The sequence below is a fragment of the Miscanthus floridulus genome, chromosome 12 (genome assembly GCF_019320115.1).
Source record: "Miscanthus floridulus cultivar M001 chromosome 12, ASM1932011v1, whole genome shotgun sequence".
NCBI classification, from domain to species: Eukaryota; Viridiplantae; Streptophyta; class Magnoliopsida; order Poales; family Poaceae; genus Miscanthus; species Miscanthus floridulus.
The window spans coordinates 12,554,390-12,626,478 of NC_089591.1; the positions used below are offsets into that span (position 1 = coordinate 12,554,390).

The 72,089-nt window shown below is 43.6% G+C and overlaps 1 protein-coding gene, 1 non-coding gene and 1 pseudogene across 3 annotated transcripts; all 3 read left to right on the forward strand.

Moving 5' to 3' along the window:
* The first annotated feature begins 15,395 nt into the window (after positions 1-15,395).
* Positions 15,396-32,338, forward strand: LOC136498387 (amino acid transporter AVT1B-like; annotated as a pseudogene).
* A 23,473-nt stretch (positions 32,339-55,811) lies between these two features.
* On the forward strand, positions 55,812-55,918 carry LOC136498786 (small nucleolar RNA R71). Its single transcript, XR_010769785.1, has one exon. It is a non-coding gene; the product is annotated as a small nucleolar RNA R71 (small nucleolar RNA).
* A 1,724-nt stretch (positions 55,919-57,642) lies between these two features.
* LOC136497349 (pumilio homolog 3-like) lies at positions 57,643-67,119 on the forward strand. 2 transcript variants are annotated; one of them, XM_066493147.1, is made up of 9 exons: positions 57,643-58,588; positions 61,744-62,807; positions 62,896-63,037; positions 63,112-63,219; positions 64,968-65,180; positions 65,251-65,361; positions 65,582-65,767; positions 66,265-66,439; positions 66,536-67,119. In XM_066493147.1, the coding sequence occupies exons 1-9, from the start codon at positions 58,454-58,456 to the stop codon at positions 66,610-66,612; spliced, it is 2,211 nt and encodes a 736-aa protein (XP_066349244.1). In that variant the 5' UTR covers positions 57,643-58,453; the 3' UTR covers positions 66,613-67,119. The 2 variants fall into 2 exon arrangements, with proteins under 2 accessions (XP_066349244.1, XP_066349243.1); XM_066493146.1 differs by lacking the exon at positions 57,643-58,588 and adding an exon at positions 60,020-60,454.
* Positions 67,120-72,089: the final 4,970 nt, after the last annotated feature.

Genomic DNA, 72,089 nt, shown 5'->3' on the forward strand with positions numbered 1-72,089 from the left:
AGAAGGTCGTTCGCAACAAGGGTCACCTGATCGAGGCACTCAAGCAGAATGAGTACCTACAGGACAAGTGTGAGAGGACATGGTAGGCTTGGTAGAAGTTTGACAAGAAGCGCCTCAGGGAGATGAAGGGTATGTGGGATCAGCTACCCAAGGAGATTCGCAGCAAGACGAAGCCTAGGATAGAGGAGTTTGAGTTAGCCCTAACTTGCCTCAACCTAGACGCCTACCCTACCCTACTAGGAGCCAAGCCTACTAAGGAGCTTGCCGAGGCCTTGAAGTACGTGTCCCGACTTCACAAGTCTAACGAGGAGATCGAGATCGAGAACAGTCGTATCCTACCTATGGTGTACGTGTTAGAGTAGATGACCCTGCATGGTCATGAGTCATGTCAGTGGCTTCCATAAGTTGAACCCCATGATGTACCCCTTATGAGATGTAATATGAGACACTATGCATAGTACGATTCTCGCGAGTCTCCAAGTGTAGCTACTAGAGATGATGCCATGTAATAAAACCCATGTAATGAATGTTTTGGATCTTATTGCATCTTATGGATCTTAATGCTTCTTTGTAATGAATGTTGGATAGTATAAATGTTTTTCTTTAAATCGTCAAAAATCATGTAATCATACTAAATTATAAGCACTTATGGCACAAACACTAAAATTCCTATGAATCATGTTGCAGATGTCGAACCGCCGATCTAATCGCCTAATGAACCGTGGACGTGCACCCACCCCTGAACCAGTCGAACCAAATGGGGGGCGTGGTGGCAACAACCGTGGCCATGGCCGTGGCCGTGGCCATGGACATGGAGGGATACCCTTCAACCTAGAGAATACCCCGCCGCCTGAGGAGAACATTCCACCACCACCACCATCGAACCTGGCAGAGGTGATGGCGCAACAGACTCAGCTTCTTACAGCTCTTGTAGACGGAGCAAACTGTCGCTAGGGAGGTCAGCAGAATGACTTCCAAAGGAAGCTAGAAGGATTTCTAAAGCTAAGGCCACCTACCTATGATGCCACCGACCCTGACCCACTTGTAGCCGATGACTGGCTCAAGGAGATGGAGAAGAAGCTTGACCTCACTACTTTCACCGACGATGAGTGTGTTGGAGCTACCACACACCAGCTCACAGGTGCAACACACGCCGAGTGGGACAGTTTCAGTGACTCCCATGAGGACCCTGCCAACATCTCATGGGACAAGTTCGCTGAAGCATTCACTGAGTATCACATTCCCAAGGGTATCATGGAGGCCAAAGCCGAGGAGTTTTGCAACATCAAAATGGGAAAGGATAGGGTGACTGAGTACACTACTTGTTTCACCAACCTTCTATGCTATGCACCTTCCTATGTTGTGAACTCAGAGAAGGAGAAGCTGTACTATTACCGCAAGGGACTTAACCCGCACATCAAGCTGAAGTTTGGTAGTATTGAGAGTAGCACGCTGCGTGTGCTGGTGGATCGCTGCATTCAGATTGAGAAGGACCGTACTAAAGCTAGAGAGGAGTACAGGGAGAGGAAGCGTAAGCCTAAGAAGTCCTTCCATGGACATGATCGCAAGAGGTTCCGTAGAGATGCACCACCCAAGGAATGCTCTCGCCACAATAGGGATGACAACCCTGGATCGAGTAGGGGTAGTGGAGGCTACACCACCAAATACTCCTGCCCTGCTTAGGATTGTTACACTCGGGACCGTTATGCTCAGGACCACAACACTCAGGACCATTTCAACTATTCCTGCTCTGTAAATGAACGCCCATCACAGAACCGCTCCGCACTAAGCACTAGAAACTAGAAGGCACCCGCGCCAACCCCTATAGGCAGTACGCCTTTCACCTGCTTCGCTTGTGGCCAACTGGGTCACAAAGCTACTGAGTGCCCTCAGAACTCAGCTGCTCAGAAGTCTTAGTTCAAGGGATCTGCTACCCGTGGACATCTCAACCATCTGGACGCCAAGGAAGCATAGGCTGCCCCTGACGTGGTGTATGGTATGTTTTTAGTTAACGGCAATACTGCATCAGTTCTATTTGACTCTGGAGCAACTTGTTCTTACATATCATCCAAGTTTGCACGAGAGCATGACCTGCCTGTAACCCCATGTGAAAAGCCTATCATCACCAGTTCACCTTTAGGAGACCTAAAGTGCACCCACATCTGTAAGGGAGTGAGTCTTACCATTGAGGGTCTTATCTTTAAAGCCAGCCTAACCCTGTTACCTTCCACAAACCTAGATGTCATCTTAGGCATGGATTGGCTAACCATTCACCGAGGCATCATATCATGTTCACCTAGATACGTCCAAGTGACCCACCCATTAGGCCAAGTCATTAGATGTGACCCCCAGTCTAAAAAGTCCACCTCTATCCTATGTGCCCTTAAAGCTAGTTCAGAATCACAAAAAGAGGAGAAGACAGTTCATGATGTGCCTGTGGTTAGAGACTCTTAATGTATTCCCTGAAGAATTACTGGGTATGCCACCAGACCATGATGTAGTATTTGTCATTGATCTTTTGTCGGGAACAAGACCCATTGCCAAGAGACCCTTTCGCATGTCAGTTGATGAACTGGCCGAGCTCAAGAAACAGCTTGATGAGCTCATCTCGAAGGGGTATGTCAGACCCAGTGCTTCACTCTGGGGATCCCTTGTTCTATTTGTTAAGAAGAAGGATGGCTCAATGAGAATGTGCATTGATTACCGGAACTTGAACACAGTCACCATCAAGAACAAGTACCCTCTACCAAGAATCGATGACCTGCTTGACCAGCTCAGAGGTGCCAAGTATTTCTCCAAGATTGATCTCAGATCTGGCTATCATCAGATGAAGATTCAAGAGAGTGACATCCCAAAGACATCTTTTATGACTAGGTATGGGCAGTTTGAGTTCACTGTGGTGTCCTTTAGACTCATGAATGCTCCCACATACTTCATGAACATGATGAATAAGGTTTTCATTAATGAACTGGATAAGTTTGTGGTAGTATTCATTGATGACATCCTTGTCTATTCACCCACCGCTGAAGAACATGAACATCATCTGAGAACTATACTTGAGAAACTAGCCCAACATCAGCTCTACGCAAAGTTCAGCAAATGTGAATTTTGGCTATAGGAAGTTGCCTTCTTAGGCCATGTACTATCAGGTGAAGGTGTTGCAGTTGACCTAACCAAGATTGAAGTTGTGAAAGAGTGGGATCAACCCCGTAATGTGACAGAAGTCAGAAGTTTCTTGGGATTGGCTGGATATTATCGCCGATTCATTGAGAACTCCAAGATAGCCCGTCCAATGACCAACCTTCTAAAGAAGACTAAGGAGTTTGAATGGACGCTCGAGTGCAAGGAAAGCTTCTAGGAATTGAAACAGAAGCTTACCACAACTCCCATGCTAGCATTGCCTGATATCAGCAAAGATTTCATGGTCTATTGTGACGCATCCCATCAAGGACTTGGTTGTGTACTGATGCAAGATGGAAGAGTGATAGCATATGCATCTCAATAGTTGAAAGAACACAATAACCATTACCCTACTCATGATCTTTAGTTAGCAGCAGTTGTGCATGCCTTAAAGATCTGGAGACACTACTTGATAGGCAACAGGTGTGATATCTACACCGATCACAAGAGCTTGAAGTACTTTTTCACTCAAGAAGATTTGAATATGAGGCAACACCGATGGCTAGAGTTGATCAAGGACTATGACCTAGAAATTCACTATCATCCGGAAAAATCTAATGTAGTCATAGATGCTCTTAACCGCAAGAGTTACTGTCACACTTTGATCACTAAATTCGTACCACCTGAGCTCAAGGAAGAGATTGATGATTTCCAACTTGAGATACTACCGCATGACTTGTTGAATGAGCTCCACATACAGTATGATCTCACAGATCGCATCCGTCAAGCTCAGAAAAGTTGTGAAGAGATCGAATATCTCCATGGTCTGATGAAACTAGGCTACAAGACCAACCACTAGGAAGATGAACAAGGAACCATCTGGTTCAAGAACAAAATCTGTGTTCCATCTGACCCAGTACTACGAGAGGAAATTATGTCAGAAGCTCATGATTCCAAGTACTGTATTCACCCTGGAGGTTCAAAGATGTATCAAGACTTGAAGAAACACTTTTGGTGGAAGGGCATGAAGACAGACATTGCAGGACATGTGACATGGTGTGACACCTATAATAGAGTCAAGGCTAAACATCAAAGGCCTACAGGTTTGCTAAAGCCTCTTGACATTCCTGAGTGGAAATGGGAGAGCATATCCATGGATTTCATAGTTGGATTGCCTCGATCATAGAAAGGCAATGATTCCATCTAGGTGATTGTTGATCATTTGACCAAGATTGCTCACTTTGTACCAGTTAAGACCAAGACCAATGCCGAAAAATTAGCAAATCTATATGTTGAGCATATTCTCAGACTGCATGGAGCTCCCTCTAGTATTATATCTGATCGTGGTCCTCAGTTTGTGTCCCAATTCTGGGAAGCCCTGCACAAGTCCATTGGAACCAAGCTTGATTTCAGTACCGCTTACCACCCACAGACAGATGGACAGACACAACGAGTAAATCAGATCTTAGAAGACATGCTTCGCGCTAGTGTGCTGAATTATGGCTCTAATTGGGAGAAATGCCTACCCTATGCAGAGTTCTCTTACAACAACAGCTACCAAGCTAGTATCAAGATGTCGCCATTTGAAGCTCTATATGGTAGACCTTATAAGACACCTTTGATGTGGTCCCAACCGGGAGAAAGATCGTTCTTTGACTCCGCTAAGATTCAAGATGCCAAAGAAGGAGTTGCTCAAGTGAAGGAGAATTTGAGAATTGCCCAAAGTCGATACAAGGGCTATGCTGACAAAAGAAGAAGAGAACTTGAGTTCAATGTGGGAGACTTTGTCTATCTCAAGGTATCCCCGCTACGTGGAACTATCAGATTCCATGTGAAAGGAAAGCTAGCCCCTAGATTTGTTGGGCCATACAAGATCCGCAAAAGGATTGGAAAGCTCACTTACAAACTTGAGCTACCTGAGGAATTGGCGGGTGTACATCCCGTATTCCATGTCTCATAGCTACACAAGTGTTTGAGAGTGTCCGATCAAGTAGTTCCAACTGATACACTTGACATTCAAGATACTCTTGAGTATAAAGAACATCCTATCAGAATTCTAGGTAGAGATACCAAAGAGACCCGAAGCAAACTATTCCTATGTGCAAGATCCAATGGAGCAATCACACTGAGAGAGAAGCAACATGGGAAAAAGAGTCTGACCTCCGGCTATGATACCCTTACCTCTTCGAAGAGTATGTTACACTTTAATCTCGGGGATGAGATTTTGTTAAGGGGGTAGGACTGTAACAAACCAAAAATCCACACACCAAAAATCACAACTACAAAATTTTTGTTGTTACCCCATGCAATGTTGAGTGACATCTGTAGGAGCCAACCCTAGGTGTTGCATTAGTTGTAACCCAACTAGACAACTTCATGAGCATGGCATGTCATTTGTTAATTATGTTTATTTAAAATCCTAACAAGTAAAATGTAGCATACATTATTGATTCAAATGGTGATTTGGATTTCCATTTGCTTTATGTAATGCTTAACAACTTCTTTAAAGTAATAAACCATAAAGTAATTATTAATCAAACCAAAGAATAAATGCATAAAGAGAAAACCATTTCTATCTTTGTATAACAAAACTACACCTATTTTGTTATACAAAATAGCTAAATAAAGTTCCTAAAACTCCAATAAATAAGGTACACCAATTTTGAATTCAAATTCCAAACCAAATTTGAATTCAAACAAAGGAGAAGAAAAGAAAAATAGAAAAGGAGAAAAGGGAGGAGCTAGCCTCGCAGCCCAAGCAACCAAACGGCCCAGCCTACCTTTTTCCACCAACCGGCCTAGCTCGCCCTCCTGGCTTCGCTGGCCCACGTGCAGCCACAAGCAGGCCTAGCCTGACCGCGCACGACCCACGTAGCCAGCCCACACACCACCATGCCATCATTTTCCCCTGTTTCACTGATGGATGGACCATCGATGTCATCCCCCTCCTTGGTCCCCTCCTCTGCAATCAGAAAACAGAGTGTAGATGCCGTGGGGGGGAAATCCGATGCCGCCTTGGCCCCTCTCCGTTGTCTGTGCCTCACAACCGATTGCAAAGCCCATTGGATGGGTGCCACGCAGGCACCGGCTGCCCGACAGGGTCACGCATGGTGCATGACCGCTACCACGTGCGCCTGCCATGGCCATGGCTGAGCCATGACCTTGTCGCCTCCCTGTCCCCCGCCTGGCTGACCAAGGAACACAAAAACGGTTTTGCCATCACACCCGTGGCCACGTCGTGACCCCGTAGCCCTAGCCTCGACGCGATCATAGACCTCCGCGTGCCCCTTGGCCATCCCTAGTCGCTCGCTCCATGCCATGGCCAAGCTTTGGCTATAAAAGCCCCAGCCTCGGTTGCCCAGCCACGTTCTCGTGCCCTGCTGCCACCTTGTGGCCATCCACCGCACACCCGAGCCAAGAGAGAGAGGGGATAGAGGAAGAAGGAGCACCGAAGCCGCCCGACGTCGACGCTGCTCAGCACTGCATAGCTTCGTCTCGACATGGCCATGACCCGCCACTGCACCGCCATCCTTTCGTCTTCGACACCAAAGGTGAGCCCATGCACCGCCCTCTGCTCACCATCACCACTGGACCACCGCTGTGACCAAAACAAGCCATCACCGTGGCCAAAGCCACTGGGGGCTCTGGAAGTCCCTTTGACCTGCTCGACGAGCCCGCTGGAGCACCATGATGCTCACGCGCACCACATGTTTGGCCTTTGCCGCTACAACCGCGCCATCCTCGTAGCGCTCCAGCATGCCCCACCGTCGTCACCGTGCCGCCGCGGATGCCGTAGTGCCCCTACCGGCCACATGGAGACCCGAAGCCCCGCTTGAGCCCCTAGATGCCCTCGCCGTGCCCCCATGGATCCGTAGAGGCCTTTATTCGCCCAGCCGAGCCACCAGGGAGCCCCCACGCATGGCCTCGCCGCTAGTGAGAACTTTGCTCCGGTAGAACACCAGTGGAGAAATGGGGGGCAGAGCCTCTCGTCACCACGTGCACCGGGTGCACGATGTGCCGCACAGCCTGTGCCTGCATGGACGCGGTCCACCATAGACCTACCTGTGGTCCATGGACCAGTGCTCCTGAGTCCACCGTGGACCGTGAGCCGTGGACTCGAGCCTGACCCGAAACCCGGAAGGCGACGTGGCACTCTGTGATGAGGCCACGTGGCGGGCTGAGCCTGGCCCAAATCTAGCCCTGTTCAGGCCCAACCGACCCAGTTTAGACCCGATCCATGTTGACCATAGACCGGTCAATGTTGACCGATTGACCAGACCCACATGTTAGCGACACAGGGACTCTGGACCCACTTGTTAGTAAGTGACGTCATGACGACGTCACACGGGTCCCACTTGTTAGTAACAACACAGCAGAGGTGATGTCATGATGACGTCACGGTGACGTTAGCTGCTGACGTCAGCAGCTCTGGCCCCACACGTCAGTGACTATGATCCGTTGATCGTTGACTCACTCGTTGACCTGACATTGACTTTGACCGGACCCATAAGTCAGTGACCCAAGAGACCCTGGCCCCACCTGTCGGAAACGATGATGTTGATGACGTCATGCTGAGGTCAAGATGACATCAGCAGGACCCCACTTGTCAGCTCAGACCCGAGATGATGACGTCATGCTGACATCACGTTGACGTTAGCATGCCATGTGGACCAGTCACAGTGTGACATGTGTCAGCCCTGAATTAATCAGCCTTTTCCCTAATTTCAGAAATGATTAAGACTTCGGAAATTCATAACTAATTCATACGACCTCAGAAAAATACGAAACTAGGACCAAAATTCATCACAAATTGAGCTTTACGCAATGAACCCATGTTTGAGTGCATTTGGCTCTTTTGAATTTTCATCGCTTCTTTGTGCTATTCTATAGACGTCGCTAACGCGACTATAATTCGATCGTATGCAGACTCAGAGGAGAACCAGACGGACGAGGATCATGAGTACCGTGAGGAGTACAGAGACGACAACACTGAGGGTGCCACATCCCACCCAATCTCGTAGCACCTATTACGCATGGCTAATATAGAACTGCTATTGCTTTACTTTACTGCTATAATCATACTATGATAGGACTTGGATGGTAGTATGCTTACTTGATGGCCTTTACTATTAGGGTAGACACACGCTTACTGCTATATTTCATTGCTTATACTTCTACTACGCTTATACTAAATGCGTGGTGGAAACTGATGTTATCTGGACTAAGGAGAGAGTGTTGCGTGTGTGACTTAGGTGTGTGGAGGGTGAGGGTTATGTCGACCAAGTTGGAGTATACGATGAGCCTAGGGCAAGTCTTGCCATGAGGTGCTACCTAGGCACCCCTGGAATGGATACCTGTGGTGGGTAAATGGTATATGAGGTGGCCTTGGGTGTGAACCTGTGACGGGAGGAGCCTAGGGTGGAGGTGCTGTGGTGGCACGGTAAATGGAAACCCTAATGAAGACATTCTGGCTTGGTCATCCCTAAGGACTTACTAGTACTTAGATTCATCGGGAAGCCTTATGTACCACTCGCCCTATATGGTGCGGGACGGCCGGACTACTTGGTAGGATATTGCCACTACTGCTAGATTGATAGCGGACAGTGTAAGGAGGTACGGGGCATGGAGGATTTCCCCCACACCCTTCTGAGACTTCATGGAGACCTTGTGGACCTGGCTCATGACTCACAGTTTTAGCCACCCCAGACTAGACTTGGGGTGTACCAGGGCTAAATGGTAGAGTGGCATTATCCTAGGCTAGCAAGCGGCCAGAATCAGCCCAGTTGACGATGGTCAGCGAAGAAGGCAGATCTTGTGGTTATATAAAACCTTTGCAGAGTGTATGGTTGATCGATTGATACATGTGCTGACTTGTCGGCTATGGACCTTTCCTGGGTTTCGCTTAAACTAGATAGCGAGATGAGTCCTTCTCTTCTTCCCCTGTGAGAGAGTGTCGGACGTAGCCAGGCGCTACGGGCCATGAGACAGTGCTGAGAGGGAGTTGGCCTGTCGACTGAGCGATGGTATGGTGAAAATATGGAGATGGTGGTATATCGATCCCAGGATTGAAACCTGGCCCTAGACGGGAATGGAGTGGAATGTGTGTGGGAATAGTGTTAAAACTTGACCAACTACTATTATTTACTTGATATGCTAATACATAGGAAACCCCAGCCTTATAGGTTCCTTTTGATTATATCCAACTTGCATCCAATTTCCACAAAGCAATGCTCATAGGGTGGGAGTGGCCAGTACAAATCATACTGATAAATTTGGCATACATGTTCTGTTGAGGAGTATAGCTCCGAGGAGTTTGACGGTTGAGGGATTTGTTCCTACGCTCGAGTTTGGTGATCTTATCTTCAAGCTGTTCTAAATGAATGCTACTTTTGATTCCGCCAATGCGGTGATGTAATAAATTATGTAATTCCACACTATTTGTACTCTGATATTATCGTTGTATGGATGTGGTATTCGACTAGAAAGTTGGGTAATATGATCTACAACGGTCTTATTACACTTTGACTCTGTGGATTTCCCTTCATGGAAATTAGGTCGCTTCACTCGCAGAAGAGAGCTGACTTTCGAAGTTGGTGATTATGTATACTTGAAGGTGCCACCAATGAGAAGTGTGAAAAGATTCAATATGAAGGGAAAGTTAGCACCAAGGTATATTGGACCTTTTAAGATCCAAGAGAGACGTGGAGAAGTAGCTTATTAGTTGGAACTGCCTGAGAGTTTGTCAGGTGTGCACGACGTGTTCCATGTTTCCCAATTGAAAAAGTGTTTGAGGGTACCAGAAGAGCAAATTCCTTTGGAAGAACTTGCTGTCAAGGAAGATCTTACTTATGAAGAGTATCCAATAAAGATCTTGGAAACTACCAAAAGAGTTACAAGAAGCCGAACTATAAAGATGTGCAAGGTGCAGTGGAATCGGTATACAGAGGATGAAGCAACTTGGGAAAGAGAAGAGGATCTGAGAAAGACTTATCCCCAACTGTTTGAGTAAGCAATCACCCGAATCTCAAGGACAAGATTCATCTTAAGGGGGGTAGAATTGTAACACCCTAAAATTTTGCCTCTTTTGGAAAATAGGTTTAAAATGATTTAATTCTATATTTTGTGCTCATGAAATGTAGAAATAAATAAATTTCTCATGAATTTAAAATTTATCATAAAATAGTAACATGTATGTGCATTCATGTCGCTGCATATTATTTTGTGAATGTTTGGTATTGATAAAAATTTCAAAGAGAATTGAAATTTGAATTGGAATTGGTTTTCAAAATATGTTTTAGGAAATAGAAAAGGAGTTTTATTATTTCTCTTCCCCCTTCTCTGTTTTTGGCCCACATGCCTTTTTCTCCCTACTAGCCCAGCTCTCATTTTCTCCTCCTTTGCGCACCGCGCCAGCCTAGCAAGGCACCGGCCCACTCAGACGGGCTGGCAACTGTCGCGGCCGCTCGGCCCAGCAAGCCCCACCGGCCCAACCGGGTGAGTGGAAACCGCTCGCGTCCTCAGCCCCGTGCCCAGCCGCTGACCACCCAGCCCCGCCTGTCAGCTCCTCCCCCCACCTTCCTCCCACGTGTCCTGCAACCGTAGTGGCGATCACGCTGCAACCGCCCCACGCTCCACTCACGACGTGGGCGCGTCGCCCGCTCCCCGGCCGCTTTAAAACGAAGCCGAGACCCCCCGCGCGCCCCCTGCTGCCCCCGCTCCCTCCTTCGCGCTCGCTGTGCACAGAAGACGCAACCGCCGCGACGCCGAGGTCCACCGTCCACCATCCGCGTCGTCCGCCATCCTCGAGCCGCCTCCGTCCCCGTTTTGCACTGCGGTGAGAATCCCTGTGCTCCCCTCTTGTTTCCCATGCAGTTACTTTCTCATTTCATGGCTTCTAGCGCCCTAGCCGCGTGCGCCGCCGACCTCTGCATCACCGGCCATGGCGCCTTGCCGCCGGCCACACTGTTCCGGCGCCGGCACCTTCTTCTCTCTCTCCCCCAGATCTATTTCTGGCCGTTCATTTCTAATCCGACGGCCACCAGAGGCCGATACCCCTTCGTGGGTCAAATTTCTAAAGAGCCCCCCTAATTTCGCGTAATAGAACCCGCCGTCCTTAGTGCATTTCCCCGAGTACGCTTTCTCATTTTGAAAGCGTAAGGTTCACTGTTTTAGACTAAAATACGTTTTCAATATTTACAGAAATGCCATTTGTACTGTTTTGCTTATAAAATCGTCGTTTTAGCTCCGAATTAACCCGTTCCAATTGTGTTAGCTTCATAATTTCATAATCTATGCGTTAGTACCACTGTTAATCAAGTTTGTAACTTTTAAATTTCATGTTTAGATTTAATTAAATATATTGCTATAGGAAATCCCGTTTAAATCACAACTTTCGCATTTTAGCTCTGTTTTTCGTGAACTTCGCGTTGACGTGATCGTAGCGAGACGTAGATTATTTTCATAAACATTTTATCTTGTTTTATATATTGTTGGTGTACTGTTCTAATTATAGGAATGTTTGCTTTGCATGAATGCCTTTGGAATGTTGTATGTTGCTGTGTTGGTCGCGTTTAGACGGTGAGGAGAACGTTGGAGACCAAGAGTTCTTCGATGACCATCAGGACCAGCAAGAGTTTGTGAACCAAGGCAAGTATAGCATGGGCCTACCTTGATGTCCTATTCACTTTAATCACTTACTCATGTGCATGTGTCTAATTTTGATAACCATAAGGACATTCTAGTCATTTGATGACTTGTTCCCTTGACTCCTATGGGTAATTGCATATGGGTAGATTGCTAGTGCTCTAACTGAACATGATCTATACGATGGTGAATGGTTCTATGGAACTAAAAGTATAACATGATTTATAACAACTAATCCATAGGGCGAAGGTGCAAATGACTTTTGATCATGTTGCTCCTAGCCCTCCATAAGGACTTATCTATCGGCAAAAGCTAGGACTGACAGTGCAACCAGGAGAGTCATATGGCTCTGACTTTAGCTCAGTAATAGGACCTTTTCTAGCTTGTTAGAGGTTACCTATATGGCGTAAAAGGGGCTTGCCATGTTGGGTATAGGGTTGCCTCTGTTCCTATGTGTATAGCCGCGATGGATATGTGCCATAGGAAAGGGGGTTCCTACATCTGCTTGCCGAGGAAACCTAGCGGCCCTAACTTGTTAGAGAAACCTATGAAATGGCTTCATAGTGTATCCTGCCCGCTCACCTTGGCAGTGACATGGGAGTAATTAACCCGGGCATATGGGAATCATGACTCGCAGTGAATGTGCACCACCTCTGTAGAGGGTTACAAACTATTATAACAGTCGTGCTCACGGTCACGAGCGGCTCGGAAAACTCACAGAATAATTGGATACTCATTATGGTTCATTTATGATGGTTTATGATGATAATATGATGCAAATAATTTCTGATATCTGATTATGTGGGTTTAAATGGGAGCTTAAGCATAACTTGATTAAACTTGATAATAAAATCAGGACTTACTAAAAGTGCTAACTACAGCAAACCAGTGTCGTCCTATTTGAGCTACATAACTCCATGTTATCTTGTTAAGTACGGGAAGTACTTACGCTTGTTTATTTTCTTTATTTGGATAAAAATCCCGAATAGGTAACAGATGACAACGGTTATGAGGAATTTCCTAAGGATTTTTAGGCTTGTGGTCAACCAGTTGACCTTCCCAGTGATGGTGTTCCACGTGAGAGAGTTACCTTTTATTTTCCGCTGTGATGTATAAGACTAAGTTATATTAAGAATCTAATGTAAGAGACACCGTGATGATACTTTATGTAATTTGTCAGCTTGTGTGTGTGACTGATCCCTGGGCACACACGAGTTTTGTGCATTCAATTTTATCCTTAAAATTGGGTGTGACAACTACGTCCATCTACTTAATTCCCGTTAAACGTGCTTAGAGTTTTCATGGGCGATGGTAGGTGGATTACAAGAGAAGTTATCATCCAGATATCAGCAAACTAGTCATGATTAGATAATTTAGGACGCTGTATCAATTAATTGTGGATGTCCCAGTAGAACACTTAAATCTCTTTAAATCAAATCTGTCGCTGGATTTGAATTCATTGTCCCTTGTTGTGAAGGAAACCCTTGTTGTTTGAATCTTCCCTTGCAATACTCCCCTCATTCTGTGGTCTATGACCCCACTGCCTTCCGACCATGAAGTTGGTAGTAGTTGTCTGGTTAATAGCTTATGGTGTCGTGACGAAACCGAGGGCTCCCTATGGAACAGCTATCACATGGTGACGCTGCTCGCCATGCGCTGGTATCGAGGTTGTTGACTAGGTACCTTTACCAAATTACACCACCATACCACTTTTGATACAAATATTCGGGAGTTTGAACAAGAAATCCACAACTGGTTGATGAAATAGTATTCTCTCAAAGTAAATAAGAGGAGGTGGTTTCGGAACAAGCATGTCTGTTGCGATCTCACTTCATACAAAGTTTGGCGCATATTGTGGACAAGGAAGGGAAGGAAAGAAGAACGCCTAGGAAAAGTTAGCCTTAGGTAGTAGGGAATGCTTAGAAAAGCCCGAGTGGATGTCAAATCCCAGGCATTGTGCCTAGCTCAACCACGCTATGCACGCCGGGTCGCTGTCACCGCGTGCCCCGCGGACGCCGTTGGTGTCAGGCCCATTAGCAACCTATCCTCGCATGGCCTCGACATCGTGCCGCACTCGCCGTCCTCATGCACTATACGCTTCTCCTTTTCCCAACCTCCAATCCGCTCTTGATCCTCGTCCTCGTCCCTGTACCAGACCCCCCTCCCTTCTTTCTTCTTTTGGGGACACGACCACCCGCACGCCTCCCTTGTCGAGCGAACCCTCACTCCTCTCCTTTATTACCCCCCTCTGCTCGCTTGAGCAGGGAGCACGCCATGGCTGGCTGTATCTCCACGGCGTGAACCGACAGCGTATCCCATCCATGTCGTCTCCACTTCTGGTGCGCTGTGCCCCATCTTCGTTCACCACTATAAGATGCCCTTGGTCCTTGCTCTTCTTCTTCATCCCCATCCTTCTCGTATCCGAAGCAGAGCTACAAGATCCAGTCCTCATTTCGTCTGACTGAGGTGATGGTGTAATATAAGAATAAGGGATCTGGTTTTTGAAGAAGTTTAAGTCTACCGTTGGTTAGTTTGGTCTTAGGGTTCATGATGTTTGACTTCTCAGTCTCCTGTTTCTGGATCTGTTGGTCATACGTCATGTTTTGGATAATCATTATCTTGTTGTTTCTCCATTGCCCTCGTCTATCCCGACTTCTAGAGTAAGCCTTGGTTGTGCTAGGTTTCTCTTAACCATGTAACTTTAAATCCCAGAGTAATTTAGTGTTCGACACCATGTAATCTTTCGTATAATTCCTGATTTACAAAATGTGCTGTAGTTTCGCCTAAGGGGAGTGGATCCTAATTCACTCTTTTGTAAACCCTCGCGTTAGGAGAGGTACTTGTGTTGTAGTTTTTGCTATTTCCATCTATAATGTAATCCAAGCCAATGTTGTGCTTTAAATCTAAGTGTGTTAGTTGCTTGAGCCCAACTCTATCAAATACTTCTTTCCACTAACATGTCCTTGATTTGCTGGCCTAAAATAGGCGCCATGTAATGACAACCAAACTCTATGTTCGTTTACAATATTGAGACCAATCTTCCGTACCAACACAATGAGAAAACAAATTAGACATATAAGCCATATTTTTCAAGATTTTTTCTATACCAAGCATATCACCCACAGCGAAGCGCGGGCAGTAGTGGCTAGTATCTTTAATTTGAGTATTTTGGAGAGAAAAAAGAGTCCAACAGCTATTGTATCTCGCTTTCTAAAATAGCAAGTCATCTATCCTAGAATTCTCATATGCTAGATATAGCTTGCATGTGCCGCTAGCTATTCGCCTCAGCCAAATGGAAAAATTGTTTTCTGTTTTTTTAGAGATTGGGTAAATCATGAGTTTAGCCCTCTATTTTTATCATCTCTATTGGAGTTGCTATTATCTACACCAACCCGGCCGTTACTTCGTTTCCTCCGTTGATGATTGATCAACAAGTCGGGACAAAAATATCCCCCATCTCTTCCGCCTCCCCCCGCCGCCACCATCGCCGATAGAAATCAGGTGCCCCCAATGGCCAACTCCTCGCCAATATATAAGCCTGTCCCTCTCCCTCCGCCTCCTCCTTACAATTGTCAACCCGCGCGCTCTCTGCTCTCTCGCTCGTCACCATTAACCGAGAGGAGAGGTGGGAGATGAAGAACTCGGTGTCTGAGCGGAGCTTCCTCATCGAGAGCGACGAGGAGGACGATGCCGCCGCCGTGGAGGACGGAAAGCGGCACGGCGGCCATGGCGGCGACGAGTCAGGGGACGACGACGGCGAGTCGGACTCCTCGTCGCCGTGTGACAGCCCACGGGAGGTGGCGGCGCGGTGTAGCCAGCCGAGTTCGTACACACAGCAATGGCCTCAGAGCTACAGGTAACTGCTCCACGCCTCCGCCCATCATCGTCGTCTCTATCTCTTCCGCCCCAGTGGCGGCGGCCGGCAGGCACACGTAGGAAGCAAGCAGGATGCGGCCGCGGCGTCGGCCAAACTTTCCCTTTTTTCTCTTTCTAGAATTAATTATTGTTATTATTATTACTCCGTGTCTCTCAATCTTTCCAGAGAGAGCGCGTGTTTAGTTTGGGGAATTTAGGAATTTGGGCTACCATAGCACTTTCGTTTTTATTTGGCAATTAGTGTTCAATCATGGACTAATTAGACTCAAAACGTTCGTCTCGTAATTTCCAACCAAACTGTGCAATTAGTTTTTTTTTCATCTACATTTAATGTTCTATGCACGTATCACAAGATTCGATATGATAGGTACTATAACACTTTTTGGGAATTTAGGGTTGGAACTAAACACGCGCTCAGTTGCCGCGTGGCACTGCATATTATATTACTACCTGCTGGCTGCTGCTACCGGCACCAGCTAAACCAAATATTTACAAATCAAGTGAATTCAAGCTACTATAATGTCCCTAACGACACTTAGATCAGCCATCAGAAAAATAATATGGGTAGATTTTATATTACTAATCCACAAGTATGTGGGTACAAATTGGAGTGGAGGTGAATCTTGCGCTTTGAATCTTACTAGTATCAATAATTCAATATCCAAAATGACACTTATCTAGGACCAGAAGACTTAGCAATGTACCAACCAACTCGTAGTCCGGTTATTATTTTGGTCCAATTTCTCAACAGAAAATGAAAATACAAATACTTTTTTGTCTGTACTGCTGGATTGTCCTGTAGCACAATTACACTTCGAGAGTCACATCAAGTTCATCTCTGATGTGCTTGTCCGTGGAATGTCTGGGATTGCTAAGACCAACGCTAATAACACACATACAGTAGTTAGTGATTCACTATTAATACATGGCCTACTTGTTTCTCTCACAGAAATTTTTGGTTCTTGTGCCTAAGCCGGCTGTAAGTTTATAGCCCGCTTCTTCTCTTTCCTCTTCTCTTTCCTCCACTTCAGCATTTAGTCAGCTTACCTTGCTTGAAGGCGTGCGAAAATGATGTGCGAAAAGGCAGTCTGCGGTCATTCTTGGTAGGAGTCTACACCCATGTGGCTTTTTCAGTACTCAAAGGGTGTATTTCACTTTTCAAATGTAACGAATATTTTCTTTTGTTGGAAAAAATATTATGGCCCATTAGTTTCTCTAAGGGTGGAGATGTACAGGTGGATGTGTGGACGATGTACCACATTTGACATGTAAGCCATGCTAACGCCTTGTTTGGATACACATGTATTTATCTCAATCCACATGTGTTGAAGTGGAATTAAATTAAATTACATTCCATTCCACCCAACACATGTGGATTGAAGTGGATACACATATATCAAACAAGGCCTTAGCAATGTGTGATTAGTCTGTACACTTGTCTGGTTTCCAGATGTCTCTCTCTATGTTGGGGTCCCAGTTGCACTGGTCTGCTATGCTAACGTGGCAAATTCAGTTGGTCTCATCTGCTCATCCAAATATATTCTGCATAGCAAAGTTCAAATCTAAGAGAAAATCATATGGAAAACAGAAAACCTATGAGATAAATCAACCGGAGATCGTAACGGGAGATCAGAAAATTACCGTTCTTTTTTAACCCAGAAGTTAATAATGTGATCTCTAGTTACTACTGACCACTTCATGTCATGTTAAATTTCCTGACAAACTCTTTAGACATTTATGCTTCAATTTAACCCTTCTATATGCATCCAGTAACAAAACTAGTAAGCACGTTTTTCCTCTTCTACGAGCAGGCAATCCATTGACATGTACAGCAGTGTGCACTCACCCAACCTGAGCTTCTTGGGCACGCCATCACTGAGCCGGCTGTCCAACTCGTTCCTGACAAACTCATTCCGGGGGAAGCCACCTGAGATCATCTCCAGCTTAAGCAAGCCATTACTGCCAACAAGCATTGCTTCCGCCAGCGATGACCAGCAGCAGCAGCATGAGGACGTCCGGAAGAGCTCCCATTACCTGCCACCATCGCGGAAGGCATCGTCGCTGCAGAGGATCCCCGAGGACCAGAGACCTATGGTTGAGGGCCATGAGGTGGGGCCCTACCGGCAGTGCTCCTATACCCAAGGGGTCATGAACGGTAAGTAGTATCACAAACTTTGTTGGTTTCGATTTTTAATTTATGAATGCATGGTTGTTAAAATTTAAAGTGAAGCTACATAGATAGGAACAAGCCTACGTTTGAGTGAATTCCAGAGCCCATGCCCATTCCCTTTTAAGAAAAAGAGAAGAAGAGCAAAGATAAAAGGATACATCGGTTCAGGAAGACGTAGAACTTATTTCTTGATGCATAAGTGTAGAGTGGGGTCTAATAATAATATCGGTTTTAAGAACAAAATCAGATACACATCATATGTGAGCCAGAATGTCAAATCTCACATATAGCTACAAATAAGGGTAATATCGAAAGACTATGCTCAATATATAACATATTTAGTATAAATGATATAACCTTAGACAGTAAACAGCGAAAAGACAACTCCGATTTTCGGGTGAAGACTCCAATTCCACAGGGATAACTGACTGGTTGATTACAAGTCTAATTCCTCCAAACTCTAGCAATCTAATACCCATTCGGGATTTTTATCCAAATAATTGAAAAAATAAAGCAAGCGTAAGTACACGTCGTACTCAACAAATATAACATGGGGTTCATGAGGCTCAAAAGACTGACACTGGTTTAACTGCGATTAGCTTTTAATAAGTCATGATTTTAGCAATTGAGTGGCAACAAGTTTATACACAAGCCCACATAAACACATGATCACGTAAACATGAATAATGAATAGCATAAACAGTAATCATTAGTAAATATCTTTATCATCAGTACCATCAGTTTTCATCTTCTATTCCGTAAGGGTCCAAGGCCGCTTGTGACCGAAAGCACGACTGATATACCAATTTTACACTCTGCAGAGGTTGTACACTTTCACTGTAAGTCGTGATTTACCCTTTCATCCGAGGCGGCCAACCTCTTGACCCGCTACTAAGGAAGGTCGGCAAGATTCACTATGAAACCTTTCAAAGGTTCATCTAACAAGTTAATGCCATTAGATTCACTCGGCAAACAGATATAGGAACGTCCCTGTCGAATGGCACAATTTCATCACAGCTATACACATAAGAGTAGAGGTTGTACTATACCCGATTTGGCAAGTCATTCTTACGCCAATAAAGGTAACCTCTAACAAGCTAGAAAATGTTCTCATACTGAGCTAAAGCCAGAGCCATGTAGCCCTCACAGCTGTACTGTAAATCCCGGATGTTCGCTTATAGATAAATCCTTAGGGAGAGAAATCTAGAGCACCATAAAATAGCCCAATGCTCTAGCCTCCTTGTTCTATGTTGCTAAAAAGTATCTTTTAGTGTTTATTGCATATATCATTAGTCAAGTTGCAAGATCATGGTTGTAGTTGAGCACTAGCATCATACTACCCAATACAATATCCCATAGGTATCAAGCCACAAGGTACAAAGTACTAGGGAATCTTTAGTCATAGTCAAGGTAGACACATGCAGAATGAATTAAATGATTAAAGGTGTATAGCACAACAAGGAAGATCTCATGCTATACTTATCTTAAACTTAGATACTTCTTCAAATCCAAACCTTTAAAGGAACTCCTTGATCAACACGTAAAGCTCACCAACTGGACAAGATCATATAGCACCACACAAGCATCCGAACAAACATGTATAGCATTCAAACATAACTATATTAGAACAATACATCAATCAGTGAAAAAGAATTTAAAATCAAATCTACGCATTGCTATGATCACACGGATGCGAAAAGCACGCTAATCGAAGCTACGGTGAAAAAGATACATCTACTGATAGATTTGCTTCAAAAAGAAACTATAGGCTTTATTTATGTTAGCTATATAAAACATGTATAAGATGCTTCAGAGAAATACCTTAATTGAGTTAAGTCAGATTATACTCGATTTAGAAAAACAAGGTAGACTAATCATATAATTGACCAAGGTGAAAATCCTAAGTTACTTTTAATTAGAAAAATTCAATTGCATAATCATTATTCAAGTTAGGCATTAAATCATAAAATTCTAGAGTTCTTACATGGAAAACATTGATACTAATACGTAGATTATGTCATTATGAATCTTACGCTACTTGAACGGATCAAATCGGAGTTAAAATAGACAAAACATGGGCAAAACAAAATCAGTGGCAATTTTGTAATTATTTTGAACTCATTTTTAGTTTTAAAATAAAAGAAAATGAATTAAAACTTCTATGTGGACTTGGCTTTGTTTTTAGAAAAACGCAGGGGTCAAAACATAAAAACTAGGAGCAATGATTGAATTATTTTGAACTACACTGGACGGCGGGTTCTAATACTGGAAAAGGGAGAGGCTCTTTAGTAAAACCGCCACAACCAAGGGGTGCGAGCGATCTTGGACCGTTGGATTGAATCCGGACGGCCCAGATTAGAAAGGAGGGGAAGAGAGAGATGCCGGCGGCTAGAATAGTGCCAGGCGCGGCGGCTGGCCATGGTCGGCGGCGAGAAGCTCATCGGCGAAGCTTGAAATCGGCCCTAGAGACCACTATTTGGCTCGGGATTTGTACCGAGAGTTAGAGGGGACCACGGCGAAACTAACACTGTGATCTACAGTGCTAAGAGTGGACAGAGGTGGCTAGTGGCGAGCACCAGCGGCAGCGGAGTGACGGCGACGCGGTTAAGGCAAAGCAAAGCAAGACAAAGACAAAGAAAAGGCTTGGCATGCTCAAGAACGCGAAGCAAAGCTCAGGGAGGCACTTATGGGCACAGAGGAGCAGCTAATCATCACGGCGGCGTAGAGCTTCTTCACGGCGGGATCTCGATGGCGGCGCTAGGGTATAGGGCAGCATAGCGGCTCAAATTAGGGCTGGGGATGGATACGGCGGACACAAGGCTCGATATTTATGAGGGGAAAGAGCTTCTTCACGGCGGGATCTCGATGGCGGCGCTAGGGTATAGGGCGGCATAGCGGCTCAAATTAGGGCTGGGGATGGATACGGCGGACACAAGGCTCGATATTTATGAGGGGAAAAAGCTTGGAGTGCACGCCAAGGCGATGAATCATGACGGCGGTGTCCGACGTGGATACGGCGCGAGGTAGAAGACAACACCGACTAACATGCGGGCCCGAGGTGTCAACGACAAAGCGAGAGAGGGCGGTGTCTGTGCGCTGCAGGGCCGAGGGAGAGGCAAGCGACGCTGCGGCTCAGCTAGGCCGCGCGAATGAAAGGAAAGTCGAGCGGCCTTCGGGCTGTAGAGGGGAGGCGGCCCAAAACCAAAGAGAGTGAGGAGAGAGGAAAATAAATATCTTTTCTTTTGTTTCAAAATCATTTTCAAACTCTTTTCAAAAACATTTCAAATTGTTCAGGAGTTTTGGATCAACACCACTCATCACAATAAACTTTATGCACCAGCATGTATGCACAACAAGTTGCTAAACCTTATGATATATTTTAATTTCATAAAAGTTTTGTTTATCTACATTTTCATGAGCACATAAAATACCAAAATAAATTGTTTTAATCCTATTTCTAAAGTTCCAATTTTAGGGTGTTAGAATTCTACCCCCTTAAGATGAATCTCATCCTCGAGATTCGTGGAGATGGTGACAAAAGAGATACGGGTATTTTACCTTTGAATCTTCTTCACATCCTTGAGTAACTCCACCTTCTTGGTAAACCTTCTGCTTTACTTTGCATACCCTGATAACCCTACTCAAGCAACTTGCTCAACTAATTCCAAGATTTTAACAGGCACCTTGAACAACTCTCAGTTATCTCCAATCACTATGCCACCTTTCCTTTTTAGTCCATACTCATTAGACCTCTTTCTTCATATGTTCACCTTCCATCAAAGCCTTCTTACTTTCTTGATCCAAAGTAGGTTCTATAACCAACTTTAAAAGATTAATGAGTTTATATGCTCAGATCAAATTGCTCAACTCTCAAACACAATCCTAAGTCCACGTAGAACCAACTATAGATGTCTCATATCTCCTTCTCAAGGTGTTTGTTCCTCTACATTGTCATCTGAAAACTCACAGTCCACTTTACTATCTTCACATGACACACCTTCTAATAGGTCATTCTCATATTCCTCAGGTGCAGGTTGAATACCCTCATACTCAATTCTTTCTCCTAACGGTGTTGTGAGAAGCACCGAACGTTGGGCATACTTAATCACTCCTTTACAAACAGACAACCATCCCCTTCTAAGGATATCATCAATGTCCATTAACTTCAAAGCAATAAGGTTTGCCTCAAAGTTCTTCCCTTTTATGTTAAGACTAACTTTTGGGCATATGTGGTTTGCCTTCTTTTCTCCTCCTAGAGATTTAACTATTAGGGGTTTCCTCATCGGAAGTGTAGTTTGTTCTTCCACATATTCTCTAGAGATGAACGAATGTGATGCACTGGGGTCAAACAAAACCATGGTAGGGGTTGAGTTTATTGGAATGAACCCCATGACAACTTCCTTAGCTCCATGAGTGGTAATCATATCTATATTGTTCAACCTGTCTTGAATGTAGTTTCGCTTTAACTTATTTTCTTACACCTGCTCCTTATGGACATTCTGTTCTGACTTTTACTGTTGTTGATTCTGGCTTTGATTACTTTCAGCAAGCTTCTTAAGACAAGTGTTCTTATAGTGTCCAATTTCACCACAATCATAATCTTCCTCACTAGTAGAAGTATTTGTCTTCATGAAGGTGATAGTAGGAGATGACAGACATGGCTCTTGAGAGCTAAAATGCTACACTTCATCATTAGGTTGATGATACTGATCCTGATCTGTACTCCCAAGCAGATTCATAGGGCATGACTGATATTCTGCTTGTGTAGCAAAATGAATACGAGTGTTTCTTAACTGGCGCTGAACGTCAAGCTTTCTCTTCTTCTCTTTCATCTCTCGACGCTTGTTCTCAATTACATTTGCTCTGTCCACCAACGTCTGATAGTCGGCATACACCACGGTCATCAGCTGTAGTTGCAAACCATCATTCAGTCCTTTCAAAAAGCATTGCTGTTTCTTAGCATCATTATCCACTTCCTCTGGAGCATAACATGACAACTGAGTGAACATGTCACGATACTCACACACAGTCATAGATCCTTGCTTGAGAGCCCAGAACTCATCTGGCTTGAGTTCTACCACACCTGTGGGAATGTGGTACGACCTGAAGCTCTCGCTAAACTCCTTCCAGGTGATCTGTCCAACATTGTTGGGATGTCCATACTGGTAAGACTTCCACCAGTCTTGTGCTACGCCCTGGAGATGGCCGAACACAACAAGCACCTTCTCATGGTAGCAACCATCACAGAGGTAATCGATGCTTCCAAATGAATAACTAGAACGTATGAAACTTTATCTTGCAACTTCTTCAACTTAGCTACCCCTTAAGAAAAGATCAACTAGGGGACAAAATGGGGTAGCTTCCACCTTCTTCTAGATGGATTAACTAGCATAAGGGCATTCTGACATCCCAAAGAAACTCATGTGCAAAGGTGTGAACAGACAACTCAATTTCACTCGCGGGACAGGAAAATAGTAGCACAGTAAAACAGCTGAAACTCTCATTCTGTTAATCCAATGAAGTTGTAGCTTATACCGTTGGAAAGCTTATAAAATGATCCACAACTTCCTTATACAACACTTTTCCAAATTCTGCAGTTCAGGTAGTCAAAAACAATGCACAACAGAAACTATTCCCGGTTTCAAACCGCACAGATGCATCGTCTTGTGATTTTCGTAACTTCATAACCAAAATAGCTATCAGGCTAATTCTTGCGCTCAGAGAAATATATGGAGTGTACTGTTATCCAAAATTTTTCTCATGATTTCTGATCATCCAAAATCAAAGACATAAGCCGAAGAGGGCAGACTGCTCCAAAAGGCAGGATAGGGAAAACAGAAGAAAACTATAGCCCAACTATTTATTTCATTAATCCTTATACCTTAGGCCTATAAGCTAAATGAAATTATGGGAACACCCAACAAGATCATTGCAGTTATTACAAAGATGCAAAACAATCATAAGCATAATGATAATTTAATAAAGCAATAAAGGTGCACAACTCAATCATTGACTCAACTTGCGATACTATCGTTTTTATTACATAAAGGACACAAACTCCTATTCCTTAACTAAGGTGTGGCTGTGAGGGCATCTAGGGTAGCATCCCTTGAATGACAGTGAGGGTGACACATCCTCCACTTTGTTGATCTTGGGTAGTCCGGCATGACTCCTTCATTCGTCATTCTCATCAAATGCTTCTTTCGCGTTGGGTATCACTGACACTTACTGGTGGCAACCCTGTAGTGATCTGACTCTGACCACTTCCATGGTATAATTGTTGATTCTTCCATGGGCAAAATTTAACATAATATTCTTCCTGTTGACAATGATAACACTTTCTCTCAGCTGGATCTTTAATGATGTCATACTTCACCGAATTGTTGCTTGGTGTGTTGTCAGCCTGCCGACTCTGAAGGTTCATCTTTGTTTGACTAGACCGCTTTCTAGCTTACTTGATCTTTTGGGGTTGAAACTCCTTATAGGTGATTGTACACCTATCGATGCATACCTCATCTGAAGTAGTTTTAGCTTGAGAAGCTTCTAACTCTTTAGAGTCTGAGTTTATCTGACTAGGGATTGGAGCTGGATGTAACAATGTAGTAGAACTTGAATGTTGATTGCTTCCCAATTCTAGCTCTGGTGAGACTGCCTTCCTCTTCTTTTCCACATTAGCTTCACAACTCGGGTTCACCTTGACTTCCCTCTTATCAGACTTGTTTTGAAGATAGGGAAAACCATAATGCTTGCAACATTAACATTGGTCCTGACTACCAAGCATCTTACTACCAACATCTTTATTGGACTTCATTTTCTTCCAAGCTTCTATCACTTTTCTCTTCACTGGTCCCTTTGGTATGTTGGTTTGACCCTATAGCAAGCATTGTTGAGAACTCCCATGTTGAGTCATTCCTTCTAATACTTGTTGCATAGCTAAAAGCTTCTCCTTGTCGAATGTAATCAAGGACAACGTAGCCTAGTCTTCCTGACCTTTGATGTTGGTGGTCTCCTCATTACAACCCATCTATTTAGATGAAGAGAGAGGATTCAGAATAGAGACAAGGTTTTCATAACAGAACAGAGGCCGAAGTGAGCATAACTTTTAGCAAATAATAAGGTTGTAGAGAAAGCAAGAACTAAGCAAAGATGAAAGCAGGCTAAAACGTCCAGTTCTATCTAGGCTTGCGTCCTACAGTCAGCATTGCTCTAATAACACTTTGTAGCACCCAGTTTTAAGAACAAAACCAGGTACACACCATATGTGAGCCCAGGAAGTCAAATCTCACATATAGCTACAAATAAGGGTAATATCGAAAGATTGTGCTCAATATATAACGTACTTAGTATAAAGGATATGACCTTAGACAGTAAACAGCGGAAAGACAACTCCGATCTTCGAGTAAAGATTCTAATTCCACAGGGACAACTGACTGGTTGATCACAAGCCTAATTCCTCCGAACTCTTGCAATCTGGTACCCATCCGGGATTTTTATCCAAATAATTGAAAAAATAAAGCAAGCGTAAGTACATATCGTACTCAACAAATATAACATGGGGTTCATGAGGCTCAAAAGGCTGATACTAGTTTAACTGCAATTAGCATTTAATGAGTCATAATTTTAGCATTGAGTGGCAACAAGTTGATCCACAAGCCCACATAAACACATGATCAGGTCAACATGAATAATGAATAGCATAAACAGTAATCATTAGTGAGCATCTTTATCATTAATATCATCAGTGTTCATCATCTATTCTGTAAGGGTCTAAGGCCGCTTGTGACCAAGAGCACGGCTACTATACTAGTTTTATACTCTGTAGAGGTTGTACACTTCCACTATAAGTTGTGATTTACACTTTTGCCTGAGGCGGCCAACCTCTTGACCCACTACCAAGGAAGGTCGGCAGGGTTCACTATAAAGCCTTTCAAAGATTCGTCTAACAAGTTAGGGCCATTAGATTCACTCGGCAAACAGATATAGGAACGCCCCTGTCGAATAGCACAATTTCATCACAGCTATACACATAAGAGTAGAGGATGTCCTATACCCGATTCGGCAAGCCATTCTTACGCCAATAAAGGTAACCTCTAACAAGCTAGAAAATGTCCTCATACGGAGCTAAAGCTAGAGCCATGTAGCCCTCACAGTTGTACTGTAAGTCCTGGATGTTCGCTTACAGATAAGTCCATAGGAAGAGAAATCTAGAGCACTATAAAATAGCCCAATGCTCTGGCCCCCTTGTTCCATGTTGCTAAAAAGTATATTTTAGTGTTTATTGCATATACCATTAGTCAAGCTGCAAGATCATGGTTGTAGTTGAGCACTAGCATCATACTACCCAATGCAATACCCCATAGGTATCAAGGCACAAGGTATAAAGTACTAGGGAATTCTTAATGGTAGTCAAGGTAGACACATGCAGTATTAATTAAATGATTAAAGGTGTATAGGACAACAAGGAAGATCACATGCTATACTTGCCTTAAACTTAGATCCTTCTTCAAATCTAGAACTTCAAAGGAACTCCTTCTTGATCAACATGTAAAGCTCGCCAACTGGACAAGATCATACAGCACCACACAAGCATCCGAACAATCATGCATAGCATTCAAACATAACTATATTAGAACAATACACCAATCAGTGAAAAAGAATTTGAAATCAAATCTACGCGTTGCTACGATCACACGGACGTGAAAAGCATGCTAATCGGAGCTACGGTGAAAAAGATATATCTACCAATAGATTTGCTTCGAAAAGAAACTATAGGCTTTATTTATGTTAGCTATATAAAACATGTATAAGATACTTCACAGAAATACCTTAATTGAGTTAAGTCAAATTATACTTGATTTAGAAAAACAAGGTAAACTAATCATATAATTGACCAAGGTGAAAAGCCTAAGTTACCTTTAATTAGAAAAATCCAATTGCATAATCATTATTCAAGCTAGGCGTTAAACCATAAAATTCTAGAGCTCTTAACATGGAAAATATTGATACTAATACGTAGATTATGTCGTTATGAATCTAACGCAACTTGAACGGGTCAAATCGGAGTTAAAACGGAGAAAATATGAACAAAACAAAATCAGTGACAATTTTGTAATTATTTTGAACTCATTTTAGTTTTAAAATAAAAGAAAACGAATTAAAACTTCTCTGTGGACTTGGCTTCGTTTTTAGGAAAACACAGGGGTCAAAACAAAAAAAACTAGGGGCATTGCTTGAATTATTTTGAACTACGCTAGACGGCGGGTTCTAATACTGGAAAAGGGAGGGGCTCTTTAGTAAAACCGCCACAGCGAAGGGGTACGAGTGATCTTGGACCGTTGGATTGAATCCGGATGGCCCAGATTAGAAAGGAGGGGAACAGAGAGACGCCGGCGGGCCGGAACAGTGCCAGGCGCGGCGGCAGGCCATGGTCGGTGGCGAGAAGCTCGTCGGTGAAGCTTGAAATCGATCCTAGAGACCACTATTTGGCTCGGGATCTGTACTGGGAGTTAGAGGGGACCACGGCGAAACTAACACTGCGATCTACGGCGGCTAAGAGTGGACGGAGGTGGCTGGCGGTGAGCACCAGCGGCGGCAGAGCGACGGCGACACGGTTAAGGCAAAGCAAGACAGAGAGAAAGAAAAGTCTTGACGTGCTTGAGAACGCGACACGAAGCTCGGGGAGGCACTTACGGGCACGGAGGAGCAGCTAATCGTCACGGCGGCGTAGAACTTCTTCACGGCGAGATCTCGATGGCGGCACTAGGGCATAGGGTGGCATAGCGGCTCGAATTAGGGTTGGGGATGGAGACGGCGGACACGGGGCTCGATATTTATGAGGGGAAAAAGCTTGGGGCACACGCCAAGGCGAGGAATCGTGGCGGCGGCGGAATCCGGCGGCGGTGTCCGACGTGGATACGGCGCGAGGTAGAAGACAACGCCAATTGACATGCGGGCCCGAGGTGTCAACGACAGAGCGAGAGAGAGGGTGGCGTCCGCGCGCTGCTGGGCCACGGGGCGCGCTGGGCCGAGGGAGAGGGAAGCGACGCTGCGGCTCAGCTGGGCTGCGCGAATGAAAGGAAAGCCGAGCGGCCTTCGGGCTGTAGAGTGAGGAGAGAGGAAAATAAATTTCTTTTCTTTTATTTCAAAATCATATTCAAACTCTTTTCAAAAACATTTCAAATTGTTTTGGAGTTTTGGATCAACACCACTCATCACAATAAACTTTATGCACCAGCATGTATGCACAACAAGTTGCTAAACCTTATGATATATTTTAATTTGATAAAAAGTTTTATTTATCTACATTTTCATGAGCACATAAAATACCAAAATAAATCGTTTTAATCCTATTTCAAAATTTCAAATTTTAGTGTGTTACAAATGCTGATCTATTTTGAGGATATTTACGTCAATAGGCTTCCTGTCACCATTGCAAAAAAAAAGTAGCAGACAGGGCAAGGAAATTAGAGAACTTATCAGGTCAAAATTCAACAAAAAACTTGGTGCTACTCACTACTAGGAAGGCTTGCAGCATGGAGAATTAGTCATGGAGTCTAGTAATTTCGCCTCTTTCTGCAAAGGAAACAGTAGCTACCAAATTGAAATTTCCAAACCTTGCAGATGTTTAAAGTTCAGGGTAAAAAGATCAAAAGGCCTTGCGTAAAGCCAGCAAAACTTCACTAGATTTAACTATGCGTAATACACTGAATTGTCATGTTGATTGTGATGGATGTTAGAGGCATCTTAGAGGATTCAGCTACTATTAAACATACTCAGTTCAGGTATGTGCCACACCACACAAATATGACAGAAATGGACAAGTTGCTGTTGTGGTGCTGCTATGCACTGTTGTTCCATGGGAACAGACAACTGATGATGGGACCTGAATTAGTATCCAACTTTATCATATTTACACATTCTGTTCGTTATATATCGTAATTCATTGTCTAACAAATATATATCATAATTATTTTTATAACATGGGTGCATCCTCCATGAAACTACACCAAAGGTTTAGTGTTCACATCATGTCCTGAACTAATTTTACTCAAGAAGCACCATTAATATAATACACTGTCAATTAGTTCATCAGCTAAATGCTTTCAAGTTTCAAGGAACATACTACTCTTCAGTTCACTAGATTTAGCAAAAGCAGAGAGTAGTCATGTATGTTTCTTTGGTACATCTGTCCTCTGTTTGCATGCCAAACTACAGATACATCGATTGTTTCTTTTTTATTCTTGGTCTATATATAACATATCACATGGTTGGTGAGTCAGTACAGTCATGTGACAGGAACGTGAGTCATGGACAACTGGGCTACAATTGCCCTCAGGCATATGGATTTATTAGATCTGTCTTTGTCAAGTTGAAAGAGAAACCTTGTCCTAATCAGATCATGCAATATACTAATGACCATGTTGAAAATTAGGCCTGCAGTAGCTGCCCATGTGCGAATTCTCTATGAAATTTATGAGGCATTAAAGCCCACATTTTTTAAGTACTCATTTTCCCTTTAACAGTTATAGGTGAAGTTCTTGTTTTGGAAACATTTCAAACCAACGTCAGTTGATTTTTTTTTTTGTTTATTCCTGGGAGAGAAATCGGTAGAATTAGTAGTTTTGGTTCTGCAGCTTCAGTTCCTTGGTTACATCTCAATTATCAGATAAATCAGTTTGTATCATAGAGAATGCCAAACCTTCTCTTTTCAGTATTTAAGCTACATAATAGAGTTATAAATTTTAACGTGTACTATGTTCGTTTATGTAAGACAAAGCTTTAGTTCAGTTACTTGCCTGTCATATGCAGGAGTGAATGTCTTGTGTGGTGTGGGGATCCTGTCAACACCTTATGCTGTCAAGCAAGGTGGCTGGCTTGGACTAGTGATACTGGCGGTATTGGGTGCACTGGCATGGTACACTGGCATACTCCTGCGCGGTTGCCTGGAAAGCAAGGATGGCCTCGAGACCTACCCTGATATTGGATATGCTGCCTTTGGCACTGCTGGCCGTATCATCATCTCGGTAAGTATTTTCCACACTAGCAATGCTCACCTGTTATTCAGTTTTTGTATTCTTTATACTATGCAATGGGTCCTGATCCTTTCTTGCAGGCATGTTGTATTGAGTATTTGATATTAGAGAGTGACAACTTATCAAAGTTGTTCCCAGATGCACACCTAATCATAGGTAGCTTGACTCTGGATTCACATGTGCTATTTGCCACCCTGACTGCTCTTATCGTCATGCCTACCACTTGGCTTCGCGATCTCAGCTGCCTCAGCTTCATTTCAGGTACCAACTCAATTGTTGCCTCAATTGTTTATTTCACCAAATACACTTGCCTGTTTCATAGTTCACCCAACCAAGGCAATCTTGAGAGGACTCTCATCTTGCAATTTGTGCATCTAGCTGGTGGAGTCGTTGCGTCTATCGTCATTGTCTCCTGCTTGTTCTGGGTGGGACTTGTTGATCACGTTGGCACAGTCAAGAGTGAAGGGACAGCACTGAACCTTCCTCGAATCCCCATTGCCATCGGGTTGTATGGGTACTGCTACTCAGGCCATGGAGTGTTCCCTAACATCTACTCTTCTCTGAAGAAACACAACCGATTCTCTGCTGTTCTCTTCACCTGGTAATAAAATCATACAAGCCGTAAATTGTTTTCAGATAGTCATGATCTCATTTGGTTTATGTTTGTTGTCAGTATCGCTCTGTCTACTGTTCTGTTCGCTGGTGCTGCAATCATGGGATACATTATGTTCGGTGAATCTACAGTCCCAATTCACATTGAACTTACCCCCGAATCTTGTGGCTTCCAAAATTGCAGTCTGGACTACGGTAATTGTCCTTTTCTGGACTCTAGATAGAAAAGAAAATTATGGCCTCTAGCTAAAGTCACATAATGCGTTTAATAGAGTATAATCAAGTTCAGTCGCATTAGGAATACTTAAATGCTTTTATGTGGCAAGTTATATTCTTCTGACTGGTTGTGCTTTTGGTTTTTGGTGCAGGTGACGAATCCAATAACCAAATATCCTTGGGCTTTTATTTCAGCTTTCCGTGTGCATTTGTTCCCATACTTAACAATTAACATTATATGATATCTTACTTTCTCTTATCACATGAAACTCCATTTAGCCATCTAGGTTTGTCCTAAGTCAAATATATTTTTTTAATTTTGACTAGAATTATCTATAAAAAGTATTATCTTAAATTAACAGAGTTATTTGTTTTTAACAATGAATTTAGCAATGTCAATGTTATGTTATCATTCTATATAAATTTTAGATATTCATGGTAAAAGTAAAAAAAATGTTTGACTCCTCCTCGCATTGCACAGGCGAGGGTAAGGCTTGCCACTGGCACCTTTCCCCAGACCCCGCACAGAGCGGGAGCTCTCTGCACTGGGTACGCCCTTTATGGTCAAAGTAAAAAATGTTTGACTTAGGACAAATATAGATGGACTTACACTTGTGATTATAGGATGTCCTACAATTCTCCTCCCCAAAGTCTGCTATCAAATTCTAACAGCTAATCCATTGTTTTGAACAAATTTAGTTTCAATCGTTCTGTGTTGTTTAATAGCATTTTCATGGATCATGCTATGTCCTTAACTAATACCTACATATGCGCTAACCATGACTCCTCTCGCCCTGAGTTTGGAGGAACTGCTACCTCCGAATCAGCAGACATACCTGAACATAATGATGCTTAGATCCGCTCTGGTGGTATCTTCCCTTATTATTGCTTTGTCCGTCCCATTTTTTGGTAAGTTTGTTCATCATTTTTCATCTCTTTTTCTGATGACATTCTATAAGTAGTGGCAATAGTATGAAGTTTTCCTATTAAGATTCAAAAAGCTTTCCTCTTTTCTTTTTTACCTGATTCTCTGCTTCAATGATTGTTGAGCCTTTTCAGGACTTGTCATGTCACTGGTTGGGTCTTTTCTCACCATGTTTGTGGTGAGTTCACCTTCCAAATTTTTGGAGCATTCGCTTGTATATTTCTTTGTAGCTAATTTGTATTTCCCTCTAGGCCTATATTCTACCATGTGCCTGCTTTTTGTCTATCCTCAGGAGTAAAGTGACCTGGTATCAGGTAAAATATGTTTTTACTTGCGCATTAATTACATATTTTTCTTAAACATCCATTTTTGAATAGTGCAAGAGCGCCAAAAACTCATTTATATTAATAATCAAATGTTTTTCTGGCTTGAAAACTAACATACTTTGTTTCTTATTTATTCTCCAATCGTTTCATTCAGAACTTTCACTTTCTTGGATGCAAACTTTTTTGGGGAAAAATAATGTTCCCTGTGTTCTTGATTCAGCTTATCTGTTCTTGATTCAGCTTATCATCCAAATATAAATAGTTATAATTACTCTTAAACTGAAACATGTGCACATTTTTAATCAGCCCTATTTCTGTGCAGGTAGTACTGTGTGTGCTCATCATTGCCGTTGGACTTTGCTGTGCTGTTGTTGGCACATACTCTTCTCTTTCTAAGATAATACAACAGTACCATTGAATTTTGCCCTAGAATTATCTTGTGTCCATGTTTTGAATAGCTAGTTTTCTTTTCTGGGATGGTGTTGCTGGTCTGGAGACGGGGGATTGTTTTGATGTAAAATTGTTGTTTGCATGAAAGAAATTGGAGGAAATGGATAGAATTAGGCAGGTTGTATTACCGGAGGAGTATTTTGTCTGAAGTTGTTCTCGTGATGGCAGAGGCTGCCGCTGACGATCTTATCGTGTCATTTTTGTTAATATAATATATATCCTGAGGTAATTTGAAAACCGCGACTGCCATATTTCCTTCGATCCATATTTACCTTCTCTTATAGCATCTCCACCAAATCTCTTTTCTTCTTTCCCTTAAAATCTAATAAAGGAGATTGAGAATACTGAATTGTAGAATATAGGGGATATGTGTTCCAGCAGATTAAGAACGCTCTATCCTTTTTATTATATGGGACTCATATGTTAGTGACAAAAAAATTTGTTTCTCTTTTCTTTTCTCTCCCTCCTGTTCCCTCGTTGCTAATAGATCAGAGCTGAGGCTGCGAAGCGCACTGCGCCTGGGCAGCGACAGCTCCCTCGTGGGGCAGCGGCAACTGCTCCCGCGCCGTCGCGTCGTAGGGCACTGCAGGAAGGCAGTGGCCTCCCTGGTGTGGGGGTGCTACGACCTTGCCAGCATGGAGCATGGCGGCCTTTCCTTCCTGGCGTGGGGCATGGCGGCGTGCTATGGGGCAGCGGTGCTGAGCATGGCGGCGTGCTATGACGGTGGTGCGGCACACCAAGAGGTCAGTGAGACAGGAAGAGAAAAGGGGGACGAAGATCTGTGCTTCTTCCCCTTTCTTTGAGGGATTGAGGGGAGGATTCGAGGAAGATCTGTGCATCCGGGCCTTCTAGTGTGTGCTATTATAATCCGGCCAAGGACAAAACTAAATACCGGAGCTGTCTTGAGAAAACACATGACGTGAGCAAATGTTGCACATTTTCATCCTTCTAATCACAAGGACAATGCTCAGGATGATTGAGGCCTCGAAGAGTACATTGTACTCACTAGTGGACTGGGTACAAATTGATGGAACAACTTGTAAAATGTTCATATTATTAGTATAACAACTTGGCAAATTGATGAACATGTAGTCCAAACGTTGCTAGAGTGCGTGGCAAAACACGTGTTCACTTGTTAGGAACTAGGATTAATGGATTATTATTGAGCCAACATGAACATTGTTGACACTTCCTAGCATCACTACTAGAATGACACTAAGAAGTATACTTGGTATTTACTTGTGCCTTTCTCGCGCGGAGGTTCCGAGCTCGGCGATGGTGGATCCCGGCGACCTTCGGCTGCGGCGGTTGCGGGCTTCCTCGGTGCTTGGCGAGCGGGGAGCAGCCGGGTGCGTGCGGGGGGTCTGGCTCCTTTAAATCGAGGCCGAGGAGCAGGCGACGAGCCCACGATGCGCGAGGAGCGGGCGCAGTTCGGCGGCGGTTGCGGCTGACCGGGCGTGGACGCGGGAGGAAGGGGGCAGCTCTGACAGCGGGGCCAGGCGGTCAGCGACTGGGCGCGAAAAGGAGGCGCGGCGGTTGCCTGGCGCGATGCTGGGCTGGTGCGGCTGCTGGGCTGGCCCAGGAAGGAGAGAGGGGGAAGAGCGAGCGGGCCGCGGGAAAGAAAGGCCATATGGGCCGAAAGTGAGGGAGAGGAAAAATGATTCTTTTCTTTTTCTTTTTCTATAATTTTCCAAATCCATTTTTAAATTCAAATTTCAATTCTTTTTGAAATCTTTAATAAGTTCCAAACATTCACAAAATGATATGCAGCAGCATGTATGCATCAAAAAGTTTCTAACCTTATTTTTAAATTTTAATTCCACAAAATTTATTATTTCCCTATCTTTTAATGCACACAATATAACATAAATAAATCAAATTTACTATTTTAAAAGATTGCAAGTTTTAGGATGTTACAATTCTACCCCCCTTAAGATGAATCTCGTCCCCGAGATTCGGGTGATTGCTTACTCAAACAATTGGGGATAAGTCTTTCTCAGATCCTCTTCTCTTTCCCAAGTAGCCTCATCCTCTGTATAACGATTCCACTGCACCTTGCACATCTTTACTGTTCGGCTTCTCGTAACTCTTTCGACAGTTTTCAAGATCTTTATCGGATACTCTTCATAAGTAAGATCTTCCTTGACAGCAAGTTCTTCCAAAGGAATTTGTTCTTCTGGTACCCTCAGACACTTTTTCAATTGGAAAACATGGAACACGTCTTGCACACCGGACAAGCTCTCAGGCAGTTCCAACTGATAAGCTACTTCTCCACGTCTCTCTAGGATCTTAAAAGGTCCTATATACCTTGGTGCTAACTTTCCCTTCATATTGAATCTTCTCACACTTCTCATTGGTGACACTTTCAAGTACACATAATCACCAATATCGAAAGTCAGCTCTCTTCTACGGGTATCCGCGTAACTCTTCTATCGGAACTGAGCTACTCTCAAATTGTCTCTAATCATTCTCACTTGTTCTTCCGCATCTCTAAGGACATCGGGACCAAACACTTGAGTTTCTCCAGTCTGATTCCAGAACAAAGGCATTCTACACTTACGTCTATACAACGCCTCGAAAGGTGCCATCTTGAGACTCTTCTGATAACTGTTGTTGTATGAGAACTCTGCATAAGGCAGACTCTTATCCCAACTATCACCATACTGAAGTGCACAAGCTCTCAACATATCTTCCAAAATCTGGTTGATCCTTTCAGTCTGTCCATCAGTTTGCGGGTGGTAAGCAGAACGAATTCAACTTTGTCCCCAAAGACCTATGCACTTTATGCTAGAATTGTGATGTAAATTGGGTGCCTCTATCTGACACAATTTTCTTGGGAACACCATGTAAGCACACTATTCTTTCCATGTACAACTATGCTAATCTTGCACCATTATAGGTAGTCTTGACTGGTAAAAAGTGAGCAACCTTGGTGAGTCGATCCACTATTACCCATATTGAATCATAACCTCTTTGAGTGCGGGGCAGTCCTACAATAAAATCCATACCAACTTCTTCCCATTTCCATTCAGGGATCTTCATTGGTTGTAGTAACCCTGCAGGTCTTTGATGCTCAGCTTTCACTCTTTGACAAGTGTCACACAAAGCCACATATTCTGCCACATCTCTCTTCAAACCATACCACCAATACTTCTCCTTGAGATCCAAGTACATCTTGGTACTTCCGGGATGTATAGAATAAGCAGACTCATGGGCCTCTTGCAGAATTGCATCTCGGATAACTTTCACTTCAGGTACACATATCCTTTTCCCGAACCAAATAGTTCCATTCTCATCCATTCTGAATCCGGGTGCCTTTCCAAGCACTACATTCTCTGCTATCTCCTTAAGTTTTTCATCCTCCAATTGACCTTTGCGTATCTCCTGCTCCAATGTAGGTTCTATCACCAATTCCATTGCATTAGTGACCAGGCTCAAGTTGAGATACTCCATTTCAGCACACAACTCTGCTGACATAGATGTTATCTGAAGTCCATTGGCATAGCTCTTTCTGCTAAGTGCATCAGCTACGACATTTGCCTTTCCCAGGTGATAATGCACTTCCAAATCATAGTCTTTGATCAATTCCAACCAACGATGTTGTCTCAGGTTCAGATCTGATTGGGTAAAGATATACTTCAAACTCTTATGATTAGTATAGATATCACTCTTATGTCCAATCAGATAATGTCTCCAGATCTTCAAAGCATGAACCACAGCTGCCAATTCCAAGTCATGAGTAGGATAATTCAACTCATGCTTCCTTAGTTGTCTAGATGCATATGCAACCACTCTTCCTTCTTGCATAAGCACACATCCAAGACCCAAACGGGATGCATCACAATATATAGAGAAGTTCTTGCTTAAATCGGGCAAGATTAATACTAGAGCTGTAGTCAACCTCTTCTTTAGCTCTTCAAAGTTTGCCTAGCATTTATCCGACCATACATACTTAGCATTCTTTTCCAACAGAGCTGTCAAGGGCTTGGCTAGCTTGGAAAAGCCTTCAATGAACCTTCGGTAATAACCAGCTAATCCCAAAAAGCTATGAATCTCACTTACAGTAGTTGGTGGTTTCCAATTCAGTACATCTTGCACTTTGCCTAGATCCACTGCTATTCCACCATTAGAGACAACATGACCTAGAAAAGAGACTTCCTTTAACCAAAACTCACACTTGCTCTGCTTAGCGTACAACTTATGTTCTCTAAGCTTTTGCAAGACCAACCTTATGTGCTCAGCATGTTCTTCTTCAGTCTTGGAGAATATTAGTATGTAATCTATGAATACTACCACAAATTTATCCAGAAACTCCATGAACACCTTATTCATCAGATACATGAAGTATGTCGGTGCATTGGTCAATCCAAAAGACATAACGGTGTACTCATATAATCCATACCGTGTAGTCAACGCTGTCTTGGGTATGTCCGAGTTCCAAATCTTAAGCTGATGATAACCAGATCGGAGATCAATCTTAGAGAACACATGTGCTCCTCTCAACTGATCAAATAAATCATCAATCCTAGGCAAAGGGTATTTATTCTTGATGGTAACCTCATTAAGTGAGCGGTAATCCACACACATCCGTTGACTACCATCCTTCTTATCCACAAAGATCACAGGGGCCCCCCATGGGGAAGAACTGGGGCATATGAAACCTTTTTCTTGCAACTCTTTTAGTTGTTTCTTAAGCTCTTCTAATTCATTAACTCCCATTCTATATGGGCGTTTAGCTATTGGTGCAGTTCCAGGTAATAATTCAATAATGAATTCAATGTCTCGGTCAGGTGGCATACCTGGCAAGTCATCGGGGAAGACATCCGGGAACTCCTCCATGACCCGATCTTGTTCATTGACTTCACCATCTAGCTGGTTCACTATGGCTGTAGGCTAAGCTTGCACTACTACTTCTACACAGATTCTATCCCCATTGAGTGATGTCACAACCACATATTTCTCCTGACACTGAATCACTGCCCGGTGTTGTTTCATCCAATCCATTCCTAGGATAAGATCAATTCCCGCTGTTCTCAACATAATAGGCTTCACTTTGAAGTCTACCCCACTTAAGGAAATGCTAGTTGAGGGGCTCCAATAAGAAGTGGGCATACTACCTCCCGGGGAATTGACTAGTATGGGGTTTTTCATGGCACACAACGGTATGCTATGCATTCTAACAAAAGCTTGGGAGATAAAAGAATGCGAAGCACCAGAATCAAAAAGTACGGTAGCAGAAATAGAGTTGACGCTGAACGTACCCAACATGACCTTAGGCGTCTCCTGAGCTGCATCAGATGACACATAGTTCACCTTCGCTGTATGAGGTGGTCGGGCGTTGAACTTCTGATTGCTGGTCTAGTTCTGAGGTGCTTGTTGGTTCTGCTTCTTAGGACACTGATGAGCATAGTGACCTACTTCTCCACATCGGTAGCAGGCATTGGGGTTGTTGGGTGCACCACTCTTCGTAGGAGCATTGTTGGGCACTCCCTGGCATGTTGCAGGATTGCTGGTCTATTGCGGGGTACGCTGATTTCTAAATTGTTGCTGATACTGAGGGCGTTGTTGGAACTGGTTCCGCTGAGGATACTGACCACGGTTTCCCTGGTGAGTTGGTCCTTGATTCCTCTACTGGAAACCTTGCTGGGGATAAGCACGTGGGTGAGTGTTGCTTCCAGAAGCTTGCCCTTGGAGCCTTCTCTTCTTAGCTTCCATCTCCTTGCGCTTATCATCAATCACGATTGCGCGATTCACCAAAGACTGGAAATTAGGGTAAGTATTAGACATCAGCTGGAGCTGCAGTCCATCATAGAGTCCCTTGAGGAAACGGTGTTGCTTATCCTTGTCATCTGCTACATCATTAGGAGCGTAGCATGATAGTTGGGCGAACTTGTCCCGATACTCCGCCACAGTCATTGATCCTTGCTTGAGAGATCTGAATTCTTCCTGCTTCAGTTCCACTAGTCCATCAGGAATATGGTATGACCGGAAACTGTCCTTAAATTCCTGCCAAGTGATGGCAGGAGCATTGTTGGGACGTCCAAACTGGAATGATTCCCACCAATCCTGAGCAGCTCCTTGGAGTTGCCCAGAGGCGTACAATACCTTCTCAAGGACGTTGCATTGTGCTATGTTCAGTTGTTTCTCCACAGCACGCAACCAGTCATCTGCCTCCATAGGGTCTGAGGCATGGGTGAACACCGGTGGACGACCTTTCATAAACTCTCCACGCTTATCTCTAACCTGAACAGGCGGTGGTCCTCTTGCAGGTTCATTGTCCAAGCGCTGCATCATAGCTTGCATCAGCTGCGCTTGCATTCCCAATATCTGTTCCATGGTCACAGGTGGCGGTGGTGGATTTATAAGAGCATCACGCCCACGACCACGGCCTCTGCCTCTTCCTCCTCTTGCGGCCATCTGTTTTCCAACAAATGTGCAAAATTTAGAGATTTTTTTTTCATTTATAGAGAGCTTACAAAAGATAAGACACAATGCTGAGAATTTTCTGGACAAGACTCAAATTCAGTAGTTCAGTAAAACTGTTATATCTCAAGTTTTATAGATCCAACAGAGGTGCACCAAGATTCGTTAGAAAGCTTAGGACATCAGCTACAACTTTCATTTAGACCACTTTTACGGATTCTGACACACACATGGTCAAAAGTAGAGCTAAACCGAAACTGTTCTGAGTTCTAGACAGCGCAGGAACATCAACTTGTGTCAGCTTGATCTCCCAAACCTGAATAGCTATTGACGTGATTCCAAAGACACTCGAAAGATACAGAGGTCTAGTTATCTCCACAAAAATTTCAGAATTTTTATCATCCCAAATTTCGAGATACCAGATAAAGAACACAGGCTGCTCCAGAATTCAGTACAGCAGAGATAAGGTAAAGCGAAACATCTGCATTAAGATTTCATTCTAACTAAAAGTTCCAATCTAAGGAAGTTGTGGATATGCCCACAAACTTCCAGCAATCAAGCAAAATACCAAATCAACCAAGTTCACAAGACCAACAAGACTAAATAAGAACACGAACTAACGACGTGGTAATCTAGATCAAGGCACCTAACACTTGTGGAGCGGTGTCAATCATGGTGAAGGACCGGCGCTTCTTCTTGTAGATGGAAGGCTGTCCAAGTTGTGCTCGAAGTTCATCCACTTGTTTCTGAAGACGTCTCTACGCCCTCTGAGATGCACGCAGTTCTCCTTTGACTTCCTCATCCACTCCCTGCATAGCGTGGACATGCTGCACCGTTGCCTCCAAAGTTGGGTCATTCTCTGGTGGAGCCAAAACCTGCCAAACACCCTCATGATCATTTCGAGGAAGGAACCTGAAGCGATCCTCCCTCATGGCCTCAAAGCGACGACCATGGTAGTGGATGTAGGCATTCTGTGCTGCATCCTCCATGCCATCCAAAGCATGGGCTCTCCTGGCAGGGGCACAGTGGACAGTCTCCACCTCATGTCTATTCTTGATATCGTTCCAAGCGATGACCACTAGCTCTACCTTCTAGAAGGTAGCCTCCAATGGATGCTTGTACTCGGCGCAGTGGTAGCTGATGGAGGCGTGCAAGTCGGGGTAGTAGTCGTCCAGCACGTGGGTGAGGAGAGTGTGGTAGTAGGCTGTCTTTGGAGCTGGCTTGAAGTAGTACTTGCACTTCTAGCCAATCTCCTCGTCGTCCACAGGGACAGCTGGGGAGGGTGCAGGTGTAGGGGAAGTAGCCGTCGACTCCTCAGGTGTGGCTACAACAGGATAGACGGGCATGGCGACTGGTGTAGGAGCAGGTGTAGGCGTCGGTGTAGCCATCTCCTCGTCGTCGGAGATGATCACAATCTCCCTCTCCGCCGGTGGGGCACGTGGGGTGAACATGGCACGATAGCCGGCGGTGCTGAGTCGAGCAGTCTTCGGATTATGAGACATCTATAGATTTAAAGTGAGATAGAATTAGAATCAACAATTTTATATAATAGATTAAGGTATGAAAAGCATAAATGTTTTAATAAAATAACAAGAATAAGACAGTAAGCAAGAAACCAGAGGAGCAAAGATGCTAAAACGACCATTTTCTAACTAGGCTTGCGTCCTACAGTCAACACGGCTTTGATACCAATTTGTCACACCCAATTTTAAGGATAAAATTTGATGCACAATACTTATGTGTGCCCAGGAAACAGTCACACACACAAGTCAACAAATCATATAAAGTACCATCACGGTGTCCCTTACATCACATCCATAATACAACTTAGTCTTACATCACACAGCGGAAAATAAAAGATAATAAACTCTCGTGGGCTTCATCACAGGGAAGGTCAACTGGTTGACCACAAGCCTAAAAATCCTTCGGGAAATCCTCATACCCGTTGTCATCTGTTACCCATCCAGGATTTTTATTCTAAATAAAGAAAATAAACAAGTGTAAGTACATCTCGTACTTAACAAGCTAACATGGGGTTATGAAGCTCAAAAGGTTGACACTGGTTTACTGCAGTTAGCATTTTTAGTGAGTCAAACTTTTATTATCAGATATTATCAAATTATGCTTAAGCTCCCGTTTAATCCCATATGAACATATATCAGGGTCAAGTGTGCCATATATCATCGTAGAACAACTTAAATGATCATCATCAAGTATCCAGTTATTCTGTGAGTTTTCCGGGCCGCTCGTGACCGTGAGCACGGCTGTTATAACAGTTTGTTACCCTCTGCAGAGGTGGTGCACATTCACCGTGAGTCGTGATCCCCATATGCCCGGGTTAATTACTCCTATGTCACTGCCAAGGTGAGCAGGCAGGGTACACTATGAAGCCATTTTATAGGTTTCCCTAACAAGTTAGGGCCGCTAGGTTTCCTTGGCAGGCAGATGCAGGAACCCCCCTTTCCTATGGCACATATCCATCGCGGCTATACTCATAGGAACAGAGGCAGCCCTATACCCAACGTGGCAAGCCCCATTTGCGCCAAAAAGGTAACCTCTAACTAGCTAGAAAAGATCCTATTACTGAGCTAAAGTCAGAGCCATATGACTCTCCCGGTTGCACTGTCAGTCCCAGCTTTTGCCGACAGATAAGTCCTTATGGAGAGCTGGGAGCAACATGAACAAAGATCATTTGCACCTTCGCCCTATGGAACAGTTGTTATGAATCATGTTAAACTCTTAGTTCCATAGTATCATTCATCATCATGTATACCAAGTTTAGTTAGAGCACTAGCAATCTACCCATATGCATTTAACCCATAGGAGACAAGGAACAAGATAAACAATCACTAGGTTGTCCTTACGGGTATCAAAATTAGACACATGCAAATGAGTAATTGATTAAAGTGAAATAGGATATCAAGGAAGACCCATGCTATACTTGCCTTGGTTCACAAACTCGTGCTAGTCTTGCTGGTCGTCGAAGAATTCTTGGTCTCCAACGTTTTCCTCACCGTCTGAACGTGACCAACATGGCAACATACAACATTCCAAAAGCATTCATGCAAAGCAAACATTCATATCATTAGAACAGTACACCAATAGTATTGAAAATAAGATAAAATGTTTGTAAACATAATCTACGTCTCGCTACGATCACGTCAACGCGAAGTTCACAAAAAACGGAGCTAAATTGCGAAAGTTATGATTTAAACGGATTTTCCTATAGCCATATATTTAATTAAATCTAATCATGAAATTAAAAAGTTCCAAACTTGTCTAACAGTAGTTCCAACATGTAGCTTATGAAATTACGAAGCCAACGCGATTTGAATGGATCAATTCGGAGCTAAAACGACAATTTTATAAGTGAAACAGTTCAAATGGCATTTCTATAAATACTGAAAATGTATTTTTGACTTAAACCATGAAGTTTACGCTTTCCAAACGGGATTGTGTATTCGGGGAACTATGCCTTGGAGTGCGGGTTAGGACTTAGAAAAGTCCAGGGTCTCTTTAACAAAACAGCCACGCGAACGGGTATCGGCTGATCTCGGCCGTCGGATCATGGATGGAGGGCTCGGATTAGACCTAGGGAGGGAGAGAGAAGAATTCTGGCCGGCCATAGTGACGCCGGCGGTGAGGCGCCATTGCCGGCGGCGTGGAGGTCTCGGTCGCGCGCGGTTAGGGGCTAGGGTTCACCAAACGGAAATCCGAGCGCACCGGGGGATGCGGGGGAGGAAGGGGGTCTCGGCCATGCCGATACGGCGGCCGGGAATAGCACGTAGCGTGGTGGCCGCCATGGCCGGCGACCACGGCTTGCGGAGCTCGCGGCCAGGGCTCAAGAAGCCAAGAAAAATGAAAATAATGGTACCGAGAGAGATAGGGGAACAAGGCGAAGCTCACCAAGGGAGAAATGGAGACGGGGGCGGCTCGGAGTCGACTGCTCGTGCGGAGGTTCTGAGCTCGGCGATGGTGGATCCCGGCGACCTTCGGCTGCGGCGGTTGCGGGCTTCCTCGGTGCTTAGCGAGCGCGAAGACGAGAGCGGGGAGCAGCCGGGTGCGCGCGGGGGGTCTGGCTCCTTTAAATCGAGGCCGAGGAGCGGGCGACGCGCCCACGATGCGCGAGGAGCGGGCGTAGTTCGGCGGCGGTTGTGGAGGACCGGGCGTGGACGCGGGAGGCAGGGGGCAGCTCTGACAGCGGGGCCAGGTGGTTAGCGGTTGGGCGCGGAAAGGAGGCACGGCGGTTGCCTGGCGCGATGCTAGGCTGGCGCAGCTGCTGGGCTGGCCCAGGAAGGAGAGAGGGGGAAGAGCGAGCGGGCCGTGGGAAAGAAAGGCCATATGGTCCGAAAGTGATGGAGAGGAAAAATGATTCTTTTCTTTTTCTTTTTCTATAATTTTCCAAATCCATTTTTAAATTCAAATTTCAATTCTTTTTGAAATCTTTAATAAGTTCCAAACATTCACAAAATGATATACAGCAGCATGTATGCATCAAAAAGTTTCTAACCTTATTTTTAAATTTTAATTCCAGAAAATTTATTATTTCCCTATCTTTTAATGCACACAATATAACATAAATAAATCAAATTTACTATTTTAAAAGATTACAAGTTTTAGGATGTTACACCTGTCGCGCCCTCCGACCACGCAGCTCTCGTTCAATTGCAATTGAGGCTGGTTGGCTTCTGTCTGCGTCTAGTTCCTGTCACGCCGTGGGCCTTGGCGCGTCAATGCCGCGCCGTGGGCTATGGCGCGGCAGAACCTAGGCTTACGGTTGCGTCCCAAACGAGAACATCGATCTGCCAAACATGCCGCGCCGTGGGCCTAGTTATTTTACATTGATCTGATGCTAATAACATAAATTACATGCTACTATTTTAAAATACATGGGAAACATGCAAGATATATGCCAGCCAACCGTATTCGAAATAATTTCACTCAATTTTGTTCGTTTTAGAAATTCTCACTACATTCGCTATTATTAAAAAACTTGGATGCATCGGAGAGCGACAAACGGATGGCTCAGAGGATGACAAATGGATGGGATCACTTAAGATCGACCATGGGTAATCTGAGTATATGATACATGGGTACAATACATCAATAGTTCAAAAGGAAAACAAGACAACACAATGAAAGCTCTAGTACATAGCTACATTGATCATTAATAAAGCATGGAACTAATAGACGACGCAATCAAAAACCCTCAGTCAGAAACATATTGAGTAAGCAACTCATTGTCCGAGTACCAATCCTCTACGACAACCCTATTGTTGTGGCTAGGGTCACCTGCATTGCCTTGATCTGCCTTTCGCTTGTAGTAAGCGGCCTCCGCGTCGTCTGCGGCCTAAGACAAGAACGTGTTCTCTTCCTCCTCGTTCATGTGGCTAGACTCACTTGCATTGCTCTAACTTACGTGTCGCCTATAGTAAGCGGTCTCCGCTTCATCTGTGGCCTCTGCGGCTTGAGTGAAGAACGCATCGTCAGCCTCCTCCACCTGTAAGCTCGCCTCTGCTAGAGCGATGAGCTCACTCAGTCTACTAGTGCCATCCTCAGCCTCCTCCGCTTGCAAGCCCGCCTTTGCTAGAGCGATAAGCTCACTCAGTCTACCAGTGTCGTCCTCATCCTTGTCCCCCTCATCAGACAACATAATCGGTGATTGAACGGTGCGACCAGCTCGCGTTCTATGCTCATCTAACTTCTTTTCCTCATACCTTACGTGAGCCACCTCTCTATCATGGTCCTCGCTGCATCCAATCCCTTCATGTATAAAATGTAATCAGTTAGCATTGCGATTATATTACATTTAAAATCAGGCAACGAAAGAATGGCTTTCAAGCACTCACTAGCACATAATGCAACAACATGCTCGTTCAAGACCAGCATCTGTACTCTTGTCTCCTCCCTTGCCTCCTTCCTTGCCCTCTCCTCCTCTAACATCATCCGTCTCTCCAATCCCCATTTGTCAAGCCCAACATCGATCAGGTTACGAATACCGCGTTGTCTAGCAAACTCACGCATCTTATCTTTGCGATGTTTAATGAATAGGTCGACATAGTTAGGTCCATATCCCCTCTTCCGTGCAATTATTTCCTTCCCCTTCAGTTCATCCAAGAACTTAGCTTGACCATCATAATATTCCCACCTGCATTTCCTAGTGCTCTGTTCAAACGGAAAATTATATCATATATATCTTAGCAAAAGAAACAAAATATGATTTCATGTTTACCACAAAAATAACCAACCTCATCATAGTCAACTATATGGCCACAATAATGGCCTATTCCAAGTTCCGAAGGGACTAGACCATAGTTGGATTTAACACCACATTCGCACTTGACTGGAGGTGCTTTGTAAATTAATATTTCTTTCTTCTTTTGCTTTGCCTTTGGCGGTTCTTCCGGCCATTGGTTCTTAGGACCATACAACCACTCCTTCAAACGACACTTCGCCATTAAAAACACCTAAATAAGGTGATATTAGTACATGAACACATATAGCTCAACATTTCAACACATACACTTTGCACTTACTTAATGCTTGTTTGGACACACAAACTCTAACGTATTCTTAGGGTTTATCACAGCTCAATCTCCGCAATCACACAGAGGAGGTTCCTTGAGTCGTCTAACTGCGGCTAAGTGCTTCTCCTTAGCCGTCATTGGAGGGGGTTAGGGGGAGGTGGAACCCACCGCTCGAAGTGCTCTGGTGGATGTTGCCCTCTCCACCAATCGTCAAAAAGGAGGTACCTAGGGTCAAACTTGTCTGCACCGTCGATCCACTGAAAGAAAAAGCACCTCTCATGGGCCTACACAATAAAATTCCAACAAAATACTAGTAACCTAGTAATACAAATAAAGAAAAAAAACATATGGAAACAATTACTTACATTAAAACGACTGTATGTGTAGAAGCAATGAGCCGATGTGTCCGGATGTCTCGATTGAAACACGTTGGCCGGACGATCACAGTCATAGTTAGGGACAGGGAGGTTAGGAGGGATGGGGGCATCTTTGCTAGACTAGTCGAGGTACAATTCTCTAGGACGACCCCGTTTTGCCACAACTGCTCCCGAAACATGTCTTCCATCTAATAAAATGGTTCAAATTAAACATCAATCAAAACAACGTAAATTAATGTAAAATATAATCATTTGCATTACAACTCAAATAATATAACCAACACTTATAGTAACAAAAATATACATGGTAAACATACTTCTAACTAAATAATTAACCTTAACATCGACAAAATCAAACTAGGACTGGGCCGCGGCCCTTTATCCGGCTCTACCACGCCACCGATCAGGGCGCGGCAGAACCACGCCAAGATCGGTGGTGCGGTAGACCATGCCACGTCATCGGTCAGTGGCCCGGTCGTTGCCACGTCATCGCTCTCGCCGCGCCACCATGCATGGCGCGTCACAGACGTTTTGCCATGCCAGGGAAATAGGCGCGGCCAAAAGTGTTAGTTTTAGAAAAAAAAATTAAACAGTGTTAGATTTAAAATTACTTTACAAAAGGTGTTAAAAAAATCCCCTGGATACATGGGGATACCCTTCCCCGAGCTAAATGTTGGCGTAGTCGTTCAATATGGTGGCCAGATGTTGAGGTTCTAGAACAAAAGGTCCCAGTTCTGGTTCTGGTGTTGCTGCTGCTGTTGGATGTCGACGATCGTGTTCCCCATCATCGCCTGCCATTGTGAGTATTGATGTAGTGTACCTTGGATGGAAGCATTATGTTCTTCAATGGTTGATAGTCTATTGTCGAAGCGCTGGTGTTCCATTTGTTGGTCATGATACCCTCGGCCAGAGTACGACATGCGTCCTCCATGGTGGCCACTTGAGGTTTCTTCATGGTATGCTGTTGGTAGTTGTGGTAGTTCCCATCTTGCTAGTGCTCACTTGGAGCCTGCTGCCAAGAGCCTTCAGATTGGTGAGGAGATGGCTGTTCCCAACCAGCATGTTCGGCTTGGAACCCACGGGAAGATCCCGCTTGGTCTCAGCCAACATAGCCAGTGTAGGCTGGTCCTTTAGGTATCGGATGAGCACCATAGTAACAAGTCCGAGGTGCATGGGTCAGTCTTGTGGATGCACTCCTGCGAGGTGCCACATCCTTTGCCTGCAAATCAAAAGTGAAAGAGTCCACAACATATAAACCAAGATTACGGTTAGGTAATGGAATCTCAGTTGAAAAACCATGATACATCATGACAATCTTTCCATCCTCTCTCTTTTTTAGCAGTTGGGCTTGACAGAAATAATTGAAATCAATATATAAGTGCTCCTTAGTAATATAGGAAACCAAAGCATTATTCAATAGACCCAAGTTTTGGGCAATTCGAGTGACCAAAGAGGTACACTCGATATCACCTGTAAGAGTAAAAACCTCCAACCAATGGTGAATCATAAATTGAACGGGCGAAACCTTTCTCCTTTTCACCATAGCATACAGTAGCTTGAGATCGTCTATCCTCATAGGGCGAGTATCAGGTCCAGGAAACATGGTAAATCCTAGCCAGTTATGCATGAAATGAAGTGTGGGATGTTGAATGTCATTGGTACGGGGATGGAAAAATCAGTTTTTTCATAAATCTCCCTCTAGAATTTTAATTTGTCAAAGTCTTGCAAAGCATTATCTACATCAACTACACATTATGAATTAAACCGAGGACCAAACTTAGACCCTTCTAGGGAGACGAATACTCTTTCCCAAAAAGTCTAAATTTAACCACGGTGTCAGTGATTTGTAGGGGTGAAAACGGATTGGATACGGACGAATATCACTAATATTATATTTGTTTTCATATTTCTGGTCGGATTTGGATTCGAATACGGATAGTATCAGCCATGCTAGATAGGATACGATTGGATGTCGACATCATAAATATACGATTTGAGTATTCGAATACGGATACGGTATCGAATGTTGAATATCTAGACTCGGATACAAACATATCTGAACCCATCTAAACAGATTTGGACTTGAATATGGTTAAAAAATATCCATATCATTTTCATCCCTAGTGATTTGCATGTGCATAAAAATTCTAATGTCAAAAGTTAGACCCTTAGCAATATTCCAAAAACCATCCCAACCGACAACTTGGAAAATGAAAGCGAGCTCGACGTCCATACCTGTTGCTTGTAGTAGGAGAGGATCATACACAGTGGTGTGCACAAACTTTCAAGTTTTTAGCTTCTTGAAAGCTTCCCTTTCCTCCTTGGATTGCCAGCAGATATGTGATTCCTCCAGTAGGCGGCGCTAGGGCTACCGCGGCTACGAGCTCTAGGCGAGGCGGAGGCTTGCTCTAGGGTACAGTAAGGGAGCGGCGCAGACACAGGCTCGGCTTTTATGAGGGCCAGAGGTGTGGGGCGCACGCCATCTGAGCACATCGGGCGGAGGCTGACTTGGCAGCACGGTGTCTGTGCTGGACATGAGCGGGAGGAAGAAGGAGACTCTGACATGGTAGCCCCACCTACCAGCAAAAGAAAGGAGAGGAGGAGCGTGGGCAACCAGCTGGGCCGCAGCTGGGCCGTGGGGCGTGGAAGAGAATGCTGGGCCGTGTAGAGGAAACTAGGGAAGCGGGCGACTGGGCCTACGGGGAGAAGAGAGGCGCGGGGCGAGAGTGGGTCGGCGTGGAGAAATGGAACGGGCCAGCAGGCCAAAAACAAAGGAGGAGAAAGAATTCTTTTTCCATTTTATAAACCAATTTCCAACCCAATTTTGAATGCAAATTCAATTCAATTTGAAACTTGATTTCAAACCACACAATACAAAAATAATATGCAGCAACATGAATGCATAAATATGTAGGTAAACCTTATATTTGATTTTAATTTGATATAAATGATTATTTTCCTAAATGCAAATGCTCACAAAAATGTGTAATTAAATCATTCTCTCCTATTTTAAAATTATGCAAATTTAGGGTGTTACAGTTCGTGTTGATCAAGTGCCAAGAAAATACCTCAATCGGTCTAAAACTCTAATTTAGGGTTTATCGTGATGCTGCTTTGACCAAGATGAAACTGTAATTTTGGAACTAGATATAAAGTTTGACCTTAAATAGAAGTTGAAGTTGAAGTTATGCATAGCAAACTTTATTTTTGGACCCAGCCCTAAATCAACTTGGAAGTAGGTCAAACAGAGGCTCAAAGTTTGAATCTGCTGCTGTTTTGTCCTTAAATAATTCTAGTCCCTGATCAGCAGCAGTGAGTTGACATGTTTGTGACATTTTTCTCTTGCAAAATTGTATGGTAACTCAATTTAATTCCTTAATATGAGTTGCAATAACCTTTGTGAAGGAAACAACAAAATAAGTCTCATCACTTTCGGAGTATGTTTGGACTTTCAAAATTTATTGCAAAAACAACAAAATGTTTTGGAAATCAAACCTTAACTGAATTTAGTTTTTAGTTTCGTGTACCCCATTTTGGAGCCTCGTATCTCTCAAACCGAGCCTATTCTCACTTGTATCCTTTAAGCAAAGTTGTTCACCGCATATAGCTCTACAACTCTTAGTAAGGAAGTTTGATCTGCTACAACACGAAATCGGGAGATAGAGAGGGGACAAGTTTGGGGATTCAGTCAATTTTTTAATCGATTTGAAACAACTTCAGGAGTTGGTCATGGCCGACTGGCCGTAGCGCTTCGCTGTTGCGTGGCCTCGTGCGCGCGCCACCTCGCCCGTGCTCGAGAAAAGAAAACGGAGATCGGCACCCTCCTCTCGCTCTCTCTCTCTCTCTCATTCTCTTTCCCTCGCTCTCTGTCTCTTGCACTTAGTTCCCTCTCCCTCGCTCTGCTTGAGAGCGCGGGCATGCCCACCATGGCCTCCACGGCAGAGCCCCTCTGCCACCACTGGTCCTTCTTCCTCCCTCCTTCGGTCGAGTTGGCCACCACGTTGCACCTTCCCTAGCCAACCTCGCTGTCCCCAGCTACCGCCGCTGCCGTTCTCCCCACCATCACCGGACCCTACGGCTTGGAGCCACTGCTGCTCGTGATGTGGTGCTGTAGAGCGCCTCAGGCCGAGCTGCACCCAGCTGTAGGTGCACGAGCATGCCTTGGTGCTCTGTCGCCGCCTCTCATCATTGGAGGACTGTCGTCCTAGCCGGAATCGGCCGTGCCGAGCTCGTCCTCTGCTCTGTTTCCCGTCGAGGAAGAAGAAAAGGGAGTAAAACGTAGATAGAAACTCTTTGTTGGGTCCTGATGCAAAAAGCCTAGAGATAAAGGATTTACAATTGTGGGCTTAGATGATTTGTGTGATCTACAGGGTTCCTGATGCAAATGTGTTTTCCTTTTTTCTTTTCCTTTGTTGCATTTAATCGGCTGAAACTTTGAAAAATCATAGTAAATCATAGAAAAATTATAAAATAGCAAATGAAGACGTTTTGGAATCCTTGTGAGCGGATCTACGTAGTAGAGTCATAATATGATATGTGTTAGTAGAAAGTTTCTGTTGTTTTTATTTATTTGTGTTAATTAGGTTTTTCTAGGAATAAATTCATATCACGAGTTATGGTGCTCCAATTGCTATGAAATGTTTATGGTAGGTTACTAATGCTATATGTGTACTGTAGTAAAAATTTTAGGTTCATTGGATACAGTATGATAGATTTATTGATTTAACATGTTTAGTGCTTTATAAAATGATTTTAAATAAGTTATAATTTTTAGGAAGGTGTAAAAATGAAAAATGTTGTTCCATTACCTTGGTATGATGTTGTTGTGTCATGTTAATACATAATATGGCTAGGTGTTTGAAGAAAATAGTGTGTTTTAGATTTATCTTGCTCACACATGTTTTCTTGCAATAGCAATTTGTCTTTTTTTGTAATGATTAATTTATAAAACCTGAGCATGTAAGATTTGTATAGTAATCATGTTTTGTCATCATCTCTCTCTCATAAAAATTTGAGATCCAAATGAGATGTTTGCAACATCACCTATAATTAATATATAGATTTTTATATATAGAAAAGCTAATGAAAGCTTAATAGTAGATAAGCTTATATGTGTTTCTTATGATGATTGTAACACTTGTTTGCTGAGTGGAATGTTGCTGAGCAAGGTTAGTTGGTTGATCCTTGGAATGGCTTGTTTAGGTGCTCTCTTGATTGGTATATCTACTAATGACTATGTGCTTATGCAAGTTGCAACCCATTGCTCTAGCTCCTTTTTAAATGTGTTGATGTGTTTTTATGTTAGCTATGACTAATGTTAATTAACCAGGTTCATAAGTAGTTTATGATCCATGCAATGAGTTGTACATGCATGACCTTGTTAAAGAATCAAGTAAAGCATCACTTTGCTTATGTGCTGAAAATGGCTGCATGTACAGTTCTGTGGTAGTGATACTTTCGTGATGCAAATAATATTTCCTGTAAATGTGGTGAATACCAAAATTGTATATAATTTCTTTATCTTTCTTTTCCTAACATTTCATGATTTTAGGCCTGATGGTTTAGGAGTTATAGATTTTAGAAATTTGCTATCAGGTTTTGCGTGTCCTCTAAACAGATCTGAATGATTATATTGTGTGGCTTATTTAAACATGGAATCATGTATTGATGATAATAGAAGAGTTGTAGCTCTTTTGTTAAGATTTCTAAAATGTCCAAGAACATCCTTTTTGGTGGTTTATAACTCCAGTTATAGCTGTTCAAAGTGGAATGGCAGGTTTTATCCAAATCTGCACAAAGATGTCTTCTTGGTGTTGTTTAACCTTGTTAGCTGTAGAACCATCTTAAGATGATAATAATAAAGTTATAGATAACTTAGTAATCTTTCTACAAAGTTAAGAATAATGTTTGTTAGATGATTAAAACTCCAGTTATGCATTTCTGAAGTTCATGTCAGTTTATGTCCTAGTTTGTGTAGATCTGCTTGTTAGTGTTTTTCAACCTTGTTAACCTTTGAATCCACTCTAGGTGTAAATAACAAAGTCATAGACAATTTCCTATGATTTCCAAAAAGTATAGGATCACCTTTGTTTGATGCCTATAACTCCAGTTATAGTTGAAACAAGTGCCTTCTGTGTTGCTGTCCAGATTCTGGGCATGTGCTAAGTTAATCGCGTTAGCTTACTCTTGTTTGGCTAAACATGTGTTTAGTTAGTTTTTGATTAATAAATACTTGATGAACTGAACTTGAGTTGACTAGCATGCCATGCTTGATGTGCTTGCTATCTCTATGTTAGACTTGATGTAAATAACTTGCTCTCTAGGTGCTCATGTCATGTGGTGTAGCTTTGTGCTTGTTTTAAATGCTTTTACATGATGCATCGCATGTTACCATTCTTCGTATTCATGCACTTGCATCTTGCATCTCATTTAGGTATGCTAGATGTACCATGCGTGGACGTGAAGCACGGGATGTTGGAGTCAAACCAAAAGACGGTGTTGGTGGATAAGCCCCGAAGATGGTGTGTTGGTGGACCTATGCAGAAGATGGAAAGACCCCGAGAGTACATGCCTGAACAGGAGATGCTCACCAAGTGAGTGTCATCTAACAAGCACTGACCTAGGATCCTAGGCAAGCCCCAGAGCATTCTAAGTCTCCTACCCTCTCATTTTACAAATGCACATAAGTATAATTTTTGTATGCTGCATTAGATGATAGGAGTTGAATGAAACCGTTGGTGCATATTTCCTACCTTGCCCACTATATATAAATACCTAAACCCTTACTAGTATAAGTAAGACGTTCTATGCTTAGCCATGCTTAGACAGGTAGAAGTGGGTGATTTTCTGTCACCTGCAATATAGGTGGATACCTGATCACAGTTGGCTATATTTTCTATCGTAGAAAATAACCATGTGGTGATGAATAAATGGAGACCAGATGGGATCTTGTGATTGAGAGGCAGTAGGACATGGAGATCTTGTGTGCATATTTATCATGTCTATGTCAGTTAAGGACCGTATCGTTGTGGGCCCTCATGTCATTTTGAACACAACCGCTCACTTAGTTGCCCGGATAACCCGGATAACTTATTCCGACTATGAAGCCGAGTAGCTGAACTCAGGCCAGGAGTCGTTCTGTCCAAGTGCACACACTAGAGGTAGTAAAGATGTGTGGGGAGCCAGATATGAGACCAAGGGAAGGCAAGGCCTGAGCGTCCTGGCAGCTGGTTAGTCCCTGAGAGTGAGGTGCTGATCAAACCCGCGAAGTTGAGTCTTGAGTTATACCAAAGGTGACCCAACGTGACCCAACGGGGGAACTATGGGTTTGTGTTAGGATTTTTGCCCAGTTGGTTGTAATTGATTCGAATCGCTGTCTCTCCTAGATAGTGAGAAACTTGACTGAGCTTCCTCATCGTAGTAACATTGGATGGAACATGATGGTTATGATTATTATATGATAACCTGGATATGGTTACTAATGTTTGCTTTAGCTTAATCAAGTGATAATAACCTGGAATAGGTGCAAAGTTAGCCATAATAAGCTTCACTAAACTTGATGCTAAAATATTGACGAACAAATTGAAAGTAAGGACTTATGATAATAATGCTCTTTTTACAAAGTTATGCTGTCCAAACAGCTCCACTAAATAAGCCTTGCATATCCTTGAGAGTTTTTTATTTTTTTCCTGTTGGGTAAGTGTAGCTGAGTACATTCGAGTACTTAGGGTTTATCCCACTATGTTGCAGGTGCAGTTCTTAGCCTGCTGAAGATGGTGGCTAACCGCCGGTGGGCTCGGTGACTCTATATTTATTTCTCACCTATATGCTATTGTTGGAGGATGTTACTTATGCTATCAGTGTATTTGAAACTTTATGTTATTGTAATCATTTTAAAGCTATGTTGTTTTAGCCATTGTATTTGTAAACTTGGCAACATATTATTATTTGTGAACTCAATTGTAATATTATTTTGTTGCAACTTTGTGTATGTGATGTGTATTTGCTTAATCGTTTGATCTTGGTTGTGATATTGATTTACCGAGGTCCTTCGTGACAATCGGTGGACTACTGGGTTTATATAAGTGCAAGTGTGTGCGTGCCAACGTGTTAAGCGGGGGTAGCCGTGCTTGAGCTTGTATAAATTGGGCGATTCTATCGTAGTGGATCCTAGATGTCTGTGGGTCCATATGCCTATATTTCCTCTGTATACACATGTATATATATAGTGTGCAGAAAATATTTTATGATACTATGGAATATATCTAAATGTATGCATGGTATTTTTAATTTTTACACCTCCACGGTAAATATTCTTGTGGGTTTTTACACACCATAAAAATTATTCACATGGGGCTTAAAGTTTTATAATGCATTGATGAAACTTTATTTCCTCAATGTAAATGCAAAAAAATAATTTATGCAATGTAAAAGGTAAATATGGATAACTACCGATTTTACCTCCCGGCGAGGGTTCAGAATTTTGAGCCCATCGAACTGGACTTCTCTAGTCTTTGCTTATTCCTCAGGTGTATCAATTGGTCTTAGAGATGGAGACCTTGATGGTTGCACTTGGTTCTGTTGCCACACCAATTTAGAGCATTGTTCCGGTCTTGGTTTGAAGGCGAATCGTTCTTCCTTCTCGTTGATATGAAATCGGATTTCTCCAGCTCCGACATCAATGTGTGCATTTGTGGTGCTCAAGAAGGGCCTCCCAAGAATGAGGGGTATCTTTATGTCCTCATGCATGTCAAGTACCACAAAATCCACTAGTACAAGGAAATTTCTTATTTTTACCAGAATATTCTCGGCGATTCCTGCAGGGTAGTGAACTGATTGGTCAGATAGTTGCAGGCACATTGATGTTGGCATGAGTGTTGAATAGTTGACCTTGTCGAAGACGGCTTTGGACATGACACTAATGCTTGCGCCAAGATCACATAGTGCATTTTCAAAGTTCTGGTTTCTGATTGAACAGTCGACAGTGGGGCATCCTAAATCCTTCTTCTTTACGGGCGATGTGTTCAGGATGGCCACGCTACACTCCTCCGTTAACTTGATTACTTCGGTGGTGGACAGTGGTCTCTTGTTGTTCAGAATGTCTTTGAGACACTTCGCAAAGGTAGGTACCTATATGGCATCTAGCAGAGAGATATTGATATATAACTTTTGAATTACCTCCACAAACTTACCAAACTGCTCATCCACTTTGGCTTTTTTATTTCTTTGTGGAAACGGTAGGAGGTTGGTGTCATGAAAATCTTGTTGCAATTCTTGTTCTTGTGGCTCAACTTCTTCAACTTCATCGTTCTTCTTCTCCTGCTGTACTGCTGGTGTCTTACCTGGCCTTGGAGGATATGGAGGATCATGAGTAGACTTGCGACCTCTTGTGGTTATGGCATTGACCTTTTCAAGGTTAGTGCAAAAGGCAGAGCAGTGGCCAGCTGAGCTATTTATGATTCTATCTTTTTATTATAGCTAAGTTGGTCCTTTATAGCAGAAGAAAAACTTTCCATTTTAGTGTTTATATTTTCTAAAACCTTATCATTAGAAGCAAGCTTTTTGGAAATGTTCTCATTAATCTTGGCTTGTTCTAAAATTAAATCTCTCAAGGATGGCTGATTAGGATTAGAAGAATTATAATAGTTACCTAGGTACTTACCTTGACAGTTTGATCGTTGTGGTTGACTCCATCCTTGTCTTTGTTGCCGTGAACCAGAATTGTTAGTGATGTAATTTACATACTATTGTGGTTCTAGATAGTTACTCTCTGAGTGTCCAATGGTTCCATAGATATTACAAAAAGTTTGCAAATCATAAATGTCCTGGATGGCCGGTCGATCCTTTTTGTAATTGGCTTGTTGTTCGAGCCAATTTAGCAATATGTCCATCTTGGTCGATAGTTCACACACCTCTTCTTGTGCTTCTTCGCTCTTGTTGCATGATTGGATACTTCCTTGAGACCAGCCTTGATTAGAGGCTATCTTTTCCATGAGAGCTTCAGCTTTTCTAAGGGTGAGTGACATAAATGCTCCTCCAGCAGTAGCATCGAGTTGTTTATGAGCTTTCTGGGTTAATCCATGATAAAAACCTTGCATGAGCAACCAATCCTTCATTCCATGATGAGGGCAATCTGAAATATATTCTTGGAAATGTTCCTATGCCTCTGGAATGGTTTCACCTTTCTATTGCTGGAAGTTGGAATTTTTTTCTCTTAAGGCATTGGTTTTGTCTATGGTGAAAAACTTTGCTAGAAAGGCCTTCGAACATCTTGCCCATGTGTTGATATCCTCTTTGTTAGCGTAGAACCACTGCTTCGCCCTTCCCACGAGCAAGAATGGAAATAGGTGAAGTAGTATGATATCTTGAGCAATGTCCTTGATGATGATTGTGCTGCTAATCTCTAGAAAATTTTGGAGATGAGCACTAGCATCTTCATGTGCCTTTCCGCTAAATGGGGTAGCTTGCACCATGTTGATGAGGCTTGCCTTGAGTTCAAACTCATGGTTGTTGGTTTTGAGTGTTGGTCGAGTGCGAATGTTCTCGGTGCTTGGAGCAGAGAACTCGCATAGTGTTTTGTCAGCCATAGCTTCAGAAATTGGTGTTGAGCTGCCTCTTGATCGGCTTGATTATGATTGATGGAATTTGTTGGTGAATCAAAACCAATCCTACAATACCCTATATAAGATATGAACAGATTAAAACAAGGGTAAGTCTGCTTGTGTAGTGGTGCACAGTTATGATATCATCAATAAGTATTTATTTGACCAATTCTCTTTTAGCCATATGCCCTCCCTGGCAACGGCGTCAGAAATGCTTGTTGACACTTCCAAGCATCACTACTAGAATGACACTAAGAAGTGTACTTTGTATTTACTTGTGACTTAGAAAGAATATATATAATTGGGAATGTTCTGCAAGCGCACAGATATACCATTGCAGCACTTCATCCGGGAGTACTATAACATCCTGGGTTTTCGTGCAACAAAAAATGCGAGCTTTTTAAAAAATTGTCTACAACGTGTGAAGCATGTAGTCGCTAGGTCAAACCTAAGTCAAAACCTTGAAGAGCTTGCTAAATAACTTGTGCACACATATAGAATTGATTGTAGGAGTGTGCCGGTGTTCTTGAATTGGTTTTGTATTTGAGTCTCGTTTGGAGTGCACAAAGCCATAGCAAAACTTCCCTCCTTGAATCCATCTCAAATCCGTCGCAAATTCATTCAAATCCCTTTTGAATTCCTCTCAATTCCATTGAAATTCTTCTCATATCGTCATAGCAAAATGGGGAGACCCCTATCTTTTCCCTAGCAAGGAATTGGGAAATCCTTTTCCTCCTCTCCCTAAATTCCTCTCAAATCCCTTTTAAGTTCCCTCTCAAATTTCATTGAGTCATAAATGGGAAACCCTCCTATCTTCTCCCTAATTGGAATTTAGAAATCCCTTTTCCTTTCTTCCTTCTAACCCAGCCGGCCCATCCCCCTTCCTCCTCTCCGTGCAGCCCAATCGGCCTCACTCCTCCCTCCCCAGCTGTGGCCTAGCTTCCTCCACCGTTGGCCCAACCCGTAGCAAGCTTAGCTGGCCTGCTCGGACTTTCGCTGCCCTCCTGGCTCGATTCGTTGTGGCCCAAGCACCCCTCCTCCTCTTTCCCCAGCAGCCCACCTCACCTCCTGGCCCAGCTGGCCCAAGCAGATGGCGCTGCCTCTCCAAGCGCTAGGGAGTGCTCGCTCCCTAGATGCCGCTACCACCGAGTGGGAGAAATCCCGCATGCACCCATGGCCCCATGCCCTGGGCGTCCGTGCCCCTCCGCTCGATGCTCGCCACGTGCCCTGCTACGGTACAAACGCCGAGGCATCACCGTCGGCGCCTGAAGCCCTAGCTCGCATGCGCCTATAAGAAGCCAGCTGCCACCGCCCACTCGGTGTCCCCCTATAGCCGCTGTCGCTCCTCTCCATTTCCCCATTCGCACCATCACCTCCCTGCGCACCAGCCTCACCCTGCTGGCCTGAGCTCCTCCCACCGTCGCATCGCCAGGAGCGCCTCTAGCCGAGCTACCCTGGCCATATCATGCCATCGTCTGGCCATGCTACCCTGAGCTCCCCTTCAAGCCGTGCCGCCGGAGCCCACCTCTGCCTCCTCTCCGAACCGGCCGCACAGCCGCGACGTCGTCCACTGCAAGCTCCCTCAGACCCTCAACAACCTTGCGACGCTATGCTCTCCTCATCCATGGCCGCGCCCCTGCTCCATCCTCGCCATGCCACGCCACCAGCTAGCCACGGAGAACCCCGACGAGCCCCTGCTCCAAGACCACGACAACCACCTCGCTCCGCCGTTCCTCGACGCGGCCTCGCCTTCGAGCTAGCAGCGCTGTGCTCTGCCTCCGTCCTCGCCGTGACCCCACGGACGCGTCTCGCCATCGTGCCCATGTCACATCACGTCGCGTCGTGCCACGATGTTGCCCAAGCCCCGCGACCGCGTCACCTTCGACCACCGCGGGCCTCTGCTTCGAGCCGCCGTCTTGCAGTTGCCCGAGCGCACTGTCGTTGACCCAGACGACCATGGCCGATGCGTCCTCGGCTCCCTCTGCTCTGACCACCGGACGTCTCCACCGCGTAGCCCCACCTTGGCCGGCTGCCGCAACCTGCTGCTCGGCCTCGCCGTGCTGTCACCATACTCAGCCGCCCGAAGCTCCCTTGCGTCGCGCTGTTCGCCGTGCCGTGACATCTCCTCGTCGTCGTCGCACCTCTGCTCCAAGCCATGCTATCCACCCCTGCAACTTTGACCAGGAGCACGTCTGCCTCGTCACCGAACTGTGACGCGGACACCGCAAGCTGTTGCCTTTCTACTTCCCCGCCAGCGAACAACAGCTACTTCCCAAAACCATCCCCGCCGGTGAGCCACCATGAACCAAAGCTCCACCTTTCCCCCTCTTGCCATTGTTCCTGCCTGACACCGGCCTTTCGTGCTTTCTGAGTTGAATTTTTTATGTCCTTTTGTTTGTGCTTCTCTTTCTTGATGTCTTGAGTTTCTGCTTGTTCTCTAGGGTTTTCAATGCCTCTCTTTGATTTTTAGGTGTTAATTGCTTGATCTCCACCTTATCCTTATCCTAGCTCAAGCCCATCCTTATTGCATCCCTTTCCTTGGGGATACCTTGTATGCTAGCAAATATTGTTAATCCTAATGATTATATTGTCAATCAACCACCAAAATCAATAAAACTTCGTTGGGATTTATATTTCTTATAACAACTAATTTGGATTCCAGATGATAGAGTTATGGACTTCAAAAAGAATCCAACTCATGCAAAATAGGTGACCCGATATGCATGCTAGGTGGTCGGGTTTTGCCGGCCAGATTAGATATCCAGATGAAATTAGCTTTCATTATGGAGTTTGAGTTGATTTTTATTGTAGTTCTCGATTTATTTAGACTCTAGTTCGAGATAGACCTCCCATCCTATAAATATAAAGGGCCATGCTCAATTGAGGATATCCATCAAACAAAACTCTACTATTTTTTATTTCTCTAAACCCTACTTTTTTGAAACCTCAATTTTATTTTCTCTTCATCTCCACAACGATTTGAGACATTCTAGGCAATCTTGATGATCCTAGAATAACCTTAGGAACATCCGCTCTAATAGGGTGCCTGTAGACATGTTCTCACAAGCTTTCTAGTAGACTTGACAAATTAGGTGACTCAGTATTTCATACCGGGTGGTCCGGATTGCGTAGGCTTGCTACGAGCTCATCAGTTTGCAATTCGTATGTTCCAGCACTTTGTTGTGTGGTCACATCTTGCGCCAACATATGCATTTTTAAACTATGCTTTTACTAGGATAAGAAGTTGATAAGCAAATTAACTAATTAGTAAAGAACAAATTAGTCTTTTGCCAAACCCTTTGTTTGATCACAAAATTGTTTGGGACGGCTCCACGAATTCTGCTCTACAAATTCCACCGTGGAGCGGCTCCATGAAAAACCTGGAGTTTGTGGAGCACCCCTTTATGTGCTTCACAACTCTACATTTTTTCCTGAACGGAGCGCGTGGAGTTGAACCTATTTGGCTAAAAAACACGAAGCAAAGCTGAAAAACTTAGAATGGAGCAGTCACAAACACCCTCAAAACTTGAACAAAACGTAGTCCCTTCGACTTGGAAAGCAACAGCAAAAATTTGAAACCAAGGGTTTTTCTTTCTCCTCCCCAGCCCGCACGGCTCCTGAAGGGAATCGCATTCCTATCTCCTGCTTTCCTGGCGTCGAATCCCTAGTCCCTGATGCCAAGTTTTCCATTCCCTCCGCGCCCCTCTAAACCCAACCCACGTCAAGCCCAAAACCCCGGAAAACCCTAACCCTAGAGACTAGAGAAAAAGGCGCCGCCACCCAACCCAACCCACTCCACCCGGGCGTGCCCAATTGTTACCCGCGCCTCCTGCGGGTGGTTTCGTTCAAACCCAACCTAATTTTTCTCGAGCGCGCGCGTGCGGCGTTGCGAGAGGAGGCGGAGACGATGGCTCCGTTCGGCGACGGCGGCGGCGGCGGGGGTGGCGACGGAGGGGAGGCGCTGCGGGGCTGGGACCCGCTGCGCAGTGGCAGCGCGCCGCCGACGATGGAGGGCGCCGCGGCGGCAGCGGTGGCGGCGGAGAGGGTGTTTGGCGGCGGCGGCGGCGGCGCGTCGTTCTTCTCCGGAATCGACGGGCTCGGGTTCGGCGCGAGGATGGACGATGTCAGCAGGCACCGCGGTGCCGCTGGAGCTCAGGTGAGGGGTGTTGCTGCTCTTGCTCATCGATGGTTTTGGTTTCTTTGGTGGATGTAGATTGGATCGTTTAGGTTGGGGTTTGCCATTGCCATTGTTCCGTCGATGGGCCTCTGAAGATTAGAGATGCATCTCACGGTTGCTACTCGGATTAATTCGATGTTCTTGTGTCTTTGATGCTTGGGTTGGGATTCGTATTTTTCCCTTTTATTAAACAGATGATTAAGGTTTCTGTGTGCAACGAAGTTGGCAGAAACGTCAAAGTTGCCATCTTTAGTGTTGTTTGGTTTCCAATGCTAAACAAAAGTGTTTCTTGTCTTGAGTGACATTCTGTTGGTTCTTGCAGGTATTTATATTTCTCTTTTAGATTAGATAGATGCTTGGATGTCAGGTCGGATGTGTTGTTATCTTCTAAATATAGCATGGGATCTGTGTGATTTTGCTCAAAAGATTTGGATTTGCCACATGTACTTGTTTACGCACAAATCAGCATCAGTATAGGCGATATATATTGGGAGCCGCCTACTGCTGATGATGATGTTTGCTGCTTCTAGTTCGCCAGCACTTGGGAACTACGTTTTCTGTGTCCATTTGCCATGTCCAGACCATCATATAGAATGGCTTGCATAGATAACTCACCAAGATACATAATTGAAGGGATAATTTATCTTCCTCTCTTCCATGTTGCAAGAACACACTTTTTCATCTATTTAGACAATTAATAGTTATGGTTCTTAAAATCTATTTTTACTTCAGCAGATGACTGTTTTTTAGAGACAATTATTTTACATGTCAATTTGTTGGACGATTAGCTTCAATCTGCATTTGCTTGGAACTGAACTTTCTATTCTACATGCAACTTTTCTTATCTGTTCTGGTGCCACTGTGCTGGGGGGCGGAGCTTGGAATAGGGCAAGGAGGGTGCTTAGTAATGGAAAATTAGATGTAAACCATACTTGTGGGCATGTTAATCATGGTTATACACGTTAATCAAGGTACTGTGTAAAAAGGGGTAATATGTGCAGTGGGTGGGCTGGATTGGGGGTGGGTGGTTTTGCAGCCCTGGCAGCACCTTCCCTATGCTGCCCCTTGTTGTGGTACTGACATTCACTGTCATGTTTGCATGCTTAATGATTTATTTTGTACCCCTTTTTTTTTTTTGTAAAACCTCGTATCTCTAAGATCTTTTCATAATTCTTTTGTTTAATTTATTACTTTCATTTCTTTGCTAACTGTTGGAAGAAAATGCCTTGTTCATTTGAAATAATTTTGGCTTTATATATTTGCTTCAGGAACATTCTGGCAATTCTGCATCTTTATCTGTTGGACCACCTAGCCTCGTACTTAATGGTACTGGAGACTTGGATGAACGGCAGTTTGGACCGAGCAGAGTTCATAGTGGTGGCGCTATGTCAAACTACTCTGCATTTGACATGGGCTCGCTTTGGACAGACATGGATCCCGACAATGCTGAATATCACAGAAATATCCAGAATCGCTTCATGTCAAACATAGAAAAGATGAATGCTTATGGCAATAGGGATCTTAATGCTTCGTACATGGCTGATTCTGGTCTTTCAGATGCTTTATCTGGGTTGAGGCTGTCTAATAGCCCAGTAATGGACCAAAGGAACCATGGGGAAGAGCTACTAGATGAAATACTCAAGCGTCAAAGAGATTTCTCTAAAATTGGTGATGAAAACCGATCACCTTTGGTTGGTAATGTTTTTCGGGCACCTAGGTCGGATGTGCATCCACCACCAATGTATGGAGATGGTATTTTACGGAGGCAGACCAGTGAATTAGATGGTTCCAGTGTTTCAAGGATCAGTCGCCATCACATAAAGGGTGTTGATCACTTATCTTTGGCTGAACAGCTAGCTATAATGCAATCAGGCAACTTGCCTAGAGGAACCAATCTTTCTCGCAATGCGGCTATGACTAATATGATCAACCCCATGAGCAATAGATACAACAGCAATACAGACTTTGATTTGGTTAGGAGTCGAAGGGCGTTCCTTGAGGATCTACTTGCACAACAGTATCTTCCTGAGGATAATCTGTCATATAATGATAGTAGGATCTATCATGATGAGCCTCGTTTTCCCTATTCAAGAATGCAAAGATCTGTATCTCATTTTTATCCAAACTCGAGGCACGTTGTACCACATGGTGATCAGCAATCACGGCTCTTCTCCCTCAATAGAAAGGCAATGGGTAGAAATATTGGATCACAGGTCTATCACGACAATACATCAGCAAACTACCAGGATGTGCCTTCTTTGGATAATGCAGATAGAAATGGACTTGATTCAGTGGAGCTGATTGATGTAGTGGGCCGCGTTAAGGAAGTTAGGCAAGTCTTTCTTTCTTTCTTTCTTTCATTCTACATTTCTATTTCTTCAACGGAAAATTTCATCTCATTCATTTCTGTTCTAATGCAGTATGGATCAATATGGAAGCCGGTTTATTCAACAAAAACTCGAAATTGCATCACCGGATGTCCGGGAAAAAATATTTCCAGAGATATTATCCAATGCCATTGCTCTAACAACTGATGTTTTTGGCAATTATGTTATCCAGAAGGTATATCTGTCTATCCTAGTTGGATTATTTATATTTCTTGTGTAATCCTGACACTTGTATTGTGGTGTTCTCAGTTTTTCGAGTTCGCTACAGAAAGTCAGTTAATCCAATTGGCAGATCAACTCAAAGGTCACATTTTGGAACTCAGCCTCCAGATGTATGGTTGCAGGGTAGTTCAGAAGGTCTGTTCTATGTTTAGTATTGCGTATATATATTATGCCATCAAAGCTTTGAACAAAATATGTGATCCGTCCATACTTTGTACCTTTTATGCAATGTTCTGTGCAATTGTTTACAAGGTCTCTTTTTTCCAAATATAAGATCTGAATTTCAATTCTTTTTTTTTTCTGTTGTTTAAAACCAAAAAAATGTTATATGATTATTTTCGTCTCTTAGTTCACTTTAACCTGGTTAATGCTGTTTTTCATCATAAATGGATTTAGTCTTCAGCTTACTTAGCACACATGAAAATTCTGCATGAAAGTAGCCATAAGAAATAGATTTGCTTATATAAAGGGGTAGGGGTCTATTGGCTGGGCATATGCTGCTTACAATGGTGGTGCTGGGCAGTCCCTGATTACATTGCAATTTAACCACAGAAACATATACCAAATTTCTTTTTCCCTATTAATGTAGTAATTTCGGGCTAGATTGATGTCACATTACTTTTCATAGTTGGCAAATTTTGGAAATGCTTGCTTTTTCTTTCCAACGAGTATTGATGCTTTCTTCAGGGGCTTGCAATTAGTTTGTGTAAAACATTAATAATATAATATGATTTTAGTATGATGATTGCATTTATTCTGGTGTAGAAATGCTGCCAGTTACCTTAATGATTTACTCCCTCTGTTCAAGAATACAAGGCATATTTTATTTTGTCAGGTCGTTGAAGTTACCTTTCACCATTGTTTTCTCATAAAATATATCATTTGTTCCTGCAAAACCAGTATTGTGGGAAAGCATTTGAAGCTCGTGTCTAATTGTATAAATTTTTGTACACCAAAACACTTGTATTTTGGCTAATTGTTGTAATACATGAAGTTTGATTTTTTTCAAAAAAAGTGCTCCTGCACCAAGTCAGTATGTTGGTCTCCAGGCTCCACTATAGGCCAATATGTTTTATGATATCTAGATTCAAATTTCTATGATCGGTTTGAGTTGGAGTGACATGTATTTTATTTTAGTTTTAACAAGCTGGATATTTAGTTGAGGAATACAAAACAGTTTTTTTACTGTTATGTCATGATTTCTGACTACTCAACTTTGCCCCTCTGTTGTGCACTGTTACTTTGTTCATTGTGGTGTTATTTTTATTTCTAATTCTAATTAATAACCCTAGTTGCATGTCCTTTGGTGGTTCTGTGCCTTTTAAATTAGTCTCAAACAGCCTCTTCATTTCACATGTGACATTGTTATGGAAGCTTCATCCCCAATTATAGTTTGCTTTACCTGATTTATGTCCTAAATTACTGAACTTTCACTGGAAAACTCAAGGGTCTAGCAGACTGTTAGATGGTTTTTGGTTTGAGGATTGGCTTCACTATAGGATTTCCTGGTCATCATGTGGCAATCAAATGATTATTTTGGTCGTTGTAACCTCATTCGTTAGCTTGTGGGAACAACAGTTAAATTCACTCTTGGAAATCTCTGCTTACAGCCGCATTGCCAACCCAATTTATATTAACTCTGGCCTTAATGGACGTCATCTTGTGGGTTGTCCATGCTTGCTTGAATGTCCTTAGTCCTGTTATTACTATCTATGGCAAATTATCCACAGTAATTTGTTGTGATCCTTTTGAAATCCAATGGCATTAGAACCAGATGCATTATGATTTTTTAATTTCTTTTTGTTGATCTCCTGCACCACGTCCAATGAAGTTTAATCTATCCTTGTGCTTTATGAGATAATTTCTGTTGTTCATATTAACAGGTTTTGGAGGTAGTTGATATGGATCGAAAGATCGACATTGTTCATGAGCTCAAGAATTATGTTCTGAAATGTATTGGTGATCAAAATGGTAACCATGTGATCCAGAAATGCATTGAGTGTGTTCCTGAAGACCGCATTCTGTTTGTTATTGATCCTATACTTTCACAAATTCTTGTTCTATGTACCCATCAATATGGCTGCAGAGTCATTCAGGTACATAACACATCATTGCCTTTTTTAAGATGAGTCTTGTTCCATGTACTAACTAATTTCATTGTTACAGAGAGTTCTGGAGCATTGCCATGATCCTGTGACTCAAAGTGCTATCATGAATAAAATTGTGCAGCAGACCTTCCATTTGACGGATGATAAATTTGGGAACTATGTTGTTCAAGTATGTGAATTATTTCTCCCTCTTGTGTTTATTTGAATATCTAACTTTTGATTTCCATGGTACATTGGAATATTCACTTAATAAACTCAGGAACTATGTTAATGATATTTGAGCAAAATCAAGCTACTTTCTCTGCTGTGCTGTTATATTATGTTGCCTTTGCCTCTGGTGTACTAACTTGGTTTTTTTTTTTGTGAAATCTGTTTCGAACATTCTATAGCATGTGTTGGAACACGGGAAGCCAGAAGAACGTTCATCCATCATTCAAAAGCTCTCAGGGCAAGTGGTCATTTTGAGCAAGCAAAAGTTTGCTTCTAATGTCATTGAGAAATGTTTGGCTTTTGGAACTCCTGAAGAACGTGATAGCCTTATTGGGGAAATCATTTCATCTGGTCAAACATTTCAGGTTTGTCCTATTTTATATTGCTATAAGCTGGTACATTTTGGCATTCCATAGACAAACCATTCCACTTTTATGGTTGATCACAGTGTTTCAAGACATTAAGACTACATCTGCATAATAATATTACCTAATTCATGTCATGGCTGTATTTTTCATGACAATAATAGATGGCATTTTGGTATACATTTCACACATCAGTAGCACCATGGTTATTGTTTTTTTTCTTGTGTAGCTAGAATTATTTTCACATCTGTTGCCAATTTCATAAGAGCCTTGTGGAGTATTCTGGGCACTATAGCTGTTAGATTTCAATTGGCACAGGTAGTATGTACATGTTGTACATGCACATGGTGCTTTGGCCTTTAATCTGTTTGAACATGCATGCCATGTTCTCTTTGTTGGAGTTTAACAAGTTTGATGGTGCTCTTAAATTTTTTTGGAGTTTATTGGTGATGCAATTTTTCATTCATGACTCAGGACTATATGCATCTGTTTTGCAGGAATTGATGAAGGATCAGTTTGGTAACTATGTTGTACAGAGAGTCCTTCAGACATGTGATGACAAGTACCTAGAGATGATCCTCTCAAGCATCAAACTACACTTGAATGAACTGAAGAGTTACACGTACGGGAAGCACATTGTGGCACGTGTCGAGAAGCTAATCGTTACAGGAGGTAAGCAGACAGCAAATTATTTGCATCGTGATGCAAAAAGACAGAATTTGATGTACTCTTATACTGAACCAAACACTTTCCTGTTTCTGATTTCAGAGAAGCGAGCAAGGATGGCGTCCCTGAGTGGCCAACATCAGCAGCCACCGAACTGTACAGCTGTAGATGCACACTAATCCCTTTTTATGCATGCATTGGCGTCAAATACGACTACACACTAATCCCCTTTCACGGATTGGCGTCAGATACGACGAGCAGGTGGCATAAGTGACGCTGAGAGTTCGGTTTTACTACATGGTTTAAATAGGGTACTTGCAGATAATCAAGGATTTATGTTGCCTGTATACAACCAGGTGTGGTGTTTTCGGGAACTCAGTAGTTAGATGAGAGGTAGGTTTTCGGCACTGTAAATCCTTTTGGCCATGTACAAGTTTATTACATACAGTGGATAATAGATGTACATTGTGCTGGAGCGTTAGCTTTTGGTAGTAGGTGAGAGCGGTGCTGTGTAATATATCTCTGGTGCTGGTCTTCTGATGAAGTCAGTAGAGCTCCAGTGCTGTTGGTTCACCGTACGACGTACAGCTGCTCTTTTGTGGCATTTCTTTCTTTCTTTCTTTCTTTCATGTCTATGTATGCTTGTTTCGACAGTTAATTTTTTAGCGAGGCTCTGGGGTCTTTTCCGATAATATTTCTTTCTTTTCTATGTAATGCATATTTTGGGTGAGGTTTTGAGTACGGAGGTGTGACCCGGAAGCAGGAGGGGTGACACTTCGGTAGAGATCTCATTCCTGATTCTTAAGTTTCACTTCTTGATTCTCTGAAGGAATGATTCTAGTGGGGAGTAAGTGATTTTTGTCAGTTCTCCACCAGAAAGTGATTTTCGTCGGTTCCTCGCCAGAATCTAGTTCTATTTTAAGCGTTTGGTACAGCTCTGGAAGCTGAGCGTGAAGTTAGGCTAGGAGCGGTTTCAAAGGGGTCCTATGGTAATCCTTTGGACAGCTTTGACCACTTTTATTTATTTTATATATTAATATCGTAATAAGGTGCTGGTACATACATATGGGGGATAGCAAGGTACAGGATATTTGCATGGTAGCGGTGGAGAGTTGTAGTTGGTAGATTAAGGGTCCTCAAGGTCTCCCTTTGGTAGGGGGGGCCCGTTTGGTAACGGGGTCCTCATGGCATCCATTGCATGTTGCAGCATATGCATTTCCTCCTCCTGCGACCTCATCACGGCTGCTCTTTTCTGCAGCCATTATAGGGGGTATCTCTGCAGTGCAATTGCTGATGAGGACAAGCATGAGAACAGCACACACAAGAATCTTCATTGCTCTTGGTGAACCTGATTAACCTGAGGGCATAGAAGTCATAATAAGCACTGAGATGAGATGATAATCTACTCTATCTGAAAGATCATTCTTGACTTACAGATCATCAGAAATAGTCAAGTTTTGTACTATATATAAGCTCATGCAACAGTAGGAATATACATAAATATGCACATATTACTAAGAGAAAAATATTCTTTGTACATAACTTTTGCTATATATCTAGATATACGTCATGTCATGTCTATATGTATATTAAACACAATAATTTGAAACTAAGTAAAAACTAGAATTTGAAAGAAATTATATGAAGTGAGCTACAAAAGAACTGTTGTGATGTTCTGGGCGTACCTGCTATACGGAGCTCCTTGCAAGCAATGATCTTTGGTTGGTTCGAAATGTACTTTCGTGGTGGTACCCAATTTATAGAAGGTGTAAAGACTGTTTGAGCCAAGTACCTTTTGACGTATTCCTTGTTGCTAGTCCTGTAAATTGGCACAATAGGCGATATATGGTGGGTTGCAACGTTATCTCGTGAATTTGAAATGACAGGTTGCGATAAATTCTTGTCTACCCTCAAACCAGTGGTGTCAATGCGCTTGAGTCAGTTTACTGTGAATTTGGAAGGTGATGCAATTAAAGGAGCAATATTTTGGCATACCGAATGATGCCATTTTGTAGTTTCAGCAAATTCATGTGTGCAAAACTATTGACTAGTGTAGATTTCTGCTAGTCGAATATCTCAAAATGACAAAAAAAAATATACGGCCTTGTTTGGTTCCCAGAAAAATTGAGAGGAATTATAAAGTAATTTAATAATGAAATGAAAATCACTTTCTAGATATCGGGTTCTTTATGGGAATCAAACAGGCTCTAAAAGGAATATCTCTATTTTCACAAGAAAAGTTTAATAATTCCTCTTGAAGTGAATCCTCGGACTACCAACTTTTACTCATGCCCACCTTATATAGAACTACGAATTTTGTACAAACTAGCAAACGTGTCCATGCGTTACAACAGAACGTACAAATTACTATGCGGCCACGAGAACAACTTAATTAAAGCTTAGAGATTTATACAGCGATTGTATCTGTATTCTAATACATCTTGTAATATTAAATTTTGTACTGTCTCTGACTGGTTTGGTTCCTAGAAAAATCGAGAGGAATTAGAAAGTAATTTAATAATGAAATAAAAATCACTTTCTAGATATCGGTTTCTTTATGGGATTCAAACAGGCTCTAAAAGGAATATCTCTTTATGAAAATCACTTTCTTGGCACCAAGCTTGGCGCCGTAGATCTTGGCGTCGAGCTTGGCGCCGTGGTTATTGGCGCCAAGCCTATCTTACGTTTGGGCCCTCCCTACCTTTCTCTCTTCCTCTCCCTCTCTCTCGCGCCTGAACCAGCACACCGCCGCCGCCGCCCGCGCCCGCGCCCTCGCCTGCCCCCGGCCGCCAGCGCCCGCGCCCGCGCCCTTCCCCTGCGCTCTCGCCCGTGCCCGCGGCATCCACCGCGCAGCCACCGCGCACGGCCTCGCCCGTCGTGCTGCCTGCACAGGAGCCCGCCATGCCACCCACGACCACGCCCGGCCTCACCCGCCGTGCCGCGTGCGCAGGAGCCCGCCATGCCGCCCACGACCACGCCCGGCCTCGGCCGCCGTGCCGCCCGCGCAGGTGCCCGCCGTGCCCGTGCCGTGTCGTGCCCATGCCGCCCGTGCCGGTCGCGTCCGCCGTGTCGGGCTCCCGCCGTGCCTCCCACGCCCGTCGTGCCAGCCTCACCGCGCGGAGCGTTGGCCATCCCACGCCCGCCACGCACCACCGCCAACCCCGGCCGCGCTACCGCCGGCCCGGCTCGTCGGCCTCACCCACGCCCGCCATCCGCTGCGACTCCATCCTAGGGCCATCGATCCCGGCGTCCGCTATGACTCTGTCGACATCCGCGACTCCATCGTCGGACAGGTAAAAATTATGAATATGCAATGCACGTACTTAGTTAGATTTGATTGTAGTGTAGTAGTTTTGAGATTTGTTATTTACTAGTTAATGTGATAACTTAGGTAGTTGATTTAGTTAGTGATCTAGTGAGATAGATATGTAGATAGATAGAAACATAGATACATAGGTACATAGATATAGTTAGATAGCTACTTAGATAGGTAGTTATATATTTAGTTAACTAAATAGGATCTAGCTATTTAGTGAGTACAATGTATATATATATGTAGTTATTATCTTATTTACTTAGTTTGTAGTTAGAAAGTATTTGTTAGGTACTATCTATCGTCTAATTTGGACTAAAGGACATGTGTTTCGTTACGTGTTTGAACTAGTTGGACAATCTAGTGAGCATATATCATGGAGGCACCGTGGAAAGAGATCGCTATAGATATGTTGAGTTTGTTGAGATGCAAAGCGTGCCTGTGTTATTCAATGAGAAGCCATCGTTTAGTGAGTTGGTTGTAAGGGCTTGGGAGGAGCTATATTGCCATGGAACTAATGATGATGATGGCATCGCAGTGGAGGGTGTACTTCACCTAGGTTATCCTCCCAACATCCTTAGGAAGATGATCCTAATCGGGTGTGCAGAGCAGTGGGAGAACTATGTGAGATCGGCTATGAAGTGTCAGTTCCAAAGTTTAGACGTGGTTGTGCGTCGGGTGTTAGTTGATCCCATCCCTCATGGGTTTTCCCCACCAATGGGTCAGCAGGCACACTTTGACCCTCCCATCTCGAAACCTAATATGGATGCGAAGGTTGCACCTATGGTCCCGATGCTCAATCTGCCCCCAATATGCTAGTTGGAGATGCTTGTCAGACTTATGATGTTGTGGTAGATCCTCCTCATGAGATCCCTTTGACACAGAATCATCCGAGTAAGTGTCTTATCCACATGGTTATTGGGAGCTTACCCCATTCCTTACATCCAATTTTTCATTCTTTCCTCATTTTGTACTTATGTTGCAGTAGATATTCCAGACAATGTGGATGTGCCCACTGTTGTTGCGCAAGTGCTCTGTGGAGATGGATTTTGTGGCTCTAATGGTGTTGAAATTATGAATGATTCAGAGCCATATGAGATGGCAAGGGCTCTTGATTTTGATGATGATCGTCCTGTTGGAGAGCTGACAGAGCGTGATGTTGAGATGCTGAGGCGTATCTTTCCCGGCCACCGTGATCCAAGAGTTCACGAGTTTAGCGATCTTGCTCATTCTGACTAGGCGTGTGCAGAAGGACATGATGATGAGCTCCTAGAAGCTCCTGAGGCCAGCCCTAACATGGTAATTGAGAGTGGGAGGGTATTCAAGGACCTCCCTACATTGAAGAGGTGGTTGCAGGTGTTTGTTGTGATATGAAAGAGACCTTACAAGGTCTTGCATTCATATGTGGAGCGCCGTTACACAGTTGTGTGTGACAAAGAACGCTGCCCATGGAGGGTTTGTGCAAGGAAGCAAAAGGTCACCGGAAAGTGGAAGATCACAAAAGTTGTCGGGCCACACAATTGTGCTGACCATGAGCTGACACTGAAGCATCGATAGTTGACATCTACCCTCATTGCCAAGCGGTTGATGGGAATATTACAGGGAGAACCCAACATGAAGGTTAGGACAATTATCAGGACCGTTGAGACGTTATATGGAGGTTATGTGATAACTTATGGTAAAGCTTGGAGGGCTAAGCAGCAAGTGTGGAAGATGATATATGGGGACTGGGAGGATGGGTACGAGCAGCTGGCAATACTTTTCAATGCAATCAAAGCGGTGAATCTAGGCATGCATTATGAGTACATGCCAAAACCAAATGCATGGAAGGATGGGAGGCAGATATTCTTCCATGCTTTCTGGTGCTTTCCTCAGTGTGTCGAGGCCTTTAGGTACTGTTGTCCTATCTTCTCCATTGATGGTACATTCTTGATTGGTAAATACCAGGGCACACTTCTTATAGCCATATCCTGTGACGCGAACAACAAGTTGGTTCCTTTGGCATTTGCTTTGGTTGAGAAGGAGAACAATGACAGTTAGGGATGGTTCTTGAGGCTAGTCCAGATACATGTGGTTGGGCTTGGCAGGGAGGTTGACGTCATATCTGATAGGCACCACGGCATACTTAATGCCGTGCGAGAGCAGATAGAGGGGTATGCACCTTTGCACCATCATTGGTGTACTTGGCACCTTGCCGAGAATCTACTCTAGAAGGATGGCGTGAAGGATAACTTTGATCTATTCTAGGAGGCTGCTTGATAGCTTGAGGACAAGTTCTTTCAGAAAAAGTTGGAGCAGGCCAGAACCGTATCAAATGCAGAAGGTAGACAATGGCTCACAGGT

Excerpts from the sequence above, each read along its gene's own strand:
- LOC136497349 (XM_066493146.1), top strand. The coding sequence starts at position 60,206 with ATGGCTCCGTTCGGCGACGGCGGCGGCGGCGGGGGTGGCGACGGAGGG. Across the intron at positions 60,455-61,743 it reads GCGGTGCCGCTGGAGCTCAG|GAACATTCTGGCAATTCTGC; the intron begins GTGAGGGGTGTT and ends TATTTGCTTCAG. Across the intron at positions 65,362-65,581 it reads TTGGGAACTATGTTGTTCAA|CATGTGTTGGAACACGGGAA; the intron begins GTATGTGAATTA and ends AACATTCTATAG.